We start from the raw sequence: 72,089 nt of genomic DNA, 5'->3' as shown, positions 1-72,089 counted from the left end.
ACCTGTCCTAGAAGTAGTACAGCCAGAATGCTCCTTAGAAGCAGGAATGGCAGTACTTCATCTCAAGTACTTTGGGCATGTTATCAGGAGAGACCATTCCCTGGAAAAGATCCTGCGTGGTAAAGGAGCCCACACCAAACTCACTGCCATCAAATTGATGCTGACTCATAAGCTGACTCATAGTGACCCTATAGGGCAGGCTAGAACTAGCCCCGTGAGCTTCTGCTGCTGCAACTCTTCATGGCAGTAGAAAGACTTGTCTTTGCCCATGGAGTGGCTTGTGGTTTTAGCAGCCCAGCTTGTAATCCACTATGCCACCAGGGCGCCTGTGAAGTACAAGGGCAACAGAGAAGAAGACCGTCAACAAGATGGTCGCCACAGTGGCTGTAACAATGTGCTACCACAGCGGCCACGGTGAGGCTGGTGCCGGACTGGGCAGTGGTTTCTCCTTTTGTACTGTGGGTCACTACGAGTCGGAACAAATGGACTTGATGGCATGGACCTGGACTGCCTCCACTCCATTCTCTCCCCCTTTCAAAGGAGCCCTCGTTGCGTAGTGGGTTAAACCTTGGGCTGCCGGCCTCAGCGCAGCAGTTCGTGACCAGCAGCCCCTCTTTTGGAGGAAGATGAGGCTTTCTATTCCCATAAACATTTAGTCTCAGGAACCCGTCACCAGAGGCCCTACTCTGGTCTGTAGTGTCCACATGAGTCGAAATGGACCCTTACCTTGTTTCCCCGAAAATAAGACAGTGTCTTATATGAATTTTTGCTCCCAAAGATGCACTAGGTCTTATTTTCAGGGTATATCTTCTTCTTCCATGAAGAAGAATACGGTACACATTTATTGTTGAACTAAAAAAGGAAATTTATTACCTGTATGCGGTATGGTAGTAGATGTCATCACAAACCAGCATAACCAGACGAACTGTGAATCCTACAGTATCAAGAATTTCTTGTTACTACCATTATTTCCATGTACAACCATCTATGGTACATTTACTCGTTTATTCAATGACAGTCATGTCATCATCTTCTGGAACATCATCATAACAATCCAAACCCCTATCTTCAGGGAGATGCCTTTTATTTCAGTGAGAGGCAAAACTGTAAGTAGGTCTTATTTTCGGGGGATGTCTTACTTTCAGGGAAACAGGGTAGCAGTGAATTTGAGTTTTGAGTCCAATTCTAACAATATACATTTTTGTCATGTGCCAGGTGCACAAATCATTCCTTTCGAGAGCAGTATCTGGTAGTCTGGGAAATGTTGCTAATATTAGGGAGGAACCCATTCATAAGGCGCTCTGGACTTCATTTGAGATCTACTAGTTTTCCTCATGGTTGAAGGACGTAAAGAACCTACAGGAGGCTCGAGAGAACTTGAGAAAGACCAGAGGCGTTATGTTTGTGTCCCATCCAATACCGCGCCCCTGCTATTTCCACACGGGGGATTCACTCTGCTGATGGCTCTCCAAGGCTATTGGCACCTGAGGGCGGAGGAAAGACGCTAAAGATGCTGCAAGGAAGCTGTAAGGAGGGATGTGTATTCAGAGAAAAGAATTTATGTAGGGGCTTTTGGGTGTCCGGGGGTAGCGAGGAAAATTGGAAAAGAGCCAAAAGAGGAACAAGAAGAAAAAAAAAAACAACTTAGTGAGGAGCCTGCAATACTTTTATGGACTTATACAATAAGCCATTTCCACACGTGGCTTTGCCCACTGATGCCAAGCTCAGTGCAAATTCTGCCAACCAGCAGAGACTGTTTTGGCTCCTAGAGTAAATCCCGTAATTGTTGCTAATCTAATTATCACTAACAGATTGTGTGTGTGCGTGTATGTGTGTGTGTGTGTGTGTGCGCGCGCGCGCACGTAAAAATAATCCAAGCCCTTATCACTTTCTTCCTTTTCAAGATAGATAAGAGACTGCTGAGAGCAGAGGTGAACAGATGAGGACGTATTCCCCCCCACCCCCCGCCAACTTATCTTTTTAAGAAAAGTCACGATTGTGAGATTTGAATGAAATGGGAAGACGGAGAGGCCATTTCAGCTGCAGCTTCCTAGGGCAGCTGCTAGTTTGTTTCTTTATTTATTACGAAGTATTAAACGTGAGAAACATGCACTTACTGCTGAACTCAGACACTGAAAAGGAATCATTAGAAACGTGCCTTACTTGCAGCCAGGTCTAGGAGTGCTTGCAGAGGGACCTTGCTGATAAGAAGATCTTTTTTTTTCTTAAATCTCTCCCAATTAGGAGAAAGTTGAGTACCAAGAGGAAATGGAGATACAATCTACCCTACACACTTAGAGTGTCTAAAACACAATCCTTGTGTTTGTTCTCATCTTGGCAGCGCTGGGCTCGATCTGTTACCTATTGGATTTCAGGAAGGCTGACTTGAGATGCGCCATTGCCATTTCCTGGGGCTGCTCCCCCCCCCTCCCGCCCCCTTTCTGGCGCTGGGAGTCGCCTCCTTTGTTGTGCTTCTCTGCATTCATCCTCGCAGCCGTCGCACCTCCAGACCGTGGGGTGGGCTTTTCCTGCTCCCCCCGCGGGGCGTCGCACCCGCCCGCCTCCCTCGGCAGCTGGAGAAAGCGCGCTCCGGCCGGCCAGCCCGAGCGGTCCCGCTGGGCGCGCAGGGCGCGGGGAGCGCCCCGGCTTTTGTGTGCGTTGTTTGTCTCCGTGGCCCCACCAGGGCGGGAGGCGCCGGCCGCGACCCCCGAGGAGGCGGGGCCTGGGCGCGTTGCTCCGCCGGAGAGGGTTTGCCGCCGCCGCGCCGCCCTCGCAGGGTCCGTTAGGTGGCTTCCCCGAGCGCTGCCTCCAGGGCGCTTACCCGGGACGCGGCGGCCGGCGCGCCTCCCATGGCCGTCATCCCACTCATCCCCTGGGATGTTCTTCCCCCCTCTCCGCGCCTTCACTCTTCCCGGTGAACCTCCTCCCGGCGGGGTGCTGGGGCAAACTCAGACCGCAAGCGACCAGAGAGAGAGAGAGAGAGAGAGAGAGAGAGAGAGAGAGAGAGAGAGAGAGAGAGAGAGAGAGAGAGAGAGAGAGAGAGAGAGAGAGAGAGAGAGAGAGAGAGAGAGAGAGAGAGAGAGAGAGAGAGAGAGAGAGAGAGAGAGAGAGAGAGAGAGAGAGAGAGAGAGAGAGAGAGAGAGAGAGAGAGAGAAGAGCGGATGCACCCGCCTCGGCCCCCCAGAGTTCGTGAAGGCTCGTAACCATGTCCGAGTCCGGCGAGCTAAGTGAATTTGGCTACATCATGGACTTGCTGGTCAAAGGCAAGGTAAGGGCCGGGCGCGCGCGCGGTGCCAGCCTTGGGCGCCCACCTGGCCCGGGGCGCTGCGCGTCGGGTCCCCTAGGCAGCCGGGGAGGGGCGGGGTCTGGACCCCCTAGGGGTCTGCGCTTTCAGAAACCCGGCTTCGCAGCCGAAGCCTTTTATTGGTTGCGCGTGGCAGCTCTGAAATGAGCCCGGGGGTCCAGCTTCAGACGTGTGGGGGGCCAGCTGGGCGGCGGCGGCAGCGGGGGCTCGGAGGAGGTCGAAGGGCGGGTGCCCCGCGTGCGAAGATGGGGAGCGGGCCTGGGGGGTGCGGAGGAAGCGCTCCGGAGGCAGCCCGGGCGGCTGAGCGTGGTGACTTGGAGCGGGCGATCTCCCTTCTCTTCCAAGGGGAAGGGATAAGCGACAGGGGACAAGCCGCAGGCGCGGGGGTGGGTCGGGGATCTTTTCGCATGTGGCGGGTGAATAGGAGCCCATGTAGAGCCATAGCCCCTGCCCCAGGCCGGGCACATTGCAAGCGCCTTCCTTTGGAGCGGAGACGAAGGGAGGAGGATGGAAGAGCTGGGGCGCAGCCAGCACCTAGGTGTCCAGCAGCCGGGCTGGCGCCGTCCGGGCGCCGCGCGACCACGCCCTGGGCCGCTGTAGCCTGGAGCCCTGCTGGAGGGCAGGCTGGGTTCAGAGATGCTCACGAGAAACTGCCCCCAAGAGCTGGCGGCCCTAAGTGCTTCGTAGAGGCGAGGCTTGGGGAAATGCAGAAGCTACCCGGAACCCGCCGCGCCCTCCCGTCGGGGCTGCCAGGCATCCAGAATGGGAAATGGCTTCTGCGTTTGCATTCTGAAACGCAGCTTCCTGAAGGCGATGGCCTGGACAGAAACACGCTCCCTTCACACGGCCATTGAAAGGGAGAAGGATGATTGTGCAGGCAGAATGCACTTGCCCCCCCCCCTGCCCCCGCCCCCAGCCCTGACTCTGCAGATATATGAAGTGCACCCTCGTTGTAACTTCAGACCACAAGGTCCTGCGGTTCTCAGAGCTGGAGAGCCTGCTAAGTGCACTCCCAGCCTACATCTTCCAAAGCGAACCACACACCTTCCTGTATTCTGTCCTATTTAGCACAGGCGCCGAAATAGAATACTAACGGACATTTTGAAGGTGATGGCTGTGCCAAAGGGCGCCCACTCATTGGCACCAAGAGCACATATGGAAGCCTGGGGGCCTTGTTCCCCTCTGCTTTGCTCTAACACCTTGAAGAACCATGCTCATCCCACAGCCTGGGCGCCTCAGTAGTTGCTGCTTGGCCACTCCCAGGCCTAGGGCACCTCGTAGAACCCTTCCACCTGGGCCATGTCCCAGGTGTGCACAGAGCAGGCAGCAAACGCAGTGGTCTGGAGATTTGGAGTGGGAAATCCTTGCCATCCCAAGAAAACTCCAGAAGGAAGTGTTGTCCGAAGGCAACATCGGGCCCACAACAGGAACCCAGTTGCCCAGATCTAAGAGCCGTGTCCAATAACGAGTAAGTTTCTATTTGGGAATTCCGAGGGGCACAAACAGAGAGTACCTTTTAAAAGAACCATTATTATTGCAAAATAAATGGACCTTTCATGGTGGCTTCGGGAATGGGGTCATGGAAGAGTTTAGGTGTGTAGTCATCAGACATCCTTCAAAGTAAGGCAGAATTGAAGTTGGCTGTGACACACAACCTCCTGAAATTTGGAGTGACTAGTTCAGGGAAGGGATCCAGGGTTTTTGTGTTAACAACATTCCAGGTGGTTGGTTATGAAGCTCTAGCACCATCAGCGAACCCGTGTGGCTCGGAAATTATTTTATTGTGAAAAGCCTCTCACTGGCAGTGTGTTCACTAGAATCAACAGCAAGTGCAAAACACAGTTGTCTTGTGTTTTAGTTGATTTTTAGTTCCTAGGCAGACTCTCTTATCTTTATCTCAGCAGACATAGGAGCAGTCTTAACTGACTTCAAAAGACAGAGAGCCGCCCCCCCCCCCCCAGGGCTCCCGGTGAAACTGAAACCTCTGAGGTGGGAAAGCAGGCTCTCACCATAGGAACCTGGATGGGTTGTTCCTTCTGCCTTCCCCACCTCGCCTCCTCAGTAAGAGCCGTTGCAGTCTTCTCCCCACTTCAACCCTGCGGATGCCCTGCCCTGCCCTCTTCTCCTCATGCCCCACACAGAATTCCATCCCAAACCACTGTTTGGTGTGTGATCGTGCAGAAATTGAACTCTGAATACCTCTCTTAAGGGTCAGTCATGGAATGGTAGACTCGAGTTTGACTTGCTTTCTTTTCCTCTCAGGTGTTAGGTTCCACTTAGTAGTTCAGGGTTGTAATGTAATGACTGATGTGAAACCGGTCTAATTACCCCAAGTTAAAGGAGAGTGGAGGCCTGTCATCTCCCCGCTTCCTTTCCTCCCCTCTCAGTTCACACTGACCGGTTGGCCATCATCATACTTTCCCTTTTTGCCCAAATGTTGTCTCGACTGCCTACTGAACTTCTCAAACTCTGCAAGTGAACTAATTTAAAATACAGGACTTTAGATGGTCTAGAAGCCATGCATGAACACATGTTCCCTGCATAGTATTCAGGCATGACTAAAGGTTTTGAAGAGGGAAGATCAGAAGTTCCCCTTCACATCCACTTGCTGCCCTTCCCAGTGGCAGGAGCTTGTGACCTGTCTGCGGGAAATGCTATTAAGTGATTGTGTGTTCTCTGACTGTGAGAGGTGAGCCTTTTATGTCAGGGTAAACTGAAACCCACATGACAAACTTGATCAGTGGAGTTGACTCTATTGTGATGACTGCTTTAATATTTAAAGTATACAGTGATCTCTCCCATTGTACTCCTGCTTCTCAAACAGTACCGCTCCCTATGAGAACAGCTCCATACTTATCCTAATTGCCAAGAGGCTTGACAATCAATGTCAATGGGTTGCCTTAACTTTTTCTACCTTAAAATGGTCAGTGTTGCTTACAGGTTTCTTTTGCAACTCACCTCTTTGGAATAAAAGAAAAACGAGAGCGTTCTAAAACTATCATCAATTTAGGGCATTAAACACGGCCCTCTTTCCAAACTGCCCGGAAGCTGTTTCCATATACTGAAAGATTTGCTTCCTTAATTTTAAAAACCATCTTCACACCATCACCTTGTCTTTAGAATCATATGGGGATTTGATTCAAAGGAATACAGGGCACAGGGGACTCCCAAAAGTTAGTGGAAAAGTGGAGGGCCATTGAGAACGATGAAGGCCTTCATCAAGACCGAGCCACACCGCCGCGGCAACACTGAAATGAGAACCACTGTGAGATGGTGCAGGACGGGCAGTAGGTTATTGTACATAAGGCTGCTATGAGTCAGCATTGACTCGGTGGCACATAACGACAACAGACAACAGTCCCCTCATTGGTAGCATATTTATTTGAGGTTATCTAGCCAGACCTGCACTGAGGAGCCTTGGAAGCCAGGCCTGGAGATCTGCTTTGAAAAGGTCACAGCTTAGAAACCCAATGGAGTAGTTCTGCCCTGCACACCCATGAGGCTGTCAGGAGGTGGGATGCACTTGAAGGCAGCTGCCTTAAGCGGTGCTATTCTAACAGAGATACAAATGGATCGTGTTAGCAAATGCATGCTCTCAGGGTTTAAGAGACTATGTCTCTGAAGTTTGGGCACCAGCCCCAGGGGAAGGCTTTCTCCCGCAGCTCTGAGGGAAGGCCCTTGTCTGATTTTGACATCTGTGTTCCTTTAAGATCTCCATGTGCCTTGGCAACAATCTTCCCCCTGAGTCTGGGAGGGTCTCAGTTTCAGGATCCTGGGCCTAAGGGATGTGCTCATTTCTGGCTCTTCTTTCCAGGTGGTATTTAAAATTTCATTTATATCTCCCAAGGCATTGATTGACTTGAAGTACAGCCTAACCCTGAAGATTGCATCCTGCCTTATTTACATAATTTCCCTGAATCTTGCCTCGTTACCACCATAGAGGTTTATATTTACAACACATTGGCTAATTACAGCAGATCACGAAATGGGGATGATAATGTACTGAGATTCATGGCTTAGCCAAGTTGACATAATTCAATTCATAAAAGCAACTAAGTTGGTGGCATCTGGTTATCACTACCGAGTGTCACAGAAGGTCCTGAGCAGAGAGGGGAAACACAGATACCCACACATATACAACCCATTTCAAAATTATAAAGAAGAAAATCACGCTCACTGGTCTGAAAGACACTGGTGGAACGCCCTTCAAACCTGGAACTTAAACCAGCCCCTGGGGCTCATCTCCCAGTCAAACCATATCCCAACCAGCCAAATCACCAAGTGGACTCTGACTGATAGTCACCCTTGATAGGGTTTCCAAGGCTTTAAATCTTTTCTTTTCTTCAAAAAAGAGAGAGAAATTTATTTATTTTTTGCTTTAATCCTTACAAGTTAAGAATTTCAGCTAATAATTCACGTATTTGGTCCCTAACATACAAAGGATGAAGTACCCAAGGGCAATATAACTTCAGTACATTGTGCTGATGGTTGGGAAGTTACCTTTAAACTTTATCAAGAGCAGAAAGCCACAGATCGGCTACCAGTGATGACAATGGTGAGAACAATGCTACCTGAGCCAAATTACAGATATTTTGGAAAAAATGTTTTCTATATTAAGAATATTACGTATTTTTGTCTTAAATATTCAACAACTTGAAGTCATTAAACTTACAGTTAGAAAGGAACAGCTCCTAAAATCAGTGTTCAGGCAAGGGAAATTCAGCACAGAAGCAAACTTAGTGATCTTGTCTTCAGGGACTTGGGCACAAGGCTCACCGGAAGCTGATGCTCAGCCTAAGCCATTTATACTTCAGAAGGGCAAGGAAATGTTGGAATTGGTGGACTTCGAAATATTTATGTTCTTTTCTTAGCTGGGATGTATGGTAATTTGTAAAGTTGTATCCAGTTTAAGCATCAGTGTCTTCTGTATCTCAACTCAGGAAGCAGCAAGCAAAACTGGGGTTGACTTCACAGCCCAGAATACAAAAGGTGACTCCACACCAGGCAGCCTGTGTAGACCACAAGCAGGAACACGGGAGGGCGTGGACGGAAGCCCAGAGGGACCTGATGTCACTTATTAATTGCAATCTTGGAAGTGTCCTTTCCCCAGGTACTCGACTCACTTTGAGGCTTTCCTTCGACACCGTGTTCCTCTGGACACATTTGGGACGCAGCAGATTGTCTTCCATATTCGGAGGTGGAGAACTGCAGGCAGGTTTCAAGAAGAGAGCACTCAGTCTCCCTGGTTTCTCAGGGACCCAGGCTTGTCCAGCATGAAACTACAACCGAACCCAGCCACTTCTGTTTGCAGGGAGACTTCTCCCACGTCCCACACACCACCTGACAGCATCAGTCTCCTGTGGTGATTCGTCTAGCTCCACCTGCAGTTCTTGACCCGGAGGCCAGCCCAGTCCCACGGGTGGAGCTTGTGGCCTGCATCACCGTGTCGTCAACTGCATTGACGGCCTGCTGGAGAGCACATTCCAAGGCAGGTGCCCCGTCTTCAGAGGAAGGAGCCACTTCAGGAGGGCCAGTCCCTTCGGGACACACATTCTTTTTCTGCAAACCGTCTCGATTTGATTTGGCCACATTTAATTTTTTGAGCTGTGCCTGGATCTTGGCTTCCGTTGCTGTGGCAGGAAAATTATTCTGACTGGGAAGCACGTTCACATAGTCGCTTATGTGCATCTACTTTCTGGCCTTTGGTGCTGAGCTTGACTGGATGGCACCAGGTCGGCAGAGTGTTTTGGTGAACCTGGGAACTGGCGGCACTTTTGATGGTACTGGAGGAATCGGAATCTTCTTGCGGGGTTTCAAGCTGTCATCACTTTGCGAATTCTCTTTTTCTTTTTTAATCTTTTTCCATTTAGTCACTCGAGACCCACTGGTTTGTACAGTTGACGACGTGCTTGGTTCATTTGTGGCCCACAGTAGTTGTCAGGTTCTGACACTGGTTCAAAGCTGAGAGCCACACACTCTTCTGCGGGCTTCTCTGTGGAGTTCCACCATTTCCTTGACTCGTAGTTCGTTGTGTGGGCACAGCTAGGTAACCAGAAAATCCGTTACGATGGTTTATTAGGGAAGCTAACAGGTTACCTACCACCAGTCAGGCTTAGCGTCCAGCCATAATATAGTCATTGGTCTCCTCAGCGAGCAGTCACGTCTCTCAAAGGTCTCAGCCTCTGAGGCCTGTGTTCCCTTGGCGTTGGGCTCCAAGTTCAAGGAAGCTGAGCTCCCTGAGACTGTCCCTCAGTGCCACGGTCTCAGGTCAGAGGAGGGGTCATCCATAGGCTCGGCACTGCATTTCTGAGTCTCGGCGCCAGTCTCTGATGTCTCTGGCCGTGCTGGTTCCCAAGGCTATGAATCTGACAGGAGCAGGCAACCTCATTTTCTCTTGCAGAACAGCTGGTGGGTTTGAACCACTCCCCTGTGGTTAGCAGCCGAACATTTACCTAACCACCCCATCAGGGCTTCTTAAGCCGGCAATAAACCAACCAAACCAAAATCAACTCGCCACCACCAACTTGATTCGGAGTCACAATAAGCCTGTAGGACAGAGTAGACCTGCTCTGTAAATCTTCGTGGAAGCGGAAACCTCAGCTCTCCCAGGAGCAGCGGGTGGGTTTGGACTGCTGACTTGGTGGTTAGCAGCTCAGCTTGTGACACCCCGGCCAACGGGCCTTCCAGCCAGACAGAAGGCCTGTAAAGTGAGTCATAGCATCAGGCATGCGCTCCTCAAGACACTCAACTATCCGAGACCAAAAGGGCAAAGCTGGTCCCCAGCAAGGCTCAGACGGCAGGAAGCCAGTGGGGCAGGGAAGAAAGACAAATGGAGACCGAGCGGCCAGGCAGTGAGAGGGAGGAGTGCTGTTACATTGAGGGGATTGCAGCCCATATCAAGAAACAGAACGTGTGTGCACTGTTGATCGCAAAACGAGTTTGCTCTGCAACGTTCTCACTGAGCCTATCACAACAGCTATATCCATTAAAAATGTTTTAAAAGTTAATGAAGTACAACTTTGTGTGTGCGCTAGGCAAACTCTTGACGCATACGTTTTTGGTAAACAGATTGTACCAAGATATTTACTTACATTACGATACTGTTTCAAATTTGAAGACACTAAAAATAATACTTTGGAAGTTTTATGAATATGGATAAAGTATAGTATAATAAATTATACTATAGACTATGCATGTGAATAGTAAACATGAAATTCAGATTAGTGATTAATATTTGGTAGAAAAGGGGAAATAATGGATTGGGCAGAGCATATTTACATTAGAAATCTTAAATAACTCTGAAACAAAATACATGGAATTAAGGTAAATTGTATGATTTGATTTTTAAAAGATGGTTAAATATCTGATTCTTTGTTAAATTTATTCTCTATACTTCCCTGAGTGTTTGACATTTTGAAACAAACACTGTTTTTACGATACATTGTGCGCGCGCACACACACACACACACACACACACACATTTCCAGCAGTCTAGGGTATCATGTTTAGAGCAAAGTAAGAGGAAAGGGCTTTGGAATGCTGATATTTAATTTTGATAGCAAAACAGGTAACGGTACCTTTACTTAGTAAATTACTTTAACTTTGAACATTCCCAGGCACAAAAACCATTCAAGAGCTTTCACAAATACAATTTTAAAACAAGAAGGCACCTCTAATCTGAAATAATTAAGTTTAGAAAATCCTCAAAACTAGACTAATGTAAAGTCTTAAACATCTCCTGGGACCAAAACAAAAATACCACCAAATGAGCTGTTTCAGAAGGCTGAATAGATAGTTGCTCACACAGCTGAAATCTAAATTGGGGTGGTAATGTTAAGTTGTGCCCACTGCAAAGTTTTCTTGAAAATAGATATTTTTTATATCTTGGGGTGGGGTGAAATGTGTGGGTCTGTGGGGAAGGGAGGGAAGGGCAGACAGAAGATTTAAAATTGGCCAGTATCATTTGAAAATAGCGAATTTCATAAATGTGACAATTTGCCTCTGCTTTTCTTACGCTTGGGGAAAAAGAATCTCTTATATGACAGTAAAAGTATGTTTAAATCATATGTAGATATATATTTTAAATGAAATGTTAAATTATGTGTTTTCTTCTGGTTTGTGGGTAGTGTCTTATCTACTAACCTAAAGGTTGGCAGTTCAAACCCACTCAGGCGTATTGTGGAAGAAAGGCCTGCCAGTTGATTCCATAAATATTATAATCGAGAAAACCCTATGGGGTAGATATAAATACTCTGTAACACATACACAGATGGTTTTAAAGACTGTCTCCCGATTGCATGCACCTGTCACAGGAGAATGCCACAGAGTGGAACTAACCATTCTGTGGGTGTTGCATTTAGTTTTCCTGATTAAGTCACAGACACAGACACATACATGGTACTGGCAGTAGTGAAGGCTGTTTTAGTAGAGACAACAGGTAGTCTACAGTGAACGTTCTATCACTCGTGGCCCTCGCTTGTTCAGAAGCTATCTGAGAGACAGGAAATGTTCAGCGGGTGCCCCTGTCTTTGCACCATGGGCTAAGGGCTTCAAGTACCTCCCTCCACCTGACTTTATAGTCTAGGGATGCCAATTTCACTGCACAATGTGCAAAACAAAATTTCCTGCCTCAATTACCTGAAGAAGGGGGTAATCAGACATGGGCGGGCCAGCCCGGAACTCTGAGCCTGGAATTGTAGCTCTTTGGCTCTACTGCTTATTTAGACCAACCATTCTGTTTCAGAGAGGGAGTGCAATGGCTTGTTCTGAAGCCCAATGACGACAGTAGTGGGGGATGAAGGGAAAGTAATTCTAGAAATCGGAAGAACCACTTCCTCTCAGTCATCATGAGTCAGAATCAACTGGGAACCAACGGGTTTGGTGTTGGGTTTGACGGGCAGTGCAGTAAGGAGTGGTGGGCTGAGAGCCACGATTGAATCCTGGCTCTTTGGTATCCAGTCATGTGCCCCTGAACATGTTGTTTAATCTCTGGGTGGCGATGGAGCTGCGGTGCTTCCACGTCTCCTTTGAAGGGAATCACACCCATGTCACAAGGCTATTGCAAGGATTCCTGAGTGTCTTATTCCAAGTTCCCAGTACTGGGGCTAGCACCTAATATGGACTCAGTGAATGAGAGCTATTAGCTTTAACTACCGTGCCGGAAGATTGATCCAAACTGTGACCGTTAAGAAGGAGAGAGAAGATTGCCAAAGAAAACAAAGGGCATCAGTTACCTTAGAGTTTTAGATAAACAAACACTAAGTTTTTTCAGAATTCATCATACTTGAAAAAAAATGCATTGTGTGTCTGCCATTCAGATTTAGCTGGGTGAGCTCTATTTTCACTCGCTGTAACTAGCGATTCTAAGTAGGGGAAGGATAGCATGTGGCCAAGGTGACCTGCTGAAAGTCAGTTGCTCTCCAGCCAATGCTCACTCAGGCGTCAGAGTGGAGCTGTGGAACTTCTACTGGTGGAGATTTCGGAAGCAGCTTCCCAGGCCTTTCGTTAGAGACATCTCTGGGTAGACTCAGTCCTCCAACCCCTTCAGCAGGCAAGCACATTAACCACACCACCTGTTTGTAGGTAACTTCATTAACCATGCCACCTGTTAGCAGGTAACTTCATTAACCATGCCACCTGTTAGCAGGTAACTTCATTAACCATGCCACCTGTTAGCAGGCAAGCTTATTACTCTTACCACCTAGGTAACATGCTAGGCAGCCTCAAAATAGTACTCATATTGTTCTCCCAAGTTAGCCAAGACCACCTAGCGACACAATTCTGCAGTCAGGACACTCCATTAATGGGGAAAATGCCCGAAGTGCAGGACTGTGTTTCTCTCATCAACCCAGTTTAAAATAATCGATCTAGTACTACTGTTCAGAAGAAAAATGCCTGCTGGATTTGGTGCTAAGACAAAGCAACAGCTGAAATGGTTGCGGAGACAGGATCTACAAAACGTTAGTGTATGGAACGAGAGTGTGTAATTGTGTTAAGCGCCACAGTAAGGCTCTAAGTGCTGAAGGAGTTCAGAGTGGGGGAAAATAATCGATGAAAACCAGATTAATAAGGAAGGAGGCTCTAGAACTGCCGCTTGAAAGATGAGTAGGTTTGGCTAGGCAGTGGAAATCTGAACTTCCTGGCTTTCTGGACTCCTGTCCCCTGAGTTTGTTTCCCTAGAAACACTTTATGACTGGTAAGTTTGGCCTGTCACAGGCTTGAGTCAATAATTAGAGACAATGCTGTTCATTGTCCCTCCACCTGTACCTCCTGATATCCCACAGCCTAGGCAGTGAACATGACCCTCTGCTGTAAAACCTTGAGATTTACTGCTTGCCGTCTTCCTTATTTATCATAAGCCCAGAGCATCTCCTCATTTTGTACCCAATGCCCTGCCCAGACAGGAGGCAAGTTTCAGGAATAAGTGGTTTAATCTTTATGACTTGTTAGGCACATGTTAACAAAATGGTACCCTGGCTACTTGCTCTCAGAACAAATGAAAAACTGGGGTGCTCCACAGCACTGATTAACATAGACCCCTATGGCCATTCAGGACTGCCCCAGGCAGTGGTGGAATCACTTGTTGCATATCAACAGTCAATATGGAAAGGGAGCAGGTCAGCTTAATGAGTACTATATAACCTGTAAGAAATAGCATGTTTATATTTCAAGTTTCTATTGAACCTTAATTTTCCCCAAACTTGAATGGTGTGTGTGTGTGTGTGTGTGTGTGTGTGTGTGTGTGTGTGTGAATGGTGTTGCTGGGTGAAGCAGGAGAAAATGGAATGACATCCTTCCCCAACATTTTTAGAATTTATGCTGTAAAAAGATGTGAGACAGTTCATAACCCTGTGGTAGAGGATCCATTCTTATCAACAGTGCAATACCACAGTGACGCCAAACGTACTGAAAATCTGATTTTAAGAGGTGACAGTAGTGGAGCCATTTCTTTGTATTCAATTTTTACCCAGATTTTAAAAGAAACTACTGGGAAAGGAAGGAGCCATGGTGTTGTTGTAGTTTACTCATTGGGCTGCTAAAGTCAATCAAGGTCAGCACCCACCAGCACTCTAAGGGAGAGAGGGGAGGTTTTATAGCAGTTCCTGCAATAATAGAGATATATAGCCTTGGAAATCGACAGGGCAGTTCTATGACCTACAGGGTCACAATGAGTTGGAATGAACTCAATAGCAGTGAGTATTGGAAAGGGGACCTAAGAATATTCCATGTTATGGGGGAGCTGGGGACAAGTGGTATCATGTGTATTTCAAAATAAAGGAATCGTAATTTTTCAAGAAGCCCGGATCTTTCCGGTTAGTTCCCTGCCTAGAAACCCTTCAAACTCCGCCCCGCATCAACAACAGCAAAGCAGCATGGTCTTATAGGCCCTCCATTTTTATTATCACTGGAACTTTACAGTGTCATTGCACTTTCGCTGCCCATCCCCCAACCCCTCCCTGCAGCACATCCATGAAACCCACATGCACACACACTTAGGTTCTCACACCAAGCTGCTGTGGCCCTGGATCATAGCTGACTCTACCCTGTGCACAATGGAGTCGCAAGGACTGGTCTAAACATGTAGAAGGTCAACCATGAATATTTAATTGCTGGGCGGCTGTTCAGCGGGTTAAAATGTCACACTGCTAATCGAAGGTTGGCAGGTCAAGCCCAGCATCAGCTGCTCCGAGGAAGAAAGGCAAGGGCCTCTCCTTCCATGAAGATCTCCAGTCTTGGAAACCATCTGGAGCAGTTCTACCCTGTCCTACAGCTTCACTCTTAGCACAGACTGCACTGGATCTGGGTTTGTTTTTGGCTGTAATGTAGGCATGTGGACAGGCAACTTAGAGGGGACAGGGAGCTAGAGGGCAGGGGAGTTACATGTGAGGATGAACAAAGATAGCTGACAAGTAGCAGTAGGATATGAAGGCTGACCTGGAGAAGAGCGGGAAGGAGAGAAAAGTAATAATAGAAAAGATCCCACCACCGTTACAGGTTTTGAACTTGAGGGAGCTGGGAAGGGCATTGGAGTTTCATAACTGGGAACCTGGGCCGTACAGATGTTTGAAGGAAAGAAGTTGGTGTGATGAGGTGAAAGCATGGAGCCGGGGGCTAGAAAGGAGCAGAAGGTAGGAGAGCGGTAGTCTAGACCCATGGTTTTCATAGTTGCCATCTTCTTACTTACAAGGGTAAGTGAAATGAAAAAGAAAGAGACATTGCCACCAGAGTTCCAGGCCATACACGTATGGGTTTATTAAATGAAACGTGTTTAAGCATTGCCTTGCCATCAGTGGGTCGGTTCTGCAGACAAGTTCGCTTGTCTTTAATGTACCTTCAACGAAACAAAAAAGTCCATCAAGACAGTGGCTTCTGGGGGACCTGCTCCAGTGAAGTTCAAGAAAGAGGTCTGCTCACAAGGTTGTAGCCAATGTGTTTGGGGATGACAAAGGGGTCATCTTGATAAGTTTTGTCAGAGGACACTAGATGATCATGGGGGCTGATTAAAAAGAAGTTTTAAAAAGACAGAAAACTGCATCGGTGAGGAAAAGATCAGGGAGGTAATGCTAAAAAAGGTAATTAAAAAATTATCACGATAACATACCTGCTTATTATTCCGGGATAGCAAGACTGTCTAGAATTTCCTTTGGAAACCTTACCCAATATAGCCTACAATCCTCTTCAGACTTCTTTTTGTTCCCCAAACTGAAAGAACATGCAAAAGGAACATGGTTTGAGTCCCTACTGGACGCCAAGATGGCTGTTGTGAACTAGTGTAAATGGAATTCTCCTAGGAAGGGCTAAAACTAGAAAACTCACTTCCATCTAGAGGAGTCCAACTGATAGCTACCCTACTAGGTTGTGTGTTGGACTGCTAAACCATAAGGTTAGCAGTTTGAAACCAGCAACTGCTCTGTGGGAGAAAACTGAAGCTTTCTACTTTGATAAGATTTGCTGTCTCAGAAACCCACAGGGGCGGATCTGCTGTGCCCTACAGGGCGGGCCCCTGTGGCTATGAGAAGGGTTGGAGAGATGAAGGGTTGGAGAGATGAAGGGTTGGAAGAGTACTGCCCTAGATGGCATGTGTGTGGAGAATTAGTACCTTCACCTTTTGGTACTTTAATAGATTTCTATGATTTTATAGCAATACATTTGGGCTTATTCTTAAACCCCTTTCTTTGATTTTAGCATTTTATGAATTAGAAATCTTTTTACATTAAATGCTTTATAACATGCACTTACTATAAAATGCAAAGGTAAGCAAATGTAGTTCATTGTAAATCGTCCACACCTAACTCCATTCCTCTATTTCTACTCTTGCACACTTGGAATTTTTGTGCTTTCTTCCAGAGCATATAAATAAACATTTAAATCACTTTTTTGCCTACTTAAGCATGTATCTGCTTTTAAAAAAAAACCTTTTTCTAGACTGGTAGCATACAGACTATATTGTTCTGCACTTATTAGTTTAAAAATACTTTAGAAATCCTTTGTCATCAGTACATTCTAGCTGCTGCATAGTATTCTGTTAGTACGAATGTGCATTATGGATGCTATTTAGGTTATTACTACAAGTAGTCTCAAGATTTTTGCACCTATGCTAGCATTTCAGGAGAAAATTCTCTAGAAGTGGACTGCTCGCTTGCTTGGTTGTATCTTTTAAGGTTCAAGAACTTGCAATTTTAGATAGAGTTGCAAGATTTCCCTTCAGATAAGCTGCATCAATATATGCTCTCACAAAAAAGCTCGGGTCTGCACATTCTTGTCATGTATAATAACATGTGTATTTTGCTAACAGGTGGAAGTTTACATTTCATGGAAGTTTGATTTTCATAATGGCTTTAACTTTTCATTTTATCCATATTTTATCTTTAGTTGGAGTTAATGGAATCTTTTTATCTCAGCGGGAGCTGCGGTTGAGCCAAGGTTCAGATCTGGGCTCTTAACTAGCAGGTGAGCAGTTGGTGCCCACCCAGCCCTTCTGCAGGGGAAAGGCGGGAGAGCTATCCTTGCAGAGATTTCAGCTGGAAACCTCTTGGGGCGGCTGTGCGCTCACACGGCATCACCAGGAGGCTGATGGCGCCCAACAACAGCTCATCGCCTTTACTCTGTTAACTAGCTCATTTGGAGCTAGAGCAACATCCATGCTGATGTGAGATTCTTACTCAACTGCTGTAGAGTCACTGTGGACTCATAGCCAACCCCCCATGTGTTTCCAAGATTGTAACTGTTTACTGGAGTAGAAAGCCCAGTCTTGCTCCTGAGGAGCTTGCTGGTGGTTTCGAACTTTGAGATTTTAGACAGGGGTAAATGATTTAATCCTGCGACTCAGAAACTGACTTTTGAAATTTACATAGGCACATGGCATAGGGATGTGATTTCTCTCATTCAAAAAGCCAAATTCACTGCTGTTGAGTTGATTCTGACTCACAGTGACCCTAGAGACGAAGTACAACTACGCCCGCGGGTTGCTCAGACAGTCAGTCAGTCTTTACGGGAGTAGAAAGCCTAGTTGGTAGGTGCTCTCGAGGAGATTTATAACGACCCTTTATCTATGTACAGCAGACTGAAACACCACACGGTCCTGTGCCATCCGCACAATTGTTCTTATGGTTGAGCCCGTTGTTGCAGTCACTGTGTCGATCCATCTTGTCCAGGGCCTTCCTTTTTGGGCCCTCAGCCCCATTATGTGGGGCTACGAGGGCAAGTGAAACCAGGGATCAGAGGCCAGGCACGACTCCCTGAAAGGCATTCATCCTGCCTGCACCTCTACTGTAAATTGAGGATATTTGATTAAAAGATAGTTGTCGAGGTGCCTCGCTGTTTTTAATTCTACACTGCGATCATTATTTAAGGAGCCCTGGTAGTTCTGTGGTTTAGGCGATGGTGTGCACACCCCAGCAGGGAGAGGGAGGAGGCGGTTTGCTTCCACGAAAACCCACCAAGCCTCGGAAGCCTCTGTAGGCTCTGGCTGCGAGTCCGCGTCCACTCACGGCAACGGGTTTGGATTTTGGTTTTATGAGTCGCAGTCGTCACAACTGCCTCGTTGGAGCATACGCTAGCGCTACTCACTTGGTTGCGGGCATCTGGCGGAAGTTGCCTCAGCAGCGAGTTCTCCCAAATAGGAAACAAAAGTGGGAAGCATTTCAAAACCCAGACGGGGCTCCGTGCCTGCTCCCTCTGTTCTGTTTTCGTGTAAGGATTTAACTCTCTGGGCAGGCACGGAAAGACGAGTTCGTACAGTGAGGTTAACATATTCTGGGTTTACTCTGAAAACCAGGCAGGATAAAGTTGGACACGACGCTGAACTAGTCCCTGAGCCGCGGCCACTGGAGCGAGCGCCCTACGGCTTGGCGGGGGCGGGGCGCTTCTCTGGACCATGGAGCAGCTCCGGGGACCCTCGCTCGACACCCACGGGCCAGCCCCGGGCGAAGGAACTTTGCTCCGCAGCGTGTCCCCACGCCACGAGGCTAGCACCTCTTGGGCGCGCGAGCGCCGTGCCCGGCGTGCAGCCGCAGAGAGCTGCATCGGCTGCAGGGAATACATTTCGAGGGGTCGGGAGTGACGGGCTGAGCCTGGCCGGGAAAGGGGTCCGCAACGGGAAGCCCCTGAGGGGCGGGGGGCGAGTCTCGCTGCGGTCCAGCCTCGCCCTCGCCCCACCACGCCATCCCGAGCCTCGAAACCCGGCTTGTCTGCGATACTTTCCCGCACCCTTTCGAAAGTGCCAGCCTCAGTGCCTTGAAGTGGATCCCGACTCGGGCGACCCACCAGGACCGAGCGGAACGGCCGGTGTGGGTTTTGAGGCTGTCCGTTGTTGAGCGAGTAGAAAGCCAGTTATCGCTCCCCGGGCGAAAGCGCCGGGAAGGCCGAACGAGGGGTCGAGGGGGCGGCGCCGGGCCGCGGCTGCCGGCTGCAGTGCTCCGCAGTACCGCCCGACGGCCCCGCCCCGGCCCCGCCCCCAGCGCGGCCCGCCGCCTCCGCTCCCCGCGACTCTCACTTCCGCCCTGTGGCGGCTCCCCGGCCCAGCGGCCGGCGGCCCGGGAGGAGTGAGGGGCCGGCGGAGAAGCGTAAGAGGCGGCTGCTCCTCCGAGCCGCGCGGCCCCCGCGCCCGGCGGCCCCGCCCCCTTTGTGCGGCACGCGCAGTTGCCCGGGAGACGTCGCCCCCCGCCCCGGCCCCGCCCCGCCCCGCCCCGCCGCAGCACCGCGCCCGCGCCCTGGTCTCTGCGCGGACGCCCGCCCCGCCGCAGTCCCCCGGAGCCGCCGCTGCAGCCGGCCGCGGGGCGGGTTTCCCGGGGCCGTCGCGGGGAACGAAGCTCGACGCTCGCCCTTGTGCTCGCCCTGGCCTGCTCGTCGCCTCGTCGGTCCGCTGGCCCGGTCCGGCCGACCAGCTCTCCCTCCGGCTCCGACCTGCGGCTCTTGGGCCATCGCGGGGACCCGCCCACCGGACCCTGCGCCGGCCGCCCGGCCGCCTGTTGGGACCTGCCGTTGATGACACCTGGCAGTAGGAGGCTATGGAGGGGGATGGTTCAGACTCTCTGGTGAGTGAGGTACAGCGCTCGCCGTCGGGGCGGCGCGTCCAGCTCGGGGGCTTTCTCCCCCGTCTGCGCGGAGCCGGCTGGGCGCCCCGCGGAGCGAGGGCGGCTCGCGCGCGTGCGGTGGCCCCGCTTCCTCTTGCCTCGCGCTGGCCCCGCCGGGCGCTTTACCCGGCGCCCCCGTCCGCCCTCGGACGCCCCAGGGGGCGAGCGCGCCGCTCGGGCGCGGTGGTCTCCCCCCCCCGCCGGGCTCCTCAGTGGACCCTGGGCGCCCAGTGGGTGCCCCTCTCGGGGTCGGGGCGGACGCGGGCCCACGCGCGTGCCCTTTGTCTGGGCGGCGCTGGCGCCGAGCTGCGCTCCGCTCGGACCGGGCAGGTCCCGTCCCCCGGGGGCCTCAGCGCCCGCGGGTCCCAGGGCTGCAGGCTCGCAGGGGGCGGGCACTGCCTGGCAGCTGTTGAGGCGCAAGTGTGTGTGAAGGGATTGGATGTGCTTGTCTGCCTAAAGCGTTCGTTTCCCGACGGAACCCACCGATTCTGAAAGGGCTTAATTCTCAAGTTATTTCCACCTCAGTGGACGTAAAAGGACACCGGGCTTGCTTTTGATTTATAGCCATCATGATATCAGTGGCAAGGTAAAGACAGCGATTTACCCACAAGAAAAGTGGAAATGGCTTCAGGACTTTCAAAACTAGATAAACCTTAAGCGGCTGTATGGTTTTGTATGTAAAAATAGTGGGAGAGAGCCTATTTTGGACATTCAGAACAATGTTTTCCCTTGAAGTAGGGGCCAAGCCGTTGAAAATGAGAGAGGGTTTCAACAAATGGAAGTATTCTTTGATGGGAATTGTGAGGTGTGGCTCTTGCATGGCCATGTTATTTGGCGCGGCGGGTATTGTAAATATTGGAATGATTCAGCAGTTGAACCTGTATCGAAAGATCCATTGCCAATGCCAATGCCTGTTGGCTGCAATGCTGTTAAACGGTCAGGGGTGAATTAAGTACTGCTTTTCACGTTGGGAGAATAGGATACTTTCAGTTTTTGAATGAATTCAATTAATTAAATTTTAATAATTGTATTTTTAGCAGTAGAAATGGAAGTACTTTCAAATTATGACAGTTGCAGAGATACTGAATATAGACTCAAAGTTGATGAAGTTTGGGATCCATTAGAAACACATGCATGCACACATTAAAGGATTGCCTAGGGTAAGGGTGGAAAACTGCTATGGGCTAGTCAACCATTTTAGTTTTTTACCCACCCCCCAACAGTTTTATTGGCATGTAATTCACACAATTCAATAGTGCACCCACATCCAGAAGAGTTGTGCTGTCATCACCACATTCAGTTTTGATGTCAAAACCATTTCTCGGTGAAGCTATTTAAGTCAGCCTATAGTGCTGAAGCACTGATGGTGCTGTTAAAACGTTTTCACCTTAATATTCATAAAGTGCTTTTAAGATGACTCTGCTTTGATACACAGCAGAACCTCCAGCGTTTTAGTTGCACTACAGTTGAATCATATAAAATGGTCATGTTTCATGTAGAAAATTGCTGATAATTCAGTTTTTAAAAATGGGGATCCACCTACACTCTGGATCACATACAGTTTTTAACCAGATTCTATGATTGGCGGGGCACAGATATAGTCACGATATAGAAGTCATTCTAAGTGCTGCACAGTATTTATTGATGTCATCTCCAACTTACCTAATGGCTTCACAGTTGTTAATGGAATATTGTGGTCCTCTAATGTCTTACGTAATTTTCCTCTCTTACGCCGTGTTTGTTGTGTGTGCCATCATGATTTTCAGTTCTAGACCATGAATGTTGATGGACTTGATGCTGCAGAATTCATAGTAGAAAAATTTAAGATTTAAAATAAAACGTTTCTGGATTCTTTTTGGAAAGGTGAACATGTGTATACATATAAAAGACCTCCATGTTACTATGTCCATTTACTTACCAAGTGCCTTTGATTTTAATTTTTTTCTCAATTTAAGGTTACCATTAAGAACATTGAAAGAGAGCTAATTTGCCCAGCATGCAAGGAGCTGTTTACCCACCCGCTGATCCTCCCTTGTCAGCACAGTATCTGTCATAAGTGCATAAAAGAACTCTTACTCACTCTTGATGAATCATTCAATGATGTGGGATCAGACAGCTCGAACCAGAGCAGTCCTCGGCTTCGGATCCTTTCCCCTAGCATGGATAAAATCGACAGAATTAACAGACCAGGTAGGTGCTAAACATTGGGGCTGGGGCGCTAAGTATATGATCTTGATAACTTTAAGAAAGAAAATTAATTTTATTATTTGCCAGATGAATAATTATAGATAGTTATGTAGGATTCTTTCCTTGTTTAAATGTCTGTCGAACGCTCTTGCCTTTTGCTATGCAGTTAATTGGATATTAGGAAACCCTGGTCACATAGTGGATGCTGAGTTGGGCTGCTAACCACAAATTGTGTTGAAACTCCCAAGCACTTGATGGGAGACGGAGGTGGCTTGCCACTCCTGCAGAGAGTGATAGTTGTCACAGTCTCAGAAACCCACAGGGCGTGTCTACCCTTTCTGCTACGGTGACTGTGAATGCCAATCGACTTGATAGCAGTGAGTTTGGAGTAACTGGAATGTTGCATGTTGACCACTAACTTTGGTCTAAAGCCATTACGAACTATGTATTTCGAGGAGTGTTTTGACCTGTGATTTCCTCGGTGTAAGGGATAAATAGTGGACTACTTACTATATTGCTGGCTAGAGAAACATTCATATATGGTAATGTGTAAATAAATACTGCCAAGTAAAAGGTTTTGGTTATAACTAGTCCTAGAAGACTTTTGGAAAAATTGTGGTTATCTGTTTTTATTTCCTTCCTTTCTAATTAAGTTTTAAAAATATGGCTTTTGAATATCAGTAAAATTCTCTAGAATTCTGCAGTCAGATCTCTTTATAGAACATGTAAAATGCATATAGATACTCTGTTTAATCCACAGTCAATATTGAAATTATTTCCTGTTGGAATATGGTTACTTCTGGACAGCTATTGAAGGATGAATGTCCGTTAGAATGAATTCAAACTCACTGGGAACATAGAAATTAATGGCTAAACCTTAGTACAGAAATCAGAGGTGGAGACAAGAGCTGAGGAGTAGCAGGCTTCACAGCCTGATTTTAGATATACTCTGAGACTGGAGCAGTGATTGGGTGGCTCTCTGTATCAGACTTTCATTTCAGACTTCAGTTCTGTCACATTTAGGCATCTGAGTTTTTAAGTTTAATTCCAGTGTCTGTCAGTTTCTCCTGATAGTAGTGTACGTTGCTGTTAAAGCTTTTTATTCCCTCTCTTTAAAAAAAAATCATTTTCTTGGGGGCTTGTACAACTCTTATTATAATCCATACATCCTTCCTTTGTGTCAAGCACATTTGTACATTTTTTTTCTACTTGAGCCCTTGGTATGTATCAGCTCCTCATTTCCCCCCTCCCTCCCTCCCGAACCCTTGAAAATTTATAAATTACACTGTCCGATGTCTCCCTTCACCCACTTTTCTGTTGTCCGTCCCCCAGGGAGGGGGTTATATGTAGATCATTGTGATAGGTTCTCCTTTTCTCCCCCACCTTCCCTCCTGGTATCGCTACTCTCATTATTGGTCCTGAGGGGTTTATCTGTCCTGGATTCCCTGTGTTTCCAGTTCCTATCTGTACCAGTGTGTATCCTTGGTCTAGCGGGATTTGTAAGGTAGAATTGGGATCATGATAGTGGGGGTGGGGAGGAAGTTTTATGTTTCATCCATGCTATACTTCACCCTGACTGCCTTATCTCTTCCCCACGACCCTTCTGTAAGGGGATGTCCAGTTGCCTACAGATGGGCTTTGGGTCTCCACTGTGCACTCCCACTCATTCACAGTGATATGATTTTTTTGTTCTTTGGTGCCTGGTACCTGATCCTGTTGACACCTATGATCACACAGGCTGGTGTGCTTCCATGTGGGCTTTGTTGCTTCTTAGCTAGATGGCTGTTGTAACTTTTTAACCTTGTAATTAATCAAACTTTTCAACAAAGAGTGTTCTCCATCGAAAGTTACTTTTCAGAGAATGTGTTCTCTTTGGTCCATTCTGCAGTGTGGAGTCTCCTTGGTTAATATTTTGTCTGTGTGCTTCATCAGAGAGTAGAAAAGAGTAGATTGGTTATACATATGGTATTAGGCTATTTTAAAAATGAGTATTTTTCTTTAAAGCATAGTCACTAATTGCCTGAAAGATATTTTGTGTATTTAAAATTTTTATATATATGTATGAAAGGAGCATTATTAGGTAAGCTGTCGGAATTCAGAGAATATGAGAATGAGGAGAGGCTTACGCTCTTTGTGAAGTCATCATTTTGATGTTGTCCACTCTGCTGGGAATAGGCACATTGAGGACGGAGGGAGGGCAAGCCAGACAGACCGTGGTTGAATTCATCCCATCCCATCCTCCATCTCATTGCCATCGATTTGATCCCAATACATAGTAACCCTATAGGACAGAGTACAAGAGCCCCTTAGGGTTTTGAGATTGTCAATCTTTCCAGGAATAGATAGTCTTATCTTTCACCTCAGGAGCAAATGGTGGGTTTGAACTGCTGTCCATCTGGTTAGTATCCCCATGTTATTACCTACCATGGCTCCTTATCCTAACACACGCAACCTGATAATTCTATTGGAGATCTTGATTGGCTTGTTGAAGGCCTCTGTTGCATATTAATACATTGTAAACTAATATTCAGTACAGACATTTAGATGAAATTTCAGTTATACACATTATTTCTATTTTCAATTAGTGTTTTACACAGATAGGCATATTAGTATACATTTTGCCAAGCATGTAACCCACCTTGTATATATTACTCTATTAATTGTTCTATGGGCATTTTGCGTTTAGGTGTGTTAGTTATGTTGGCAAGTTATCTGTGGAAAAGATGTTGATTGGACTGAATTCATGTATATAAGAATCTTTTATGTAGTCTTTAAAAAAATCTTAGGATTTGATCAGTGTTTCCATGTGATTCGTATGCAGTAGGAATTTATCTAGGACAGTGTTCTGTAGTCGAGTCGATTCTGACGCTTAGCTACCCCGACATAGGGTTTCTGAGGCTGTGACTTCATAGCTTCCTCCCTTAGGGTGGCTTAGAGGTTTGAACTGCTAGCCTTAATGTTTGCAGTTAACTTCTCACGTGGCAGCACCTCCAATAAAATCTGGTACAAGATTCATATAACGAACATGCCTTAATGACTCGAAATTTGGTAAAAGTGGCATCTTTTTAGAACATGAGATGCATCTCACCATTCTTTACTGTGTGGACCAGAAACAGACTTGAGTGCCATGTTTTAACAAAACCAGAGGGGTAAACTGGAGTGGTGGAGCATTTGTAGACAAAGAGCCATTTCAGGAACGAGGAGAGAGGTCATTCTAGTATGTGAGGACCCCCGCTCTGTAGACAGATGTCCTGAGTGCCTTTGCTGCAAAGCTTTCAGGGTCAGGGACTAGATGCAATCAGAAGGCAGATCTCAATTTAGCACAAGGCAGGGAGTAAGTAAGCAGGAGGGGAACGGGCTTGGCCTGCCGTATTATAGCAGACCCATGCTACTAGAAATGTTTACATTGGGGAGCAACATTTAGATACTGCAGGACCCAAACAGGTCCCAGATTAGTATGAACATAATAAACACAACACCCTGCTCCAATTTATTTCTTTAATATAGAGAAATACACATTTAATTTTCCTATTAGCTAGTAGAATAAAAGCAACAGACTCAGTATTAGGAGCCAACTGATGCAGTCCCCCCCGCCCCAGGGGCATGGCCGGGGACTGTGGAGACTAGTATGGTTTCCTTGTCTAAAAGGGGCTGTAACTTGGCACCAGTGAATTTTTATCATGTGGTATTGGTGGGTCCATGTTATAGGCTGGTTAGTTTTTAATGAAAACTTGATGATCATTTTTATGGATACTTATTTTTTAAATGTAGGAAGTTCATTCACATTATTTAAAAGCACCCTGCCAGGTAAACACAGTCTAGGGCAGCCAAGTCTTAGCTTTGGCTCTGATTCATTCTGCTTTTGGGTCACCCAGTGATTGTAATCTTTGTCTTAAACAGTGAATGGTGGGCCACCCATTATGAACAGTGAATGAGTAACCACCAAAGCTGCTGTGGGTGGTAGAATGGGTCAGTTGATTTGCCATCTGCCAGATCTTTATCAGAATTAACCTTCTGGCTTGGTTATTCAACAAATATTTGCATGTCCACTGGTTACCAGACATAACCAAATGCTGAAGAGCAATGGACAAGATAGACCTGTCCATTCTTTTTAAGAGTAGCATATGGATTACTTAGAACACAGTGTCGCTAATCAAAAAGAGCACACCCAGGGCAAGATAATAGATACAGTTAGAGCACACGGAGTATGCAAATGCTCCAAGTGTAATAATCACTTGTGGATGTCTTTATTGAATGAATACAAATCTTAGGACTCCTCATCTTCCCAGAAGCACTAGTTTTAAGCCATTAGAAGATGTTTTACAAATAAAACACTACTTACTGAACATTATTGGGTATTGTCTATAATATTATACTCCTTTGGATGGATTTAAAAGATAGTTTCATGGGTAAGTAAATTTTCCTCCTCCCACCCTCCCAAGCCAGTTTCTTGTTTCTTTTAAAATCAGACACATGTAAAAGGGCACCAGAAACCCTATTATGAGAGATTGGCGTGAGAGGAATTTAATTCACCAAGTTAGTTTCACTACTGTTTTCATAAAGGAATTCATTAGACCCGGACCTCCCAGCACAGTACAGATTAATAGGTCAGCAGGTTTGAAATGAGGCTACTGTGAATTGAGATGAGATAGATTGTAAATGTGCTGATTGGTTGCATTGTTTGACGATGTTGAGAGAAGTGACATTATTAAAATAAACTTACTTGTTTTTATCTTTTTAAAGTGGCAGCTGGAAAATTTTATGCTACATGCATATCTTGCAGTTTTAGGTCATATGTGTATTCTGTTGTACATCGCACTAAACATCATGCTAGATTTTTAGAACAATAAGGTTCACTGAAAGGAGAATAAGGTTGCGTATAACCCAATACCACATTAAATTGTGGAAAGGATTTTATTTAGAATAGACCTGTGTCTGCATTAAAAATTGTATAAAGGTAAAATAATCCTATTACTGTAGACCTTTGATCATGTTATATATGCAAGCTTTCTCCTCTTTTGATTTCTTTTTCTCAGAAATATATATACAGCTTGGTAATGTATATTTATGGTATTGATTTAATGGAATAAAAGTTAAATAAAAGAGAACTTATTTTTGCTTTGCGTTTCTAATGTCTACCAGAAATGTAAACCTATAGGACGATGCATAGATCCTTTGAGTGCTCTACCAACAGTGGTTAATTCTGAACTCGAATGAGAAAGCTTGATAAGTATTTCATATTACATATTGATGGCTTTATAATAAATGCCATGTGTACCAGGAAAATGATCTTTTTTTAACTGTTAATTCAATAATTGTATTATGTGCAGGACACAGTTACAGCTTTATCATTTGTTAACAAGTTGTGAATCTTCTCTTTGAAATTAAATTCTTAATCCAGCTTTCTGTTCATTGTTCACAGCCTCACAACGGCGATCTTTGGGGTGGAGAGGTAGAAAATGCTTTATTGCTGGTGTGGCCGCAGGCAGACGCGTGATAGATTTAAATGAAATGAAATAACCTTGATTAGCTAAGGTTCTTAAACATCAGTGGTCAAGTCCTCAAAATTATGTAGAAAGCAAGAAAATTGGGCTGAAATGACGTAAAGGTCAACAGGACTAAATTTCATTGTGAGCTCTGCATTTACTAAGGAAAGCACTGGCCGCCTGTGCTTGTATTTTATCAATATTCCTGACAAAATTTTTCTAAAATATATATCCATAAACCTTTTTTCCTAATATATATTATACGAATCTTTCATATTTACATAGGGGACAAAGCTTACGTTAAAGCCATAGTGCTGCCTTGAGGTGAGGACGTTTAAATAAGTCAGCGCATTGGTCCATATTTAAAAATATGCATAACTGTTGAAATTCTTTTATAATAATAACTTAGTATTTGCTTGTTTTGTATCTACGAGATTCTTGTAACGTTTCAAATTATTTCATACCAGAGTTTAACATTGCAATTTTACCCAACTGTGGGCAAGTAACGTCCATTGCTTTCTTTTTAAAGGCTTTCTGAATATTTAATGAAAGATGGGCAAACCTGTCCTATTCTTAAAAAAATCAAACCAACAAGTTTTAATCCAGTTGACCTTTAAAGTAAAATTGACTTTTTTGGGGGCAGAATATTGGTGACAACCCTATGTTGTATTTGAGAATAATAAACACATAAAATATGGTGTCCCTTTTCTGTCTTCCTCACCTCTCCTGCGACTCTTGATAGTAAAATCTAGCCACTTCTAGGGACCACATGCAGCCCTCTCTCAGACATGTTGGACAGTCCCTGAGAACTGTAAAGGTAGACGTTTTGTAATTGGTTGTAGGGTAGAAGCTGTTTGCTCAAGAAAAATGAAAGTTAGTTGTTTTTAACTTTATATAGAGGATATTAAAAATAAATTGCTTTTGCAGGTGGAAGAAGCTACTGTAACTCAGGCATCAAATAGTCATAATGAGCTAACAGAATAAAAAATGGCCTTATAATAAATTACTGACTCATTGTCACATGTGAAGAAATTCAAACAAAGGTTCACTGTGGAGAGAGTGAGTTCAAGAACTGGGCAGATATTCACAGTGGAGAAGTTGTTTATGTTGTTTTTAGCCAGAAGATGGGGGAAGATGCAACTGTTACAGTTTGGAACCTGTTAGTTTTGAATTGATTTTGTTTTTAAATAATTTCTCGGATACTTGATGAGTGTATGACTATAAGATGACTTTGTGTATGTGGTAGTAAGATTTTGCTGTTTAAAAACACAAAACAAAATCACTGCCATTGAGATGATACCGACTTATGAAAATGCTATGTTGGTAGAACTGCCCCTGTGCATTTCTGAGATGGAATTCTATGGGAATAGAAAGCCTGTGTTTCTCCTGCCGACGGCCTTGGTGGTTTTGAACTGCTAAGCTGTGCTTAGCAGCCTAATATGTAATGGCTTGAAATGATTTTGTCGTGTAATTTATACTTACATATTTGATACATGAGAGAAGGAACTGATTTTGCAGGGTGACCGTATTACATAATCTCCAGATGCTATTGGCCCCACAAACGCAGTTTGACACCAGAAATTTGCATTGCTCAGTCTACATTATTTCAGTAGATGTTTCTTTTCATTGTATCATGCTTTAGAAAATCATTGTCCAACAAAACTTTGTGCTGTAATGGAAATATTTAACCCTGCACTGCCTTAATATGGTAGCCACTACCTACATTGGCTCTTGGGAATTTGAAGTATGCTTAATTAGACAGAACAAGTGAAATTTTAAGTTAACTTGAATTAAACGTAAGTAGCCGTATTTGAGCAATGGCTACTAGATTAAATGCTGCATGTAAGTTAATTGTCTTTTACTCTCAGTGCTATTCTATTTCCTAAATTACCTTTAGATCTGTTTTCTTTATTGACCTAAGAACATAAAGCACATGGTAAAAATAAAAGATAAAGTATGTTCTTCAGCATCGATATAAAGATCCGAGAGCTCTTAAATTTCAAAATAAGCAAGGTTCCTAACTGAATAAATTATGTGAAGAAATTACATGTGCCTTGGTTTATTTGTCTTAATTGGAAGTCAGTCTGGTACGTTGCTTATTATCAAAACATTAAAAAGAGGGTTACAGAAAAGGGATGAAGCATCTTTTTGGAAGTTTCTAATCAGGACCACAATGTGGGTGTCACCATTGTACATGTTAAAGCATGATTTCATTGTCATGATTATATTTTGTTTTATTTCATTTATCTCATCATAAACTCCAATTCTTAAAATATAATAATCTGTTTTCTAAAACTTTGAGAACTATCCATTCATTCTAATTTGTTGTAATTAAGTTCACTGTGGAAGCATGCACGTGGATTTCCATTTGTTTGCACTTGACCACTGCACTATATATATCACTTCTAGAATTGTGTGGTTTGTGCTTTCATGAAGTGAAATTTTCATTGGCATGTGTTTTAAAACTGGCTTTGCTGCTTTCTTCATTACGTGTGTGCTGTGGCGTGAAGCATCTTGGACTGGTATCGCATGTTTTAAAAACGATTACAAGAATATATTTTAGGCAACATTTTCACATTTCCATGGAGCAGCAGCTTTTGGTGTGCATTAATATTTTTAAATGCTCCAAATACCTTTAGCTGATAAAAATATTCTGCATGCTGCTTAAGTCGCTTTCAGGGCCCACTGGCATATCGCATGCTATGAGGGCGCTGTAAATGAGCAGTATTAGTGAACTGATTGCTAGTTTATCTGTAGTGCTGGCATGCCAGCCATCTATTAAGACATACCTTTGAGTGTTGATAATAGGGCACAAAGGTCATTGTTAATAGAGCTAGCTATTCAAAGGCCTTTTCTAGGTGTGGTGCACTGAAGTTAACCAGTCACCTTTGGCTGTGTGAAAAAAATGCGTAAATCTAAGACATTTGTAATCGTATTTAAGATGATTTTATGGGTGATTTAGACTATATTCTGTGAGAACAGATTCGTAATGAGAGTGCATGTACCTATGTTAAGTGGAAAACCTGGATTCCTCTGAGACAAGGTATATGATTATCATACCTTGGTTTCTTGATTTGGTAAAATCAGAATGATAACACTGAACAGAGATGCAAAGTCATAGTCATTCAGTTGTGTATTAAAAATTATAATACTCTTTTGGATAACTTGGCTTACTGAATTAAGTAATCGTAATGATTCTTTTTTTCAGGTCCTAAGAAGATACTAAATGGTTGGTCCTTCTTAAAGTCACTAAATTCTAGATCTATAAATGAGTTTTTTCACTTTTCTATTGAATGTGCTCCTTTTTTGGCTACAGAATTTCTCCAGCGAAAGCAATAAATACTAGAGTAGGAAATCTAATATATGCAGTAGTTCCTAATTTTGTAGTCATATATGCCTTTAAGAAACTAATAAAAGTTATGGGTTGGGTGACCAAAAATATGCCTATGTGTGTATATGATGAAAAAATTTACACACATTAAAAATACTTCATGGCATTTACTTGGGTTCTATCTAAAGGTTCTAGACGAAAGAACCTTGTTCTTTGATGTATCGCCTTATTTCCTGTCAGCTAAGCTATGTTCATTTAAATGGCAACGGACATTCTTATGGGTATGGTTTACAAAAATAACCATACATGTTACATAATTCCAAAGACCTTGACCCTTATAGTTACAAAAATAACCTTAAGTGTTACATAATTCCAAAAGACCTTGGCTCCAAAGACCTTGACCCTTTGTAGTATTATATGTTTTATCTGCCTGTCTATGTTTAGTTTGAGATGTTTTTTATTTGGGCTTTACTATAGAACATATTTTTTTCTATCTTATTTTATAACTTGGGCTTTTCTTTTATATACCAAGAGAAATTCAGTGGGGGGGGGGAGGGACACATTTAAAGTATTTTCAGATTATAAATGGATTCAGATTGAATTGTTTTGGCATTATGTATCTGGAATATACAAAGGGTGCTTCAAAAAGTTGATGTAAAAATTTACTGTGTATACACGAATATAAGCCAACCTGAGTATAAGCCGAGGTACCTAATTATTACCTGGGAAACCAGAAAAACTGATTGACTCGAGTATAAGCCTAGGGTGGGAAATGCAGGATGTGAATTAACACAGAAACCAGAGGGGAGAGACGGAGCGCAGCCACAGACGCATCCTTACCAGTTCAGCTGCTGGCGTAAGTGAATCACTACGGGTGCTTCTGTGAATTTTTGGTTAAATGTGAGTAAACAAACATTCAAAGCTCTGATTGGTTAGATGTGAGTAAACAAATATTCAAAGCCCTGCAGTATCAACGGGGCTTTGAATGAACAGCAGAGGAATGGCAATCACCTGCGAGATGTTACACCTTGCTGGGGTACCACTGACCCGTGTATAAGCTGAACCCCAGCTTTTCAGCACATTTTTTTGTGCTGAAAAACTCGGCTTATACACGAGTATATACGGTAGTTATCTTTTGATTCCATTTGTCCACAAAGTTTTGGAGCCCCCTTGTATATATGTCTCTAGAACTTGACTCCTGTTTTCTGTGTTGATTTTTCTTACTGTAGTAACTAAACCAGAGCTTACTAATTACACAGGCTGGAAACGCAACTCATTGACCCCTAAGACAACTACTTTTCCTTGCCCGGGCTGTGAACATGACGTGGATCTCGGTGAACGAGGAATCAATGGTCTATTCCGAAATTTCACTTTGGAAACAATTGTTGAAAGATACCGGCAGGCAGCCAGGGCAGCCACGGCCATTATGTGTGACCTTTGCAAACCCCCAGCTCAGGAATCCACGAAAAGTTGTGTGGACTGTAGTGCAAGCTACTGCAACGAATGCTTCAAAATTTATCATCCTTGGGGCACTTTAAAAGCTCAGCATGAGTATGTGGGCCCAACCACCAATTTTAGACCCAAGGTAAGTGAAGCTTTACTGCTAGAATATTACACCTAATGTTATGGAGCAAATTATTATGAATCTAGAATTTGACAGTAAGAAAAAAAGTCATTGTAAAAGAAGGTACAAGAACTGTGGTTCTCCTAGCTGGTGTTACGAGGCAGACATACTATAGCGTCACTCCATTGTAATACAATACCGTAAGTGTTCATAGTGGTCATTATGAAAGGTTATGTCAAATGTACTGTCTAAGACTCAAAGGGTTAAAGGTAAAAGTTTTTGTGCTGTAATATAAACCTTTAATGATCTCAAAGATTTTATTGGAGAGCATATTTTTCTGACTTTTCAGTTACTTGATATTGTAATTCCAACCTGACATTTTGAATCTTGTGATATAATGACTATATAGTATCTGAAGTAGAATTTATATTTCCTGAACATTTTAGATAATATTTTTAATGTATTTTTGGAGATTGTCCTGCTTTTATGACTGACTTATGTGAATAAATAATATAAACATACATTACTAAGAGGCAGAAGAAGGACAAGTTTGATGGAGGGGCAAGCAGAGGGCAAAGGAAACAGGAAAGATTTAGGAAGCAAAGTTATGGATAGATGTATAAACATAGGTGTGGACTTATGTAAATATATTGATTCATAAGAATACAGTTATTGGCCTATGTTCATATATTTATATAGCAAAACATTGAGGAAGCGGACAGACTTTGGGTCTCTGCTCAAGCCCTCCTGCAACGCAAGAACACTTTGTTCTAACAGCCTGGCATTCTGTGATATTCACCCTCCTGACACAATCACTGAAGACAAAATGGGTGCATAAGCAAATGTGGTCAGGAAAGTGGATGATGCCCGGCTATTAAAAGATATAATGTCTGGGGTCTTAAAAGCTTGAAGTTAAACAAGTGGCCATCTAGCAGAAAAGCAACAAGTCCACATGGAAGAAGCACACTACCCTGTGCATTCATGAGGTGTCAGTGGGATCGGGCAACAGGCACCAGAAGACCCAAAACAACAAAAAAATCATATTGTTGAAAATGAGGTGGGTCAGAGCAGAGACCCAAAACCCATCTGTCTACAATAGGACATCCCCTCACAGAAGGGTCACAAGGAAGGGATGAGTCAACCAGGGTGCAGTATAGCACCGATGAAACAATATTCCTCTGGTTCTTTGAGGCTTCCTCAACCCCCACTATCATGACCCCAGCCCTGCCTTTCAGTTCTGGCAAGACTGGAGCATGTACACTGGTACAGATAAGAGTTCATGACACATGGAATCCAGGTCAGATAAACCTCTCAGGAAAAGAAATGGGAGTTGCAATACCAGGAGGGTAAGGGGAAGATGGGGGAAGGTGGGGAGGGGGAACCGATCTCAATGATCAGTGCAAACCCCCCCCCCAAGGGATGAACAAAAGAAAGGTGGGTGAAGGGAGACAGCGGTTGATGTAAGATATGAAAATAATAATTTATAATATATCAAGGGGTAACAAGGGAGGGGCAGGGAGGGGGAAAAACGGACTCCATTGGCTCAGTTAGAAAGTAAAGTAAATATTTAGCAAACGATGATGGCAATATATGTACAGATATGCTTGAAACTATTGATGTATGGAATGTTATAAGAGCTGAAAGGCTCCCCAAAATGATTAAAAAAACATAAGTATGTTTCTGATTTATATAGAAAAGTAATTATTAACTTAAGTTCATAGTCCTCAAAATTTGGTAATTTATGTGAGTCTGAAAATCTGTTTGCTCTCTTTAATATCAAACTTTTACAGTAGAGAACAGAAAATAATGTCCCAAAAGTTATCTTGAAACTCTGAGCAGATTATTTCTTAAATAATTATAAATAGTGTAGGTGCTATTAGATTAAAAGAAAAACAGTTTAAACTTTTACATTTTGCATAACATCTTTTCTTAAATGATCCCAGATTGGAAATAGATTTATCCAAGTTGTTTTATTTTAAATGCTGGATGTCATTACACTTTTAAAAAGTTAAACTATTATAGTGTTGTATTGTATTTTTAAAGTTAGGTTTATTAGTACTATTCTGAAAGAATTTTTAATTAAATGAATTGTATTGATCATTGGTTTTATGAGATAAGAATTTCATGAAACTTTGAGTATAAAGTGGAAAGTCTTATATTTTTCATTTGAAAATAAAATATGGATAGAAGAATAAGCACTCTTGCTTAAGTATTTAGTGTTACTTAATACTATGAAATTCTAGAAAGAGTTTCTTTACTCAAGTGAATATTTGCCTGGCTTTGAGTTAATTTGATCATTTCTTGTAGAAAACTAAGTATTTTATTTTAAATGTGATGTCTTGGAAAATGCATGGTGAAAATTGGAATATTTTCCAATAATATTGCTCTTGGGCTTTTGATTGATATTGTTTTTGATTGACAGCTATAAGTTACCATACCTGGTACAGCTTCTAAAGGTGTAGTAGTCTATTGAAATTATAGGCAACCATTTTTTAGTGCAGTAATAGTCTAGTTTAAATAACTCCTCCCTTTCAAATGAAAATGATTATTTTGCATCAATTTTTCAATGTAGCTATGGTAGCAATTTATAGAGAAAATTATAAAGTAAAAACTTAATCAGACCATAAAAAGCATGGTTCTCAGTTTGATCAAAGTATATACAATTAATATGTAAAAATCAATTATCTAGGAGTATATCAATAAGATTTCTGAGAATCTTTTAGTAGGGGATGATAAAGTCAGGTATCCTCATAAGTTATTTGTCTTATAATAACACTGACATGATTAAGACTTACTTAGTCAGGATGGCCATTTGTCTTGACTAATCATTCTACTTGAGTCTGACATGAATGAAAATTTCACCTCTTATCCCCAAGTTTAGGCGAGGTAACATTTAAATATTTACTGGTTTCATGTAGTTATTTTTTTAAAAACAAATCTTTGTATGTTACGATATCAGAGATTACTGGAAACATTTTGTGTGCCCCGTAAGCTGTGAAAAACCCTGAACACATTGTATTCTTTACTCATTAGATTTTAATGTGCCCAGAACATGAAGCGGAGAGAATCAATATGTACTGTGAGCTGTGTAAGAGGCCTGTTTGTCACCTCTGTAAGTTGGGTGGCATTCATTCTAATCACCGTGTAACCACGATGAGCACTGCCTACAAAACCTTAAAGGTAAGACTTGTTTTTGGAATGAAATGTTTATTTATTTATTTTTTAAAGTAACTCCATGCCTTTTTTTTTTAACCTTTTCTTTAAAATACATGGTGTGTTGTGTGGTCTGTGTTTTTGGCAATGAGTTAATGTGAAATCTCATTTAAAGACCTATAATTACTCTCTGCTACTGAGTTAATTTCAACTCATAGCAACCATTGTTTGTGGGAGTAGATAGCCTCATCTTTGATTTTTTTTAGCAGTTTTATTGGCACTTCATCTACATATCATGTATTTTAATAATTCAATCTCATAAAGAGCAATTGTATAGTCATTACCATAATCCATATTAGGACTTTTTTTTCCCTTCCTTTTACTTATTGTTATTAGGGATTTTTTTAATATTATGGTACCTTCATATTTTGCCCACGAAGTGGCTACTGTACTTAAGCCATGAACCTTGTGGTTAGCTTATCTGACATTATCACCAGGGCTCCCTACTAATATCAGATCGACCATATTTTTAACCAGACACTTCTTAGTTGGACTAGTATAGAAAGGACCAATATATGATAAAGCCTGTACTATGCTAGTTAATATTTGTGTATAAGGAAAAACATTTCATAGGACTATTACCCAAATTTATGCCAAGCATTAATGACATAGATGACGATATTTAACTTGTGCAGCTTGAAATTGATCAAAATTTTAATCAAGATGTTTGGTGATTGAAATGAAAAAGCTGGAAATAAGAAGGATCAATAACTGGAAAACGTGTCCTTGATAGAAATGATGCTGGTGATTGCATGTTAGAATTTTGGAACACCAAGAACATTCCTACCACTTATCTGTCAGTTTGTTGTACTGTAGGTTTGTGTGTTGCCACACAGCCAACATTATTAGCCCTAAACAAGGCTCCAGAAGTTGATGAAATACCAACTGAAATATGTCAACAAGCTGATGAAGCACTGGAAAAACTCATCAATACCAGGAAATTTGGAAGAGAGCTACTTGGCTCACTGACCAGAAGAGATCCATATATTTACTCATTCCAAAGACAGATGACCCAAAAGAATGCACAAATTAATATCACATGCAAGTAAAATTTTGCTGAAGATCATCTAACAACTACTAGAGCAAGACAATGACAGGAAGCTTCCAGAGATCCTCCCTGGATTCAGAAGAGGATGTGGAACAACAATGTGATGGTCAGCGATTACGTCATCCAGACATGCCTGCCTACGGGTGGAGTCCAAACTGTCAATCCAGTAGCTTGATGACACATCCTTCCAGGTGTGACCTTTTGTATAAGAGCAAGAATTGAACAGAGATGACTCTGCTCTGCCACTTTGACTGCCTCCTCACTGAGATTTCCATGGGGAGGACTCTTACCGCTTTCAGGTGGCCCCATGTGGGCCACCCAACCTTGATAACTCTTTTTGCCTTTCTGTGCTTCCATTGACCTTAGACCTGTGTGACTCTATATTCACTGTTCTATGATCTGCCTGCTTCCTGTTTCACCTTTCTGAGTCACCAGCCTACAGTTATGTGAGTCTGAAGAGGGACTGACTAGCATACAACCTAGGAACTTGTGGTTAAGAAAGATGTGTATCAGGATTGTATCCTCTCACCAGGCTTGGTTCTCACCAGGCTTGTTCAATCTATATGCTGAGCCAATAATCAGAGAAGCAGGATTATATTGTAATGGTTAAAGATTATGTCAGAGAGTCCAGGGTAAGGTTGGGGTGGGGCCCGACCTATTAAATGGGTCGATGCCTAATTGAAAAGACTGAATTTATCAGTGATTTCATCTTGTCTTGATGTCATAAGCCTTTTTGTATATGAGTGAGAGACATTGGAAACTCCCCTCCCCCTCCCCTCTTCCCCTCCGCCTCAGTACTTGCTGGGACTCTGCTTGCCTCCAGAGGAAGTCCCCTGGGGTCCACTACCTACCCCTGAGAGCTGTCCTGTCAGGTTTTTACCGATCTTTGATCCACTCAACTCTGTACCCATCACCTGTGATCTTGCTGCATTCCTAATCAGCTGCTTGCATCTTCAGCCTACAGCTACGTGACACTGAAGAGGGTGTGGGTTTGCATTGGACATTGGAGTTGGACTGGGCTGGGATGCCTTCATGATAGAAGATTATTTCTTGATATAAAGCTCTTTTTTATACATATGAGTGTTACTGGATTTGATTCTCTACATACCTAACACAATATGGAGGAGAATATGATTAAGAAAGAATTCAGGAAAGCTTAACAATTTTCAGTGTTCAGATGACACAACCTTGCTTGATGAAAGTGAAGGGGACTTGAAGCACCTGCTGATGAAGATCAAGGATTGTGGCCTTCAATCTAGATTACAGTTCTATGTAAAAAAACCTAAATGCTCATAACTGGACCAATAGATAACATCATGTTAAGTGGAGAAAAAATTTAAATTATCCATGATTTCATCTTGACTTGGATTCATGATCAATGCTTATGGAAGCAGCAGTCATCAAATGACGCACAGTGCATTGGGTAAATCTGTCGCATGAGACCTCTTTAAAGTGGTGATAAGCAAGGATGTTACTTTGACGACTAAAGTGTGCTTGACAAAAGCAGTGGTATATTGAATCACCTCATATGCATGTAAAAGTTGGACATTGAATAATGAATACTGAAGAACTGATGCATTTGAAATATGGTGTTGCCTAAGAATATTGAAAGCCAGAAGAACCAACAAATATGTCGTGGAAGAAGTACAACCAGAATGCACCTTAGAAGCAAGAATGGCAAAACTTCGTCTCACGTACTTTGGCCGTGTTAGTAGGAGAAACCATTCCCTGGAAGAGGACATTATGCTTGGGAAAGTAGAGTACTGGTGAGAAAGAAGACCCTCAGCATGAGGGATTGATACAGTGTCTGCAACAACGGGCTCAAATATAAGAACAGCTGTGAGAATGGTGCAAGACTAGGTGTTTTGCTATATTCATGTGAGTCAGAACCAACTTGTTGGCAACTAACAACAATGGTGAGTTATTTATTGGAAATACTTTTTTTTCAGCAACGTAAATGAATGGAATGTGCAGAAATCAACTACATCTGTGGGAAGAGATGATGGGAGAAATTTAAGGATATTTACCAAAACAAGGCTGAGTGTGGTCATCATTTGCAAGTTGAGGCTGAAGAAAATGAAAACACATCCATGAGAGTCTGAGAAAACAATATGGGGCCACATTTAACCGTGTTTTAAAACACACTTTATTGGGGGCTTGTACAACTCTTATCACAATCCATACATGCATCTGTTGTGTCAAACACATTTGTACTTTTGTTGCCATCATTATTCTCAAAACATTGGCTTTCTACTTGAGCCCTTGGTATCAGCTCCTCATTTCCCCCCTCTCTCTCCCACCCTTCCTCCCTCACGAACCCTTGTTTCTCTTCACCCACTTTTCTGTTGTCCGCTCCCCGGGGGGGGGGGTTATATGTAGCTCCTTGTGAGCGGTTCCCCCTTTCTCCCCCACCATCCCCTTCCCTCCTGGTATCTCTACTCTCTTTACATGTTCTGAGGGGTTTATCTGTCCTGGGTTCCCTGTGTTTCCAACTTGTTTTGAGGGAGTACTTGAGTAGATGCCCAATGTCCATCTGCTACCTTACTACTAAACCTATAAATATATGCACATAGATCTATTTCCCCATTGTCATATATAAATATATTTACATATGTACATGCCTGTATTTAGACCTCTATAAATGCCCTTTTGCCACCTAATTCTTTCCTCTATTTCCTTTTACTTTCCTTGTATTCCATTATCATGTTCAGCCTTCATTTGTGTTTCAGTAATTCCTCTTGGTTACGTTGCCCTTTATCAAACCCTACCAGGCCTCCTACACCCTCCTCCCCATTGGTTTTGGGTCACTTGTTGTTCCCTTGTCCCTGGGTATGTTAACACCCACTTCCTTTCCCCCTTTCCCCTCTCTCAAGTCTCTCCCACCCCAACCATTGGTCCCATTGTTTTCTTCTCCAGATTGTTTATCCCGCCTATCTTTTCTAGATAGACATGCAGAGATAATAATATGCACAAAAAACAAGACAAAGCAAAACAAACCAACAAAAGAAAACAAACCAAGAACAACAACAAAACCACCACCAACAAAAAAGAAAAGCCTGTAAATAGGCCAAGGTCTGTTTGTTGACCTTTAGGAGTGTTTTCCAGGAGTCTGATGGGGTTCCATACCTTGGCCCCAAAGTCTATTTTTGGTATTCCCTGGGGACTTCATTGCTCTGCTCCCTTTGCTGTTCTGTTGCACGCCCTTAGTGTTTTGCCTCAGTGTGGTGGGGTCAGATAGGGCACAATTCCAGCGCTGTGTCTCCAGTGCTGTCCCCTGTAGGGCTATGGTCAGTGATGGATGTTGTGTCCCTTAGTGGGACCGGCCCTATGGTCCTCTCTCTGCATTGGCTGCTTTGAGCAGGAATATCGTCCTCAAGGCTTGGTGGGCCAGGATGTGCTCCACTCTCTTCCTCCCACTTCGCTTACTCCTGTGTGCTCTGGTCAGACATGTTCCTCTTCCTGAGCTGCAGCTTCAGTGCTGTCCTCTGAAGTGAAATCTTCTGGGTGGGGGAGGGGAGCGGGGGGCTGCATCTGATCTCTTTTGCTATACAAGAAAGAAGGAGAATCTGTCTCCATACTGGCTCAAGGGCAGTTGCCACAAGAAAGAGGTCATCTATGCTTTCAGCCCCCATCTTTTATTCTGATACCAGTCATTCCTCTCATCACACTCTACTTTTATATCCTGGGTTTGATAATTCAGTACAAAGATCACATATTGTCAATGGACAATATTCATGGTCACAAGGGGTTATTAGAAAAGTTAACTAGTTACAGCAAAGTAGGATCAGAAAACATAAAGGATACAGCAACCCTTCTCAGCCGGCAGTTAAGTCTGTCTCCCTCTCTCCTCAGCTCCGTAGTCCCGTGGCTTCTGCCTCTGTGGTCCAGGAAGCCGAACTGCTGCCCTGCCTCATAATCTCACAGTCTCCGTTCTACTTTTCTGCTTTGCCTCGCCGTCTCCTCGCCTCGGCATGGCTTGGCCTCTTTGGCCACTTCAAGCAGGGATTTCAAATGTGCTCCATTGGTGATTCTTCTTCCTTAATGATCTCAAGGACTTTTATAGCCAGGGGAATGGCAAAACTCATCAGTCCCTAGGTTAGTCTTCTGAGAGTTAATAGAGAAGTGGACAGAAGAGCCATAATGAGTTTCACTTCACCACAGAGCCAAACAAATGAACTTGAGTTTATCCCATCTGAATTTAGAGACCATCTCAATGATACAGATTTGATGTACTTAACATGAATAACAAATTAAAACCAGATGAGATCAGAATGACATCAAAGACCTCATACATGAAAAGGCGGAAGTCTTTAAAAAGGGAAGAAAGAAAAATAACCGACATGAATTTCAGGAGAGATTCTGAAACTTGCTCTTAAATGTAGAGCAACTGGAAGAAATGGAGTAAAATCTGAATAGTGGATTTCAAAGGGTGTTAACGAAGACAAAATTTTACTAAATGTGAAGAAACTTGGGAGTGAAGGAAGCAAAAGGGAGGAACAAGCTTAGCATGCCTCAAGGTGAAAGAGCTGAAGAAAAAAATCATGACTTGAGTTGCAGTACTGAAGGATTCTATGGTTCTATCATTTCTTCATAGTTAATTCGACCTCTATAATGAACACATAATCCCAGAAGTGGGAGGACTCAGCATCATATATGAAGAACTCAGCATCAGGATGGGAGGAAGGCCCATGCACAACCTGTGATATGCAGATGACACAACCTTGCATACTGAAAGTGAGGAGGGCTTGAGGCACTTGCTGAGGAAAGTCAGGCTGTGGCCTTTCATATGAATTACACTAAAGTGTCAAGCAAACAAAAATTTTCACATAAATTAAAAAAAATTGGGTTGCTTCCTCCCACCCCTCTTTCTCATTGTAGCTCACTGGCAATGTCTGACAACTTGAAATGTTCAGTCTCCTATTGGCCTATATTTAGGTGGTGTTTCTGGGCAAGTCTCATTTTACATAAATTGTGTACAGATTTTTCCCCCATCATGGATTGCATCACTGTCAACAACACCTACTTTGCAGTCCAGCAGGAGGATCCGAGCCTCCCTGTAGTAAGGGTTGGTACCACTTTGGAAAACACTAACTTTCAAGTGATGCTTCTTAAACAAATTACTCAGTATGCTGTGGAAACTTTATTTTTTGTATTTTATGTTAAGATGTGTAATTATTTCATGAGCACCTAGAAAGAGGTGTGGGCTATGAAGATTATTTAGGGAGAAATAATCTTTGAAAGATTACTTGTGTATTGTGTATTGGGAATTATAAAATGTGATGAAAGACAATACTATTTGAATTGTTGCTTTTCCATGTACTGGGGAGGATGAGTTTTGGGAGTAATAATGAAGTGTTACTGTTTTCGCCTACCTGCTTTTAATCTTTCATATACCATTGCATCTGTGTGGTCAGGCCAATAACTAATTACCCTGGGCTAATAGTGATGATAGCTGTAGTTGATTTCATTGCTGTTCATCATAGCTAATATGAAAGGATGAGAATTTAAGTAAAACTCCCTAAGACCCTTTAAAACATCTATTTCTGCTCACATGTGTTATGTAACATGTCTCCACAGGAAAAGCTCTCAAAAGACATTGACTACCTTATTGGCAAGGAGAGCCAGGTGAAGAGTCAAATTTCAGAACTAAATTTGTTAATGAAAGAAACAGAAGTAAGTGTTAACTTGGTTCTAATATTTTTTATTTATCCACCTAAACCTCTATTTGTTTATAAAATTGTGTGAGTACTATATGGGCTAGAAGCATAAACTTTTATTTTCACTCCTGTTTTTCTGGGATTATAGGATAAATGTGAACATAAATTATGCTGATCACTGTCTTTGATAATGAGAGTGACTAAATGATTCTGGAGCAAAGAGGAAAGAATAAACTGGCAGTTAAGAAAGACCTCATAGCTACTTACAGGATAGAACAGAACAGGACAGAACTGCCCAAGCTCTGGTGGTGTAGTGATGATGTGTTGGACTGCGATCTGCTTGGCTGGCAGTTCAAAACCACCAGTAGCTTCGCAGGAGAAAGACTGAGCTTTCTACTGTAAATAGTTACAGCTGGGGGTCTCTATGAGACATGATTGACTTGATGGCAGTGAGTTCTAATCTTCACAGAAGCAGACTGCCTCATCTTTGTTGTGCAGAGTATCTAGTGGGTTCAAATCACCGACTTTTCAGATAGCAGCTTAGCCCTTTAACCATTCTCTCACCAGGGCTCCTTTTATAAAAAATACCAAACAGGTACAGCTCCCCACTACCCCTCCCATTTTCTTTTTATCATGATTAGATGAAAGTTTACAGAGCAAGTTAGATTTTCTCTCAGCAATTTTGTATGCATTTTGTTTCATCTCATTGGGATCTCCACAACAAAACCTCTTTTATTTCACTTCCTTCTGTCTTTCTTGTTTCCATTCTCCTTCGTGCCTAACCTTTCTGAGCTTTGTCCCTGGACAAATGCTAGTTTGATCAAAAATGGTTGTTTTTTAAGCTTAGGTGTGCCTGTTTCCTCAGGGATAGAATTCCCCACATTGCTTGGCTGAAAGTGGAGCCATGGAGTGAGTTTATCGTCAGACCTGTGGGGTGTCTGAAGGGTCAGTGTCCCAGGAGTCCCACCAGTTGCCATCTTAATAGTGAGCCTAGTTGTTTTTGGTGATTTTGAGTTTTGTTCCACAATTTTGTCCTACTCTGTCCAGGACCTACTTTCTAATGTGATCTTTGTCAGAGTACTTGGTAAGGCAACATCTTCATCTTCTAGTTTCAGATTGCATAGTCTAATCGACCAATTGTTTCCATAAACATTTCATTTCTTCCCGACATGGTGAGATCAGTAGTTGCTAGGTAGAGCTCTCTGGTGTGCATTTAGCATTCAAGAGCTTAGTCTTAAATATAGGGGAGGATGAGTGCCTGGAGAGGTAGAGTGGCTTGTAGAGTACTAGAAATGTTCTTCCGTCAGATTTGAATGCTGGTTAGTCAGGAATGTTTGCAAAGGTTGATAGATATTCACACTTATATGTACATTTTTCTAGACATACTATAAAAGGGGGGGCCTCAAAAAGTTTATGGACAATGGAATGAAAAGATAATGGAATTTTTTTCATAACTACCTGAAGCCCCCTTATACTACAGTAAAAAAAGTTACCAAAAAATCACAGCATTAAAAAAATATAGAGGATCAGACTGGATTACTTTAAAATTTTCTTCACTACCCTTGGCTTACCAAAGGATTTACAAAAGTCCATGGAAAATGGAATTTTTCTATGAACCATTGGAAACTTTCTTGTATTCTCGTTTCTCCATATGAAATACATTTAAGAGCTATTACTAACCTGTACACATTCAGGCTAATTTGAGTATTCTACTTTTTGTGGTAGGAAATACACGCTGAAAAACACACCAATCCAATGCTTTGAACATGTACAATACAATGCAGGTCCTCTAATTATGCAGGTGTTCTCACCACCCTTTTTTAATTGTTGCACATTAATCCCTCCTGAGTTTCCTCTCTATTCCTTTTGAATTGCTACTGAACGTTTGATCTGATAAACCAAACAATTGGCTTGGCGCTGACTCATGGAACACATATAGGACAAGGTAGTACTGCCTCTGAGTTTCTGGGACTAACTCTTCAGCGGAGAAGAAAGACCGCCTTTTCTCCTGAGGAGCAGCTGGTGGTTTCACCACTTGCCACTGGGGCTCCTTTCCCATATAGGAGGTTTTTTGTTTTGTATTTTAAGCGCACAAAGCACAGAAGGCAACACTTTTCACTAGTCTAGATGTTTTGAAATATTTTGGTTTCAGATGGTCTCAGGGCAGTAGTTTCAGTGGAACTGTGACTTCTCAATTAAAAAAATCTCTAAAACAACAGTTCTCAACCTGTGGGTCATGACCCCTTTGAGGGTTGAACATCTCTTTCACAGGGTTTGCCTAAGACCATCAGAAAACATGTATTTCCGATGGTCTCAGGAACCGAGACACCGCCCCTCTATCTGTCTCCAGGCGGGTCCACCCACATGCAGATACGCCCACATAATGAGTACTGGCACGAAGACTGTTACCCATGCGACACCATGCTGCAAGACAAAATGTCATTTATTTGTCATTAGAAACAAATGTTTCACAATATATAATTACATATTGTTTTTGTGATTAATCACTATGCTTTTTTAAAAAAATATTTTATTAGGGGCTCATACAACTCTTACCACAATCCATACATATACATACATCAATTGTACAAAGCACATCTGTACATTCTTTGCCCTAATCATTTTCTTTTTTTTCCCCTCTTTTCTTTTTTTACATTTTATTAGGAGCTCATACAACTCTTACCACAATCCATACCTATACATACATCAATTGTATAAAGCACATCCACACATTCCCTGCCCCAATCATTCTCATAGCATTTGCTCTCCAATTAAGCCCTTTGCATCAGGTCCTCTTTTTTTTGCCCCTCCCTCCCCACTCCCCCCTCCCTCATGTGTCCTTGGTAATTTATACATTGTTATTTTGTCATATCTTGCCCTATCTGGAGTCTCCCTCCCCCCCCCTTCTCTGCCGTCCATCTCCCAGGACTGAGGAGGTCACATGTGGATCCTTGTAATCAGTTCCCCCTTTCCACCCCACTCACCCTCCACCTTCCCAGCATCGCCCCTCACACCCTTGGTCCTGAAGGTATCATCCACCCTGGATTCCCTGTGTCTCCAGCTCCCACATGCACCAGTGTACAACCTCTGCCCTATCCAGTCCTGCAAGGTAGAATTCGGATCATGGTAGTTGGGGGGAGGAAGCATCCAGGATCGGAGGGAAAGCTGTGTTCTTCATCGGTACTACCTCGCACCCTGACTGACCCATCTCCTCTCCTAAACCCCTCTATGAGGGGATCTCCATTGGCCGACACTTGGGCCTTGGGTCTCCACTCTGCACTTCCCCCTTCATTCAATATGGTATATATATACACATATATACATACACGCATATATACATATGCATATATATATATTTTTGCATGATGCCTTATACCTGGTCCCTTTGGCACCTCGTGATCGCACTGGCTGGTGTGCTTCATCCATGTGGGCTTTTTTGCTTCTGAGCTAGATGGACGCTTGTTTACCTTCAAGCCTTTAAGACCCCAGACACTATCTCTTTTGATAGCCGGGCACCATCAGCTTTCTTCACCACATTTGCTTATGCACCCATTTGTCTTCAGCGATCCTATCATGGAGGTGTGCAGCCAATGATATGATTTTTTGTTCTTTGATGCCTGATAACTGATCCCTTCGGGACCACTCGATCACACAGGCTGGTGTGTTCTTCCGTGTGGACTTTGTTGCTTCTGAGCTAGATGGCCGCTTGTTTATCTTCAAGCCTTTAAGACCCCAGTCATTATCTCTTTTGATAGCCAGGCACCATCAACTTTCTTCACCACATTTACTTGTTCACCCACTTTGGCTTCAGCAGTTGTGTTGGGAGAGTGAGCATCATAGAGTTCCAATTTAATAAAAGAAGGTATTCATGCATTGAGGGAGCGCTTGAGTAGAGGCCCAAGGTCCTTCCGCCCCCTCCATACTTAACCTATAAATATAGACACATAGATCTATTTCCCCATCCTCATATATATATTTGCATGTACATATCTTTGTTCAGACCTCCATAAATGCCCTTTGACTCCTAGCTCTTTCCTCCATCTCCCTTGACTTTCATCCTGCCCCACTGCCATGCTCCGTCACCACCTGGGCTACAGCTATACCTCTTCTCTACGCAACCTTACCCTTGATCATTCCCCACCAGGCCTGCCACTCCCCCCTCTCTACCATTTTGGGTCCCATGTTATTCCCTTGTCCCTGTGTTTGTTGACACCACTTCCTTACCCCCTTACCCCACCCCCACCCAAATCCCCCCGGAACTGTAGGTCCCATTGTTTTTCCTCCAGATAGTTCATCCAGCCTGTCCTATTCAGGTAGACCTGTGGAGACACTAACATGCAGGAAAACAATACAGAAGAAAACAAAACAACAGTATACAGCCAGACAACAAAGCAACAAAAACAAATCACTGACAAAGAACACAACAAAACACTTCACAAAAGAAAAGCTTGTAGTTAGTTCAAGGATCCTTTGTTGGCCCTTAGGAGCGTTTTCCAGTCCAGTCTATTGGGGCACCACGCCCTGGCCCCAAAGTCCACTTCCAGCATTCCCTGGGGACCTTGCCACTCCATTCCCTTGCTGTTCGGCTGCACTCCCCCAGTGCTTTGCCTTGGTGTGGTGGGATCAGGTCAGGTGCAATTCCCACACTGTGTCTCTGGTGCAGTCCCCTGTATCGCCCTTAGTCACTGATTGGCATCATTTCTCATAGTGGGGCCAGCCATGTTCTCTCTGTGGACTGGCTGCTCTACTCAGGAACGTCATCCTCACGGCCTGGTGGGCCAGGCTGTGCTCCACTCTCTCCTCCTGCCCCTTCATCTGCTCCCGTGTGCTCTGATCAGATATGTTCATCTCCTGGAGCTGCAGAGTCAATGCCGTCCTTTGGAACAAATTCTTTTTGGGGGAGGGGCAGGAATCCACTTAATTTATGGTGCTGGGGCCAGCCCCCCAGACCTCTCCACTGGTTCCCTACTCCACGCCGGGATATTGCATTCACACCTTGCGGCACTGGGTTGAAGTCTGGTCCTAATCACTATGCTTTAATGACGTTCAGCTTATAACAATGAAAATAAATCTTACATAATCAGATATTTACATGCCGATTCATAACAGTAGCAAAATTACAGTTATGAAGTAGCAAGGAAAATAATTTTATGGGGGGGATCACAACCTGAGGAACTGTATTAAAGGGTCAGGGCATTAGGAAGGTGGAGAACCACTGCTCTAAAATAAGATGAAATCGAGAAATTATATGAACAGTACCATAGTACATTACCTTAAGTATTTTACTTTTTAGTATTCCTTTGTGATGTTCACTGATTGCAGTCACCACCCTAAGTAAATGTTTTCCCCTGGTAATTGAAAGTGAGAGTTTGCTTTTATACTTTTGTCTTGTTAAATAGCAAGCTGTTGCAGTTTGGTACTATCTCCTAGCATGTAGCACATTATCACCTAGATACTATATTGGTACAGGGATAGTATTTTAGGCTTTTAATCTTAGGCTACAGTTCACGTAAATGTTTAATTTAAACTCTTTATTTTCTTAGTTATAATGCCCTGTCCTTTCTGTATTGCCCTTTACTCTGTTCCTCATTTCGAAGAACTGGGGCATCAGATATTCAGTAGACACTGATCCCTTGAGTTCCTAGGGAATTATTTAACTTCTTTTTCTGCCTTATATCGAAACTGCATTTGTATAGGACTCTCAGCAGCAATTATCTTTTTGGCACTAAGTCTTTATCTCCATTGTTGACTGGCTTAATTATTGTGAAAATTATCTCTTTAATCTATAATTTTGCTTAGCTGAAAAAAACTCACTTTTTAAGCTATGTATAATTATATTTATGGTTTAATACTTTGATGTGTAATTGTAAAAATATTAAGAAGACATCACCACCCTTACCACCATCCCCCTTTAAAAAATTCTGGCTATTCAGTTTAAGAAACAGAGAAGGATATTTGAAAAAAGTTATCTTTTATTGTAAATTTTTACCATAAGGCATTAGTAAATTCATAATGTAATTCTTCCTTGTATTTTCAGCTTTTAAGAAAGTTCTTGAGGATTTTTTTCTTTGACAGTTAACTATGATTCTATTATGAGTGTCCCTTAGTCTTGGTTTCAGATATTTATGGATATTTAAAATATTTGGTAAGCACTATAGATTGGATAATTTTATGACAGCAATATTAACACTACATGTAAAATGTTAATAATATTTACTGGCACTGTGTGACATTATGGTGTGCATTTTATAGAAATAATTTTTAAAACTGTACAAAACCCTTAAATGTATAGGTTCTCTTATCCCCAGATTTCAAATGAAGAAAAACTGAGATATATAGAATTAAGTAGTTTATGTAAGGTTACATAGTTGAGTCAGGATTTAATTATATTAAATTTCATAACTTTAAAGAGCAGAGCTAATGCTTTCATATCATTGTGAGCAATGCCTTTTTGTGTGTGTGTATGATTGAAGTCTAAGCTTTAAAAATGTAGTAGGGTGGAAAAACCTTCCCCCACCCCCAAATCCCTGAATTTAAAGACTCTGGAAGTGTATTTTCCTATATCTTAGGTTAAATCAGTTAATTGCCTATGCTTTAGGCTAAATTAATTAATACCTTTATATACAATTTGAAAATTATTGGTTTTTAATTTAATTAAATAAATTGTCTGAGAGAGTACAATATTACATAATTATAAAGCAAGTCAAACAGTTAATAAAAGTCCTTGCTGTATATATTTGATATCAAATTATTGTCCTGGAAATTTCAGTCAAGTAATTAAATTTTTTCATAATATCTGGTTTGGTTGAGTCTTGATGTTTTGGCATCATGTAGACTAAATATAATTATGTAGAATTTTGTGAAAAGACACTGATTAGCAGATGAGGTAATGCTTTGTTTGTTTTATAATAGTGTAATGGAGAGAGGGCTAAAGAAGAAGCAATTACACATTTTGAAAAGCTCTTTGAAATTCTGGAAGAGAGGAAATCATCTGTTTTGAAAGTAATTGATTCTTCTAAGAAACTAAGATTAGACAAATTTCAGACTCAAGTGGAAGAGTATCAGGGCCTTCTAGAGAACAATGGGCTTGTGGGATATGCTCAAGAAGTGCTCAAAGAGACAGATCCGTCGTGCTTTGTTCAGACAGCAAAACAACTCCACCACAGGTATTTTCTTTTACTTCTAACTTCAGAGCCTGTTAGTAATGTCTTCAAATGTTGCTGTGCATTTCAGCTTCAGCTCCAAGTTGTTCAATGTACTATATGTTATGTATGGCAAGAGTGTCTTGTTCAATTCCTGAATGTTGAATGAGTATTTTTTTTTTTTTGGTTAATCATACTGCAGGTGTTTAGTGTGCTTTTTCCTTTAAAGAATCACTTTGCTATAACCTCTCTGCAGGATACAGAAAGCTGCAGAGTCTCTGAAGAGCTTTAGACCTGCTGCGCAGACTTCGTTTGAAGACTATGTTGTTAATACATCCAAACAAACGGAGCTTCTTGGAGAGCTGTCCTTTTTCTCCAGTGGTATGCTTTACACCAAATTCACAAAGTTTGGGGAAAAAATACAAATTCCTTTTAGTTTAGCTTTTTGGTATTGTCATCTTACCCTGAAATTGTATTCCATTTATGCTTTTACATCAATGTTTTAAGCCTCAAAACTGTATCCTCTTGGTTTGCCTTTTTCAAATATTGCTTAGTGTCATGTGGTATATATATCTTAATTGAAAATTGCTTTTTCGGCGCTCCGCCCCAACGGTCGGCTGCCCGGCGCCCGCGGAGCGCCCGCGGCCCGAGCGCCTCCGCCGCGAGGCCGGGGTGCGGGGGTGGGGGCGGAGAGTGGGGCGCCACCCCCCCGTCCCCGCACGCCGTCGCCGCGCCCGCCGGCGCCCCCGCGGGGATGCGGCCCGTCTCTTAGGATGAGGTGGTTGTTCACAGGTATTAATAGAATAAGTGAAAATAACACAATCCAGAAATTAAGATAAGAAGTAAAAGAACTATACCGGGACGCATTCTCATTTTCAAGATCTCAAAGAAGAGGTAGCAATATTTAATATGGAACAAAAACCTTGTGAAACACATAATGAAGATCTTTTTTCAAGTAGTGGTATCGCATCCAACGGAGGTACAATAATTGAAAACACATCTTCAACTGGGACTTTGACACAAATTCCTTTTTTCCCTAAATATGAAGTAGAACTTGATTCTCATAGAAAAATCATCTCATTCCCTGGAAAGGAACACATCGAACGTGTTTTAGAAGAATATTCACAACAAGTCAAAGATTTGCAGAGAAAATTAAATGAAAGCAGTGACCTGCATGAGAAGCAAAAGTTTTACTTGAGACAATCAGTCATTGATTTGCAAACAAAACTTCAAGAGATGCAAATGGAGAGAGATGCCATGGCTGACATCAGACGAAGAGAGAGTCAGTCCCAGGAGGATTTAAGAAATCAGCTTCAAAATACAGTTCATGAACTCGAGGCTGCCAAAAGTATCAAGGAGAACATGCTCAAAGATAGCAGCACCCAGATCGAACAGCTAAGGAAGATGATGCTTAGTCATGAGGGTGTGCTACAAGAAATCCGATCGATCCTAGTTGACTTTGAAGAAGCCTCAGGCAAGAAAGTATATGATCATGAAAGCATGTCTACTCTCCACATCCGAAACTTGGGCTCAGCTATTAGTAAAATCCTAAGAGAATTAGACACAGAGATTTCTTATCTTAAAGGGAGGATATTTCCAGTGGAGGATCAGCTTGAAGCATTAAAATTGGAATCACAGAACAAAATAGAACTACTACTTCAGCAGCATCAAGATCGGATTGAGCAGTTAATGAATGAACACGAAGCTGAAATAACAGGACTTACTGAGAAAGCTAGCAGTGCTCGAAGCCAGGCCAATAGTATCCAGAGTCAACTGGAAATCATTCAGTATGTGTCATAGTGGTGTGACCTGTGTTTTATAGCTAGTATTTCATTTAGTTTTCCTTTCTAAGATATTTCTAAAATGATTTACTAATCGGTTTCATAAGCAAGGATAATTGTTCTAACATGTGAATAGAAAATACATTAACTTATAAAGAATGCTATCTGAAGAGTGAGGAAAATCCAAGTCAAAGGGAACAATCAGTTCAAAGGACTAATGGGTCACAGGAACCGCAGCCTCCACTACCCTGACACCAGAAGATCTAGATGCACGTGCCTACCACTGCCATCTTCTCTTGATGTTTCCTGCACCATTCAATATTTTGCCTATAGAATCTTTCAAAATTGCAATTCAGGGCTAGAATGTTTCCTTGAGTTCTTTCAGTTTCAGATATGCTGAGCGTGTTCTTCCATCTGGATTGGGCATTGAGTAAGGAAGCCCGTAGAAGAATCGGTGCATTTGAATTGCGGTGTTGGAGAAGAATATTGAAAGTAACACACACTGCTGAAAGGACAAACCGATCTGTGTTGGAAGAAGTATGGCCAGATATTTTGTCTTGGGCAGTTAGTGAAGACTGCTTTGCACGTTAACCGTGTCCGTGGCCGTTTGTAGATTCTTCTTTCAAGGCCAGTCCCACTTTGGAGACAGGTGCTGGAACGAACATCTTGGCACCCGGGGTGTGGCCAGAGGACAGCAGCGGTTTCAGCAATAGCCCTCAGATAGTAAAAGATGTGGATGGAATGCCTCAAACCAGAGGCACTCTGGTGTCATCCAGTTTTCCCACATCTGTGCCTTTTGGGAGTGTGTGTGTGTGTGTGTGTGTGTGTACAGCAAAAATCAAGGGAAGTCATAAGTCGGCTCTTTTCGGTTTGGAGCCTCAGCCAGCAGTACCAGCAGGGAAGTGGTCTCTCTGAACATATTCACATCACTTAGCACTGATGAACAGAAAGATGAAAAGAAACTTTGGGGAAGAATTATGAAAGATATGGAAGTTTGTGAATCTTCAAGGCAGTGGATGTTTCCGTTTACTCACCAATGAAAGATAAACCTACTATTTCAGGCAGTTATTGCGATGAGATTCTCAACAAAGACATCCAGAAACTAATATTAAGTTTTCTTGATGGGATAAAGGAAAACATGGGAAATTATTTAGAAGAATTCAGAAAAACTATAGAAGAACAAAACAAGAAATTTAATAAGGAGATAGAAACCTTATATAAAGAGCAACTAGCCATTCTGAAGCTTAATAACATAATAACAGAAATAAACAGCTCCCTAGAAGAATACAGAAATAGAATGGAAACCATGGAAGAAAGAATCAGTGAACTAGAAGCCAAAGAATCAGAGATTACTCAGTTTGAAGAGCAAGTGGAAAAAATGAACAGGGCATAAGGGCTCTCTGGGACAGCCTGAAGAGAAATAATATATGCACAATAGGAATTCCAGAGAGAGAAGAGAAGAAATGAAGTCCAGAAAATCTTTTTGAGGAAATAATCATAAAAAATTTCCCAAATCTGGAAGATGAGTTTATCATCCAAGTTGCTCACCAAAGTCCATATAGGACAAACCCTAAGAGAAGCACCCTAAGACATGCCATATTTGAATTTACCAGGTACAAAGACAAAGAAAAACTTTTGAGAGCAACACAAGACAAGGGAAATGTCACTTACAAAGGAGTATTAATAAGATTAAGTGCTGATATCTCACCAGGCAAGAAAGCAAGAAAGCAATGGGGCATTAAATACAAAGAAAATAGCTATCAACCAGAAATAATTTACCCAGCAAAATTATCATTCAAAAATAAGGGAGAAATTAGGATTTTCCCAGGGAATTTGTAACCACCAGGCTAGTCCTGCAAGAAATTTCAAAGGGAGCTCTCTTGAAAGAAAACATGATCCCAGCCCAACAATCCAAAATGATGACCCTAAACAACCACCTGGATACATAGAATAAAACAAATTTACAATGAGATGGGGGATCTGTGCTACACAATTGTTATGCACAATAACATAAAAATAAAATGGAGAGAACTTTCAGGTGTTAAAAGGAATATAATTGATTTGGTAATAAAATTTATCCCACAAAATAATAATAATAAGAAAGATATCCCTCAAGAGAACTCAGCTTTGAAGATAGAAAACAAAGAAGCCATCAATCTCACCAGGAGAGGGGGTGGGGGGATGTTTAATAAAATGTTTGAAGTAAAAAAAAAAAAAAAAAAAAAGAAAATTGCTTTTTCAAAAATTAAGATAAATATATGTTAATACATGAAGTTCTAGTTTAAAACTCTTTTTAAATTATATTTCAAACTATAAACAAATCCTTTTAGTCGTTGTTGTTTTTGTTAGATGCTGACCCTATCTTCAGTCAAACAAAAAGCTGCTGGGTCCTGTGCCGTCCTCACAGTTGTTCTTAGGTTTGGTTTGAGCCCATTGTTGCACCCTCTGTTGTCAGTCCATCTTGTCAAGAGCCTCCCCTTTTTCACTGCTCTTCTGTTTTATCCAGCACGATGTCTTTCTCCAGGGCCTGGTCTCTCCTGACGAGATGTCCCCAGTGAGTGAGACAACGTCTCACCACTCTCGTTACACTTCTCCAAAGACAGACTTGTATTCTTTTGGCAGCCTGTGGGGCTTTCCAGTGTTCTTCTCCAGCACCACAGTTCAATGCTTTGATTCTTCTTCAGGCGTCCTGATTCATGTCCAAGTTTCACATGCGTATGAGGCTGTTGAAAATACCATGGCTTGGCCCTCTAGCTGATTTCCTTGCTTTTCAACACTTTAAAAAGAGGTCTCATGTAGCAGATTTACCAATAGTAATGTGTTATTGATCTTTTGACTTCTACTTCCATGAACATTGATTATAGATCCAAGCAAGAACATTGATTATGGATCCAACTGACAACTCCAATTTTTGCTCCATTTACTGGTTCAGTTGAGATGATTTGGGTTTTATGTGCATTGAGTTATAATCCATACTGAAGGCTACAGCCTTGGTTTTCACCAGTAAGTGCTACAGGTTCTCCTCATTTTCAGCAAACGTGATTGTGCCATCTGCATATGGCAGGTTGTTACGAAGACTTCTTCCATTCCTGATGTCACATTCTTCATATAAGCCAGCTTCTCTGTTTATTGGTCAGCATACAAATTGAATAAGAATGGTGAGAAAATACAATCCTTATGCACACCTTTCTTGATTGTAAACCATGCAGTATTCCTTGTGCTGTTGGCACAGCTCCCTCTTGATCCATGTACAGGTTCCACCATGAAGTGTTCTGGAATTCCCGTGACTCTTCTCAAGGCTATTCATAGTTTTTATGATCTGTATAGTCGAACGCCTTTGGCTTGCTTAAGGTTATATTTGCATAGTCAACCATTTGCATAGTCGAACGCCTTTGGCTTGCTTAAGGTTATATTTGCATAGTCAACCATTTGCATAGTCGAACGCCTTTGGCTTGCTTAAGGTTATATTTTATGTCTTGTGGGCTGTTTTAATTATCTTTAGCTTTCACCTGAACTTATGTATGAACAATCGATTGCCTTTTCCACTAAACTTGCAGCCAGAATCAGATTTGTTTTTGTTATGATGCACATAGTCAAATGCTTTCATGGAGTCAATAAACACAAGTAAGCATCTTTCTGGTATTCTCTGCTTTCAGCCAACAACCATGTGAGGTCAGCAGTGATCTCTTTGCTTCACTGCTCTTTCTAAAGTTCTCAGTGGCTAATTCATCAGAAGTGGACATCAGGGTCCTTCCTAGCCTATGTTTTAGTCTGGAACTTCTGCTGAATCCGGTTCACTTTTGGTCACCCTGCTGGTATTTTAAATACCAGTGCCATGATCTTTAAATACCAGCAACACACAAACCAGCACGGTAAGACAAACGGACAGACAGTGATGGCTTGTGGGTTGCTGCGATGCTGTGGCAGTGAAAGCTGCGTCACTGGTATATTCAAACACTAGCAGGGCCGTCCCAAGTTAACAGCTTTCTAGGACACATCATTGTGCTTATGTGGAGCCTGTACATGGATCCAAAGCCAGTTGTGCAAACAGCAAGGAAATACCACATGGCTTAAAATCAGGAGAGGTATGCATTGGGGTAGTAACCCCTCACCATGCTTTTTCAATCTGTATGCTGTGAAAATAATCAGAGAAGCCGGGGTATATTAAGAAGAATGTGATGTCAAGATGGGAGGGGGCATATTAACCTCCAGTAAGCAGATGACACAACCTTGCGTTGCTGAAAGTGAGGAGAACTTAGAAGTACCTGCTGTTGGAGGTCAAGGACTGCATCCTTCAATATAGATTACAAATTAATGTAAAGACAAAGTTCCTCACAACCAGACCAATAAGTAATATGTCAGATGGAGAGAAGATTGAAGGCAAAGATTTCATGTTGCTTGGATCGACAGTCAGTGTTCATGGAAGCAGCAGTGAAAAGATTCCAAAGACACATGGAGAAAAAAAAGACACATGGCCTGGGGTAAATCTGCTGCAGAAGACCTCATTAAGGTGCTGAAAAGGAAGGATGTTACTTTGAAGGACTAAGGTGCACCTGACCAAAGCCATGGTGTTTTCAATCTCATCTGGATGTGAAATTTAGATGTTGAAGACTGAAGAAAAATCAACGCATTTGAATGGTGGTGCTTGGGAAGAATATTGAAAGTGCCATGCACTGCCAAAATTACAAACAAATCTGTTTTGGAAGTAGTATAGCCAGAATGTTCCTTAGAGGCAAAGATGGTAAGACTCCATCTCATTTATTTTGTCCATGTTCTCTGGGGAGCGCAGTCCTTGGAAAAGGACATCTTGCTTAGTAAAGTAGACGGGCAGGGAAAACGAGCAAGACTTTTGGCAAGATGGATCGACAGAGTGGCTGCAATGATGCGCTCAGATAGCGTGATGGTTGTGAGGTGGGGCAGAACTGACAGTATGCTTAGAGTTGCTATGAGGAAGAGCCACATGGGGTCACCTAACAACACTAAGAGTATGAGCTCAAACCCTATGACTCACAGAGAATCTTCCTAGACTGTTACTCTGTAGCAAGGATTGTGGAAGTATACAAGGATTGATATTGTAGAGAAGAACTAGAACAGTATTTCCAAAAACAGACAATTTTTTAGATATCCACATACAGTTAAGTGATACTGTGCCACATCATGTCCATTTGGACAGTGTTTGACTGCATTACCCACCCTGGGAAAGCTTAGGATATTAAAATTCAAAGTACATGCAATCATTTATAATAGCAAACAGGTACTACTTTTTGATTAAGTCTGGGTAAACTAGGGAAACAAATCCACAGAAAGTCATGTATAGGAGAGTTTTATATAAAAGGTAAGTGTACATTAAGAAAGCATCCCCCCCCAAAAAAAAGAAAGCATCCCAGCCCCATGCTGTCCAAACCCATAAGTCCAACATTATCCCATATGTCCGACACCAATCCACAAAGTCCTCCTCAGACTCACAAAACACCCGCAATGACGCCAACTGCAGGCGGAAAGCCGAATCAGTGAGCGTGTAAGCATCTCAGCGCTGGCAGGGGTCTCCACATGGCTGCTCCAGCACCCAGGGCTGCATCCAGGGTAGGTCTATGTGGCTTCTCAAGAATGTCTTTCAGGAAGTGAACCTTGCCAGCTGAATCAGGGAACTGGTAAGGCAGCTGCACGCTGGTCCCGACCATCAGAGAGCATGAGACCCAAGAACCAGAAAGGCGAGGATCACTGAATCATTTATCTCTCCACCCTTCAATTAATCCCACGTGTGTTTATTGGACAGGTTGGCACAATAAAACTTAACCATCTCAGTGACATACATCAAAACATTATTACTGTTATGTTAGATGCTTTAATGTATCTGGAAGTACAACTCGGAATCATTTGACTAATGGTCTATAACTAATGATTCTAATGTCTTTACAAATTCTATTTAATGACAGAGCTAGGAATGGAATTTATTCATAATCTGTGATCTGATGTTCATACATCCAAATTACATAACATTCTATTTGACAGAACATGCTGTGGACTTTGATTGTAGTAGGTTATTACTGAGGGGAAAACTGGCAGGATCTAGTTATAATTTATATAGTCATTACCTCTTAGCTACGTAAAATCTTTTTATGCATTATGTATTTTTCCTATAAAAAATAAAATGTCATATTTATACTTGGAGAAATCTGTTTAAATTGTTTTGCAACTTTTCAGAAGAAAATATGAAAGGAAATTGTACAATCCATCATTGAAAATTTATTTGATATGTTCCTCAAAACATGGGTTTAAAACTTTATTAAGATATTAATTTATGTTTTTAGGTGGTCACAGGAAAATTTTAAAGACTGGGTTGGTTAATTAGTAGGTACAAAATAAAATATGTAATTTATTTAATTTCTAATGGTTCAGAATGAATGATTGTAATGCTTAAAGCTATAATTGATTTTTAATTTTTCTCTAGCGTTTTTTCTTTTGTTAGTAAAAACATACCTTTTAAAATCTTTATCTTTTTCCTTATACATCATTTATAATTTAGGAAATTTTTAGGTTATAAATTGTTAAATTTGTTAATTTTTATCAAGGAAAAAGCACCAATTTTGAAATCAGTATTGCAGTAAACAGCAGGGAGATAGACAAATCTGATCTCCTCTGGCTCTCCTATTGCCAAGAGGCAAGAGTCAGACAAGCCTCCACACTCCATCCTTGGTTGTCTGTTCTGACACTAACCATTCCTCCCACTCTACATCGATGCGCTCAATAATTCATTGCAATAGGTGCTAAGAACTCACAAACAATACTCGTGATTAAGGAAGTTTATTAGGGAAGTCAGTAGGTTACCACAAGTCAGAATCAGCATTGGTCATGGGTCTCCTCAGCCAGCAGTCAAGTCTCTCTTTCCCACTCTCAGCCTCTTAGCCACAAGATCTCTTGGACTTTGATTCTGTGAACCTGGAAGCCAGTCCACTTGTTGCTCTGTTCCATGGTCTTGGGCCAGGTGAGAAGGTGCCCCTTAGTCTCGGCGCTGCGCCTCTGAGGCACCTGCCACAGTCTCTGATGTATCTCTTCTTGGTGGCCTCTGCCATTTCAGACAGAGATCTTGGACATACTCTTCCAAGGGCCTCTGGGTTTCTCTATAACTCCTGCTTCAAAGATGGTCCATCTTTATAGCCTGTGGTGGGGGGTGCCATTAAGGAAAACTGACTAATCCCCTCCCTTGGTGTTAAACACGCCCAGTTTACATAATCCCACCTTGTCATTGGTGGGAATTAGCAGAGATGAGAGGGATGGAGTGACACAGTAGCTGCAATAGTGGGCCCCTACATAAGAACACTTGTGAGGATGGCCCAGGACAGGATGGGTTTGTTCTGTTGTGCACAGGGTCTCCGAGTCGGAGCTGACTTGAGAACAGACTTGGGGAGGAGAGCGATAGTAAGAAATTTCACTCCATCACAAAGTGTTGCTTTCTCTTTCACGATTCTTTCAGGCATAGATGTGCCAGAGATCAACGAAGAAGAGAGCAGAGTTTATAACAATGCTTTGATAAATTGGCACCATCCAGGAAAGAATGAGAAAGCTGATAGCTATGTTCTTGAGTATCGGAAGATTAACAGAGATGAGGAAATGCTGTCATGGAATGAGACAGAAGTTTGTGGCACAAGAAAAGTGGTTTGTGATCTGGAAAGTAATTCTTCCTATGTCTTCAGAGTGAGAGCCTATAAGGGTTCAATCTGTAGTCCTTGCAGCAGAGAACTGATTCTTCATACTCCTCCTGCTCCAGGTACTGTGAATGTGGGGAACGAAAACCAGCAGAGGACTCGAAGAGACCTTGATCAATTAACCCACATATCTTTGTAGAACTACATTGAAACTAATTACCTCTTAATACTGAAAGACTAGAGAGTGTGATTCCATTGCTATATCTGGCTATTTAAATAGAAATGGTTATTTTGAAATTTATTTACATAGTATTTGGAAATGTGCTGAATCAGACTTGAATTTCACTGTGCTAAGAACAGGATTGGCTTTTAACTGACTTCAGATAAAGATAGATGAACAGAATAAATTTGAATGAGCAGGATTATTATGGTATAAATGCAACATTAAAAGATTTTTAAAAATAGTACAGTTCTCTATTTTAAGTCAATTTATAGATGTGTCTCTATTCCATAGGAAGCTAGGTAGATTTAAAAGGAAATGATGATAGCTGAAGTAGAATTTCAGTTGGATTCCATGTTGCTGGGTCTTTCTAGCGTAGCGCTTGTGGCACACAGGAATGGAAGATGTATCTTACTATGCTGATAGCTTCCCCACGCTGAAAGCTTGGCCTGCCCATGCTCCCTTCTTCTCTCTGCCAAGTTGAAAACCAGTGATTTGAATGCTACTTGGGGAGTGCTTGTCGACACTCATTGATGGAGAAGGATATATCCTTAGTTAATGTCACTGTAGTTTTTCCATGGACAACAGATATTTGTAACGAAAACTGTGCTAATTTGGGTTAGCAGGAAATATTTTGCCCTGTTGGCCACTGACTCAGAGCGTTCTGGGATTGCATTGCCCTTGTCCATTTTAGTGCCTTGGGCACACACATTTTCTGGACTCTGCCATTCCTTCCCTTTTTGGCTAAGAGAAGCAATGGATTATCCACTATTCATTTTCCATGCATATTATGGTTTTAAAGAAATGAGTACAAGTAAGTTGGTTAAACTTATTTTTTTTTGATAGTAAAAATACCCAGTAGGGAACTGTAGGATAGATTTCCAAGTGTTTTATGGTTTATGTTGTTTCTGCTTTTTTTCTCTGCTCGAAAGTGGAAGGAAAAGCAACCTGGAAGTAATTCCTGTTTTCAGTAATATGGTGGTGGGGTGTGGGGCGGGAGGGGATGGAAGAAAGGAAAGTGTTGTCGTCTTCTTTGTGAGAAGTCACATGAATAGGGTGGTCAGATACCATATATACTTGAGTATAAGCCGACCGAATGTCACCTGAGGCACCTAATTTTACCACAAAAACTACAATAAAAATGTGATGTAAAAAACTCGGCTCATACACGAGTATATACGGTAATTTGCGCAAACTGGGAGACTTTGATTAATCAAGAGGAACACATGATCTTTGTGTCAGAATGACAACTTTCACCAGGAAGGATGGGCAACCTCTTCTTGCTAGTAGCCAATGTCATGTTTTATGGATCATGTTGATAGAGACTTTGAATGTGGCAGTCTATTATATGTGAGGAAATTAAAGATTGGGTTAAATTTTAGTTACATGCTTGAGCTGGAGTTCAGACCCAGATCTCTGACCTCATTTTTTTTTCATATCTGTGATGTTGATTAATAAAACAACATTAAAATATCTAAAATTTTCCATATTTGTAACATTTAAGATAGGTGTTTAAAAATATATACTTAAGAATATTAAAGAATATATGTATTCTTAATACTATTTACAATAAAGACCACATAAAGAATAGATGTTCTTTAATATATGTATTCTTAATATATGTAAAGCCATATAGCCTAAAGTATATATTTAAGAATATTACATACTTAAGAATATCTATCTATAAAGAGGTAGAGATTTACAAATGTACAAAAATCTGGTAGTATTTACAACTGTTTATTTTAGGAACACATTTGATCAAATATCTTGGATAAATTGACTACCTCTATTTCAAGGAATTGTGTTTAGAAATTTTCTCATACACTTAAAATACTTTGTTCTGCTTTTGAGATTTTCAAAGCTTTTTAGATAGTTTTTACTGAAAGTAGAAGGTTTACTGAAATTACTGATTGCATTTAGGCTGGAGTTTGTCATGGGTTTCTAGGGTATACCCTGATTATGAACAGTTTTCTCATTCCAGCATTTTTTATTATTAAAATGTTAACCATAAATTCTAGAAATGCTCAGTGATAAATTTTCACGCTAATTTTGGACTCTCTTTAAAGTTTTCAGTTTTCTTTTTGATGAGAAATGCGGCTATAATAATGAGCACCTCTTGCTGAATTTGAAGAGAGATCGCGTTGAGAGCAGAGCTGGATTTAATCTTCTGCTCACTGCGGAACGTGTCCAAGTGGGCTGTTACACAAGCTTAGATTACATCGTTGGGGATGTTGGAATTACGAAAGGGAAACACTTTTGGGCCTTCCGTGTGGAACCGTATTCCTACCTGGTAAAAGCAGGAGTAGCGTCCAGTGAGAAGCTACAAGAGTGGCTCCGCTCTCCCCGAGATGCAGTTAGTCCAAGGTAGAGTCTTGCATGTCTCTGGAATGTGATAATTCTGTTAAAAGTAAATGCCTTTGTTTAGCAAGATGGGCCTGAAAATAGAGTCAGGCTGTCTTTCTGAATAATGAGATTTACAGTTGATCTCTCATTCTATGATGAAGTCTGGATCCTTTTTAAGTGTGACACGCCTTTGCAGTTTTACCTTTTGATCATCTTTAATGGCGGTGAACCTAAATTATGTAATAGAGATTGCTCACATCGGAGGGTAAATCAAAAAGTATTGCTAACGGAGGTTCTACTCTATGCCTGTGTGGGGTTTCAGCAAACAATGTGTTTTAAACATGCCTCTGCACTCAGTGGGTGGCTGCAGACAAGGGCTCTCAGTAATAGACTTGTCTTAGATTCACTAGAAAGCTGCTCTAACTAGGATACTTTTTGTGCCTTTAAAAAGTAAGACATTCTGAGGTTAAGACTAAGAACAAAATTTGAACAACATTTACTAAGTGGACATCTTCTCAAATCATTGAAACTTGGCACCAAGTTTAGGAATGCTGCCCCAATAAGACACAGTGTTCAGATAGGTCAAGCTTTTTAAGGGAAGTTGGAAAGACTTGAAAGTTGAGCCGAGGGAGGGAAGACTCTCAACCTTAAATGAAGAAGCTGTGGCTAAGGGCCAGAAATTGGTGAGCGAAGAGCATAAAATTATCATTCATGAGATAGCCGCTGAAGTTTGGATCTCAGATATTTTGGAATTTTTTATTCAGCAAGTATTTTGGCTTCAGCAAGCTTTTTGTTTTATGGGTATCAAAGCATTGTTCAAAAATCTTAATTTTCCATCAGCCATTTAAATAAGATTGTGGCTAATAAAGATGATTCTATGGAATTAATTATAACAGGGATTCATCTCAAATTTACCAAATACTATCCAGAGAGAGCAAGGTCCAATCTTACTCGTGACTTGAAAGCATCTGCTGGGCCAGTTAAGTTGAAGGGAGAGAGGTGAGCTCAGAATATTATGGGACTGAAGTTTTAAGTTCCAGAGGGGTCATCTTTGGTCGATTTTCTTGGAGGACACAGGATGATCCTGGGTCTATTATGAAGATACTTTAAGACAGTAGAACTCTGCAGTGTTAAGAAAAAGGGTAGGCAAGTTGTGCAGGCATTCTTTTGTCTCCCTGATGACAATCCATTTGCTCATCCTCTGAGGGCAGCAAGGACTGGCTTAAGGGAATTCCACTGAGGAACCTCCCCCCATTCCCTTTCCAGTCTGATGTTACTTGGTCAAACTTCTCTTTGTTCCCCAAACTCAACATTTAAAAGGAACATGATTCGAGTCCCTCCAGGATGCCAAAATCCCCCTTTTAAAGTGGAGTAAACCAAAGAGCACAGAATTCTTTGGGAAAGGGTTAGAGAGATGGAAGGTCCACCTTCAGAGGATCTGGTTCTCCATAGAGCAGATGTCCAGACAGTAGCTTCCATTTAGATAATTTTGTTTAATCAAGGTTTCTCTGATTTGGTCACAATACTTTTCGACTTACTCTCATGTATGAAGTGTCTCTAATTGTTATATTTTGAATTTGATGGAAGTTTTCCTTTGATTATAGGATACACTTTATTTAAATGCTTCCCTTAGTTATTTCAAAATTAAGTCATGGTTGACATGTTTTTATACTTAGGAATTCTAGTATTTTAAAAGATTGTTAACAGTTAGCTTGTACATTTCAGTGGGTTACACTTTGAAACCACCAGTTGCTCCATGGGAGAAAGGGGGGGGGGCTTCCTACTCCCAGAAAAAGTTAGTCTTGGAAACTCACCAGGGCAGTTTTCCCTGCCCTTTAGGGTCGGTATGAGTTGTCCTGGACTTAATGGCAGTGACTGTGAGTCAAGATAAACCATTTTTTGACCACTTGAATATCCTCCAAACAATATGAATTTATGGGGGATATTTTTTGAACAAAGAATTCTATAGAATAATGAAATTAAGAACAGGAAAATGGTTCATTAAGGTTAGTGGCACATTTGCTCATAAAAAAAAATACCGATTAGACAAACTGAAGGAAGGCCTGTGCTCCTTAGAGGCAAGGACAGCAAGACTTTGTCACATAGACTTTGGACATACTGTTAGGCGAGCCCAGTGCCCGGAGAAGGACATCATGCTTGGTAAAGTGGAAGGGCGGCAGAATTCTGATGTAAAAACTCTAACTTTAATCAATGTATTTTATCTTGTGAAAGTTTATGGATGATGATGCGGATACGACTTGACTTTTTCCGCTTTGCGTTTCAGATATGAGCAAGACAGTGGACATGACAGCGGAAGTGAAGATGCTTGTTTTGATTCTTCACAGCCGTTTACATTAGTCACTATCGGCATGAAGAAGATTTTTATACCCAAATCTCCTACTTCTTCAAATGAAGCTGAAAATAGAGTCTTCCCCATGCCAACAAGTATAGGGGTTTTCCTTGACTATGAGAAAGGTAAAGTGGGCTTCTACGACATGGATCACATGAAATGCCTTTATGAGCGCCAAGTAGACTGTTCAAACACGATGTACCCAGCATTTGCCTTGATGGGCAGTGGAGGAATTCAACTTGAAGAACCCATCACAGCGAAGTATCTGGAATACTAAGAGGACATGCAGTGTCAACATCTGGTGGGATTCAGGTTGTGCAATGTGAACAGAACCATGCCTTGGTGTTAGCCTCGATCACTCATTATATATCATCTAAGTATTCTCTCGCCATACTTGTGTTGTGTTTGGTTTTTTTTTTCAAAGCACAGAGAACCTAATCACCTTGCTGCTTCCATGTGGTTGTTCGCCTTTCACCCATTGTTGCTGACTATAGATGGCAGCGTCCACAACACCGCCACAGTTTCTGCATGTCCAGCTCAGTGGCATTGGCCATGGGCTTTGAGTAGCACCACCTTGTCTGCGATGTTGTTCCTTCACAAGCATACGCTGACTGCCCCCCGACACTGCTGTTTGATCTTTTGAGTTGAGGTGGTCCATTTGATCCCATCGAGGTTGTTCTTTACAGAGTGCAGTGCTCAAGACAGACCTTTTTTTTTTACTAGTTACACTAAACTTACTTCAGTTTTGCCATGCCTTCAGGGCATCTTTTGGGTTTAAAGATTATCTCAGGGCTGTAGTTTCTGAAGTTCATCTACCTTCCACGGCTCCAGCAAATTTAGAGCCTGTGAGAATGTGATATTGTGTTCTGCGTTTTCTCATTTTGACCAGGATTTTTCTATGGAATCATAGATCAAAACCGGCTGTAATGGTAGCTGGGAATCATGCAGTGTTCCTAGTATGACAAAAGAGACAGTGGTTTTAAGAGGCAACCGGGCACACTTTCCATATCCTCCTCATATTCCTGCCTGTCCTTTTCCCTCTGTGGCTCCAGGTAAGTACAGACCAGTTGTATCTTGGATGGCTGCTTTGCGAGCTTGTCAGATCAGGGGTATTACACATGTGTTAGTGTTAGGAGGCAGAACAGAAGCACTTAAGCCACATCTCTTAAGGGAGTGGTTCTCAACCTGTGGGTCGCGACCCCTTTGAGAGTCAAACGACCCTTTCACAGGGTTTGCCTGGTTCATAACAGTAGCAAAATTACAGTTATGAAGTAGCAACGAAAATCATTTTATGGTTGAGGAACTGTATGAAAGGGTCATGGCATGAGGAAGGCTGAGAACTGCCTTAAGGGGTTTAGGTGTATATTAGCAGCCTCAACAGCTGCTCATTTTAAGGGTGGGTTTCTTGTAAATATATCCCAAGATTTTTGCCAATTCAACTTGATAGCTGTACAATTTATTGACAGCAAATTAACCTCCCTTTGCGCACTCCCTCCCACCCCTGGGAACTACTAATAAACGTCCCCCGCTGCCACTGACTTGATTGACTCGTCACAGAGGGGGCAGTAAAACCGCCCCTTTGGCTTTCTGAGGCTGTAAACTTAGGGGACCAGACAGCCTGACCTTTCTCCCGAGGAGCTTAGGTTGGAGTCAGAATGCTTCTTCTTGCAGTTAGCTCAGCTCGAAAGCCGCTGTGCCCCGGCCAGGGCTTCTCTGTAAGTGAAGTCAGACTGTACTTGTCCTTTTCAGCATGTCTTCACCCGTCATTCATTCATATCACAGCATGCATCAAGACATCATCATAGGCCACTGTATCTGTGTACCACATCTTGTTTACGTATCCTTTTATCTATTGTACATTTGGATTGTTTCTACTTTCTGGCTATTCGGGACATTAGTATCCAAGCCTTTTGGGTGTACATAAACTTAGGAGTGTGATTGATCACTGGGTCCTCTGGTAGTTCTGGCGGAGGAGCCGCTACACTGTTTTCCACAATGTCGTCCTATTGGCTCCCGTGAGCAGTGGCTAAGGGAGGTTCCCTGCAACATTGATTACTTTTTGTTTTCTAAATTTTCAACTGAGCCCTTTTCATGGGAATGAAATAGTGTCTGGCTATGCTTTTGATTGTATGGCTCTGGTGTCTGTTGGCATTGTGGGTCTTTTCATGTGTTTGATGGCGATTTGATTGTCCTTGGTGAAATGTTTGTACACGTCCTTAGCTCATTGTATGATTGGGTTATTTGTCTATTTGCTGTTAAGCTGTTGAAATTATGTGTGTACGTGTGTGTAAATGGATAGGTGAAGTTAATGTTTTCTTGTCGGGATATGTGGTTTCTGAAGAGATTCATCAGTGGCAGATTGTCTTTTCACTTTGTGATAAAGTCTCTTGATGAGTAAACACCTTTAATTTTTATGAGGTCCTATTTATTCACAGAAATACCTTGCTTTTTTTTTGTGCCTGAAAGATTCTTCATTGTTTACACATTGAAGGTTTTGACACCCTTGTAGAGCATGTCTTGACTGGTGCCATTTTCCAATAGCATTTGCTTACTTTGTGTCTCTGTCACATTTTGGTAATTCTCAATATTTTAAACTTTTTATAATGTACGTTATTATACTGTAGTGTTAACCTAAGTTTTATATGTACTAGAAAACCAAAAAGTTCTTATGACTTGCTTTGTTTATTGTTTCATTGAAATGGTCTGGAACCTAACCTACTTCTGAGCTATGTTGCATTTTGTCTTTTGCTGTTTGTACTTTGCTTATTAGATCATCTATTATTGAAAGCTAGGTCTGACAGTGTTGACCTTGCTGCTTCTTCTGATGATTTTATGGCTTTAATTTGTACGTAAAGGTTTCTCTCATTGATTTTGAGTTTGTCGTGTGTAGTGCGAGGCGTGGCTCTTGCTTCCTTCTCTGCTGCATCAGTGTTCCCTGTGTTGTTTTCAAAGAGGCTGCTCTTTCCCCGTCAGATGAACTTGGCAGCGTGCTAAACCCGTGTGTTCTCAGTTCCATCCCATTGGCCTGTGTGTTCTGATTACTTTAACTCTGGAGTGCACTTTAGAGTCAGGGTGCAAGAGCAATTTCAACATTGCTTTAGCTACTAGAACCCCTCGCCACTCCCTATAAAATGGAGAATTGGTAAGATTTCTTTACTGCCACTAAAATGGTGAACTCTGCAACTAGATTTTCTGTTTATGAACAAGAAATCCAATTAATTTATGCCAGCTGGTGTTGCTGATACTTACATTCCTTTTGGGGGATAGGGCTCCAAAATATTTATTATACTTCTTTTGTGGTTAACTTTGAATTTTTGTATCATGTTTATGTTCTAAGATAATATTTTACAAATGCCTTACAAATGGAAATTAGTACTGAAAATTGGGTCTTGAATTTGTTTTTAATAGGAAAACAGTTATAGATAGGTAAGAAAATGGCCATGAAGGAAGTGGTTGTTATATTTAAAGGGAAATTATGTATTCTGGGGTATGCAGCTCACTGTCAGCTACTAGGAGGAGATTGCCCGGGAGATGAGTAGTGCTGACTTTCTTCAGGCCACACTGCATGGACATTTTGAAGAGTCGATTTGACTATAATGTTCATTAAAATTCTTAGTCGAGAAATGAAGCTTTTCACTGCTGCTTTTTCCAGAAAAATTTATTTTGAATTTTTAGTTACTCCGTGATAATATGTGAATTTACTTCAAAGTGCACAAAAATATGTGAACTCATATCAAATGCACCGATATTGAAATTGTATTGGCTCTTTTGATCTTATTGTGTCTTGTCTCATTTTTTATTGTTGTTACAAATATTACTTAGCAAGTTGACCTAGTTTATGTTTACATATTTGAAAAAGTTCATGATATATTTTAATAGCATTACTACAAGAGGGCCTAAGAAAATCTGTGGGAAAATGGAATTTAAAGATAATGGGATTTTTTTTAGCAAATGTTTTTAAACTCTTTCCTAAATTATAAAATAGAGAGTAACTAATAGTGCGGTTGTATGCATTTTTCGCTTACTGCTTGGTAGTAAGCTTGTAATGTAAGAAAGCAAAATACAACGTTAATTGCCTAGGAAATAACAAAAATTATAATGACTGTATTCTTTTAAAACTTCAAAGTTCTTTTAATTTGGCAATCTATATTTTATCTGAATCCTATGTTCATTTTAGAAAGATATTCTTTCTGCACATTTCCTGGAACTTAGTATGTTGAGAAACTACACTGTTAACTATTTTCTTAGCATTGATGATTTTTAATGCTTTTTGGCTTATTTTAATCGCATAAACAAAACTTTTCTGCCCAGGGTTTTGTTTTTACTTAGTGAGTTTTAATATTTGACGTCAGTCATTCAGGCTGCTTTCTCTTTTTCTTTCAACAACAGTGGAGAGCTGCAGTGTTGAGCAGTCTTTGTGCCCCTCCCTCTTCCCCCCCCTCAAGAGCACTTTATGACCTAGGCTAAACTGATCTTTGTGCAATACACGTGCTGAAATTAGCTGTGTGGCAAAGTTTGATACTTCCAAACTTTGTGTGTGCACATATCATGTAGACATTTTAAAAGACAGAGCTTTAACAGAACAGGAAGGTGGCTTAAATAAAACATGTATACTTGTAAATGAGGTATGTAGCTCATTTTGTTCACCTGGATGTATTTTAAATAAAATAAAAAGGAACAGTTTGAGTGTAATTATGCAAATCTGAATTATAGGAATTCTTAGTGGTTTATTAGTCCTTGTAAAGGGGAATTTGAAACTGTAAAGGGGAATATGAAAAGTTGTTTTGCTGAATATGTTAACTTAGAACTAAAACTTTATATAAATTCATTTTGTATATTTTTACTAGCTTTAATGTTAGAGTGGACATTAGAAAAGGTTAATATGCACTTAATTTATTTCAGTTGTTTTGATTGACCAATTGTGTTTCTTCTTGAAAATCATGTTCTATTACAGCAATATACCAAAAAAACTCAAACTCATTTCCATTGAGTAGATTTTGACTTATAGAAACCCTAGAAGATCCGGTTGAATTGCCCCTGTGGGTTTTTTTTTTTTTAATTTTAAAAAATGTTTTCTCATTTGAATGAAGTTTACAAATTCAAGCAAGGGTGCTGGCCATACAAAAGGACAATACTAAAAGCAGGGCCACAATTCACACACCCCTGTGGGTTTCTGAGGCTATGAATTTTTATGAGAGTAGAAAGCTTCATCTTTCTCCCTTTGGTCAGCTGGTGGTTTTGAACTGCTGAACTTGTGGTGCACATTACATCTCATATAACCCACTGTGCCACCAGGGCTCTTTATTAAAATAAAGTATATACAATAAAACATAACATTTCATCAGTGTCTACATCTATAATTCAATGATCTTTGTGCCATATTTAAAGTTTCACAACCATTTTAGCTATCACCCTATTATTTTACCACAATTAGCATATTATGCTAATCCACAAGGCCAGCAGTTTGAAACCACCTGGCTGTCTGAAGGAGACAAACAGGGCTTGGCACTCCTGTAAAGAGTTACAGTCTCAGAAACTCACAGGGGTAGTTCTACCCTGTCTTAGGGGGTTGCTGTGAGTCATCACCGACCGCATTACAGTGAGTTTGTTTGTTATTAGATGAACAACTAAGAATGTATGGATGAGTGGAGGGGAGGATAGGAAACAGGAACAAAAAATAAGTATCTTGACAATTTAGTTGATTCACTTGGAATGGTAACTCATCTGAGTTAAGTTTTAGTGGTATTTGTACACAGGGTTAAAATTATTCTCAAGCTTTGAATCAGCTTGAATGCTAGGACAATCATCTCACCAAGATCCTACAAATTCTGTGTCAGACACTACAAGAGAGTTTGGGCTCCCCAAATTGAGTGCAGAGTATATGGTGCAACTTGTAAAGATTTGCCGCCACTGAGTTGAAGCTGACTCATAGTGACCCTATAGGATAGGGTAGAACTACCTCTCGGAGTGTCCGAGACTAACTCTACAGGAGTAGAAAATATCTTTCCTTTTCCCTCGGGGCAGCTGATGGTTTCGTATTGTTGACCTTGTGGTTCTAAGCCCAATGTATAACCATGACAGCATGTATTAGTCTGGGTACTTTAGAGAAACAAATCCACAGAAAGTCATGTATAAGAGTTTTATATATAGGTTAAGTGTGCATCAAGGAAACATCCCAACCCAGTGTTGCTCAAACCCACTAGTCCAACATTGACCCATATGTCCAGCACCAATCCACAAAATCCTCCTCCATCTCACAAAGCAGACATAACGATGCCAACTGCAGGAGGAAAGCTGGGTATGAATGTGTAAGCATCTCACCACTGGCAGGGATCTCCACACTGGTACTCCAGCATCCAGGGCTGCGCTGGGGTAGGTCCATGTGGCTTCTCCTCAGGGATGTCTTGCAGGAAGTCAGCCTTGCAAGCTGAAGCAGGAAACTGCTAAGGCAGCTGCACCCTGGTGCGACCATCAAAAGCAAGAAACCCGAGAACTTGAAAGGTGAGGCTCACTGAGTTATTTATCCCTCCGCCCTTCAATTAATCCCACGTGTTTATTGGCCAGGTTGGCACAATAAGCTAACAGCACCAGGGCTCCTCTAGTGCACCTTGGACATTTAACAACCTGCATGTGTGTCCTAGAATGCATTTGAGTAGAGTATGCTTCATCTTGGTCCTTCGTTCCCAACAGTATGAATACTCGATGGGTTAATTACATGTTCACACTTAGTCAACTGATCTGTTAGAATTTCCTTTATTTCAAAGATTACTAATTGTGTTCTGTATTGTAGGAATTATGATTATGTGGGGATATAGACATGGGAAGATGAGAAATTCCCAGTCATAGCAGTGTGAGTACTTGCTGAGGCAATAATACCTGTGGGGTTAATATGAATGGTTCCTCTGACAAAGAGTCTAGTGTCAAGAAATCATCTTCATGGACCATTTTCTGATTTAAATGACCATTTCAAAAATGGACCTGTTACATTTAATTAGGTAAAACCCCATTATCCGCACATTATAGTGGATCATTAATTGTGATTTGCGTACTTTGGTGACAGTACCCCCAAATCCACATTTATTACTGGCTTAGTCAAAAATAGCAGCCTTCGTCACTTTACTCCACCATAAAATACAAGTTACTTAAGGGATTTTGATTGAGCGTGTGAATGTATTCATCCGAGTTTCGTTTGAAATCATTTCACTAACCCCTCTTCTAGAGAACTCCTCTTCTCAAGCTGGGAGGCTCCATCAATTGGAACAGCAGAGTGGCCTCTTCAGAATTTAGATAACAGCCATCAAGGCAGCTTTCAACCTGTCCACGGTTCACTTGTGCGTCGTTTGGGAGTTGTGACATTATACTTTAAAATTAGGAAACTAGAAATATTGGTGGTTTCAAATATTTTTGTTTAGTCTGTAAAAGAATGGCGCATCCTCCCTGGAGGCAGCAGGGGCCTGCTCTGGGTCTCCTCGCAGGCGGGCAGGCGAGTGAGTGGATGCCCTTTTTCCATGGCAGGTGCTTGCCGCTCAGTGGGATCAACGGGATGCGACGGGATGGGGGGGGAGAAAAAAAAAAGTTTGTAAGTAATCACTTTGAGGCTCTTTAATGATGCAGGTAATATATAGTTCAATATTTAAATCTATTATGTTGTTCATTGCTGTCTGTCCCCCAACCAAACTCTCACTGCCATCAAGTAGATTCTGATTCATATGCTCAATGGAAGGCCAGCAGTTCAAATCCATCAGCCACTCTGGAAGGGGCTGTTTTCTCTGTCTTCACATGTTGCTGCTGTAAGCCCAAGGAGCTGCCGCCTCTGGTCCCACCTCACAGCAAGAGGATATGCAACAGAGTACCACACTGCCCCGTCCAGGGTCGTCCTCACACGGTTTTGCTGTTTCATATCAGTCTTACAATCACTGTGTTAATCTGTCTCGTTGAGGGTCTTGTACTTTGTTGGTGAACCTCTACTGAGCATGATGCCCTTCTTGAGGGATGGCCCTTTCTGATAATAGGTTCAAAGCACATGAAATCGGTGTCTAAGGGAGCATTGTTGCTGTACGTCTTCCAGATTTGTTCGTTCTTCTGCCAGTCCACGGTCAAGATTCTTTGCCAACATCGAATCAATTATGCCAATTCCTAAATTAATCTTGGAGTGTAATTGTTTCACTTAAGACTTATTTTGGGTTAATAGGGTTCTTTGAGATTAGATTAGGATGACCCATGAGTTTGATTCCCTTTTCCAA

General features: G+C 42.1%; 2 protein-coding genes and 1 pseudogene across 3 annotated transcripts; 2 read left to right on the top strand and 1 right to left on the bottom strand.

Annotated features, from left to right (window-relative positions):
- Nucleotides 1–8,235: 8,235 nt before the first annotated feature.
- LOC142440079 (developmental pluripotency-associated protein 4 pseudogene) lies at nt 8,236–9,226 on the bottom strand (annotated as a pseudogene).
- Nucleotides 9,227–19,324: 10,098 nt separating this feature from the next.
- On the top strand, nt 19,325–68,729 carry TRIM36 (tripartite motif containing 36). Of its 2 annotated transcripts, XM_075541403.1 has the most exons (11): nt 19,325–19,839; nt 21,834–22,068; nt 30,760–30,780; nt 32,142–32,467; nt 35,480–35,626; nt 42,285–42,380; nt 49,277–49,530; nt 49,763–49,887; nt 58,762–59,055; nt 61,220–61,517; nt 63,781–68,729. In XM_075541403.1, exons 1-11 carry the CDS (start codon nt 19,813–19,815, stop codon nt 64,121–64,123), a joined length of 2,166 nt encoding a protein of 721 aa, XP_075397518.1. In that variant the 5' UTR covers nt 19,325–19,812; the 3' UTR covers nt 64,124–68,729. The 2 variants fall into 2 exon arrangements, with proteins under 2 accessions (XP_075397518.1, XP_075397519.1); XM_075541404.1 differs by lacking the exon at nt 30,760–30,780 and having other exon boundaries at nt 19,328–19,839; nt 63,781–68,728.
- Nucleotides 50,120–53,485, top strand: LOC142439212 (coiled-coil domain-containing protein 158-like). Its single transcript, XM_075541402.1, has 3 exons — nt 50,120–50,298; nt 50,342–50,485; nt 50,555–53,485. Exons 2-3 carry the CDS (start codon nt 50,416–50,418, stop codon nt 51,304–51,306), a joined length of 822 nt encoding a protein of 273 aa, XP_075397517.1. The 5' UTR covers nt 50,120–50,298; nt 50,342–50,415; the 3' UTR covers nt 51,307–53,485.
- Nucleotides 68,730–72,089: the final 3,360 nt, after the last annotated feature.

This window comes from Tenrec ecaudatus, chromosome 2 (genome assembly GCF_050624435.1).
Source record: "Tenrec ecaudatus isolate mTenEca1 chromosome 2, mTenEca1.hap1, whole genome shotgun sequence".
In the NCBI taxonomy this organism is placed as follows: Eukaryota; Metazoa; Chordata; class Mammalia; order Afrosoricida; family Tenrecidae; genus Tenrec; species Tenrec ecaudatus.
This window is presented reverse-complemented; position numbering and strand designations above follow the sequence as displayed.

Bases quoted from the DNA above. Each gene is read 5' to 3' on its own strand.
- LOC142439212 (XM_075541402.1), top strand. From the start codon at position 50,416: ATGGAACAAAAACCTTGTGAAACACATAATGAAGATCTTTTTTCAAGT. The intron at 50,486-50,554 runs GTACAATAATTG...CTAAATATGAAG, and splicing joins TGGTATCGCATCCAACGGAG to TAGAACTTGATTCTCATAGA.
- TRIM36 (XM_075541403.1), top strand. From the start codon at position 19,813: ATGGAGGGGGATGGTTCAGACTCTCTG. The intron at 19,840-21,833 runs GTGAGTGAGGTA...TCTCAATTTAAG, and splicing joins GGGATGGTTCAGACTCTCTG to GTTACCATTAAGAACATTGA. The intron at 59,056-61,219 runs GTACTGTGAATG...CTCTCTTTAAAG, and splicing joins TCATACTCCTCCTGCTCCAG to TTTTCAGTTTTCTTTTTGAT.